Below are 55,758 nucleotides of genomic sequence, written 5' to 3'. Positions count from 1 at the left end.
AAGTTCATCCGTAATAACATCATTTGCCGTTATGGAGTCCCAAATGAGATTATTTCAGATAATGGTTCCCATTTCAAGAAAGAAGTGATTGACTTGTTGGAGAAATACAACGTGGCTTTCCATAAATCATCTACATATCAGCCGCAAACCAACGGAGCTGTTGAGGCCACCAACAAGAACATCAAGCATATTTTGCAGAAGATGGTTGAGACCTACAAGGACTGGCCAGACAAATTGCCATTTGCACTATGGGGGATAGGACTTCAATCCAAACATCTACTGGGGCAACTCCTTACTCGCTTGTTTATGGAATGGAAGTTGTTCTGCCAATCGAAATAAAAGTTCCATCGCTGTGGGTTATGGCTAAATGTCAGATAGCAGAGACAGACTGGCAGCCGAGTAGGTTTGAAGAACTGATGTTGTTTGATGTGAGAGGGCTGAAAGCACTATAAGGATCCCGATTTTGCCCCGACCTTCATTGTGTTCTAGACTTGGGTTCCATGATTGAATATTGTATCCATGTCTTGTTTTTCCCGTTTGACCTTTTGTATTTGAGTTTTAGAACTTGTTGAGCGAATTTGGAACAGGTTGGTTGTTAGTTGGGTTAGATTGTTATTGCCTAGATTTTGGCATCTTCGCTCGAGCGAGGCTTCTTGCGCTCGAGCAAGCTTTTTGTAATTTGCTTATTCGCTCGAGCAAGGTTTCTTGCGCTCGAGCGAGAACTAGGAGCTCTCAAGTTTCCTTCCAGACGCAGCTTTTCTGGGGCTCGAACGAGGGTGTGCGTTTGTGAAATATGTGAAGGTATGTATTCTACGCTTGAGCGAGGCTTCTTGCGCTCGAGCGAGCATGTGCATCTGTAAAACTCCTGAAGGTATGTATTCTACGCTCGAGCGAGGCTTCTTGTGCTCAAACGAGTTCACTTATTGTGTCTGGTCGCTCGAGTGACAACTCCTTCGCTCGAGCGAAGACCACATATATCAGTTCGCAGCAGAGGATTTTTGTATCTCTTTTCACTCAAAACCCTAATCTGGCAGCCTCTCTCTCTAAAACACACTCTCTTTCTCTCTACAAATACTCCAAGATCCAATCACCTTTACCCTACTTCCTTTGAGAAAAAGGTAGAGCAACTCGTGGGCTTCCATGTGATCCAAGAAAAGTTGAGTTTTGGGCACCTTCGAAGTTCCTCCTTTTCTCCTTTGGGCTTCTACACTTGAGGTAGGGTTATTCTACTCTTTAATATGGGTTTTAGCCTAGGTATTTGTCATTTTGTATAAATTGTGGGATTTGGGAGGATTTGGGTGAAACTAGGGTTTGGGTTTAAATTTTGAAAAAGGGATTCTCTATATTGGACTCTATATATGTATGTGAGGTCTTGAGTATGATGTTACTTGAGTATAAATGGTAAGATTAGGCCTTGGGGTTGATTTTTGAAAAAGGAGTAGATTTGCCCTAATATGAGTTAAATAAATTATTTATATAAATAATGAAATTGATACGAGAAATATGAAATTGGAAGGATGTATATGTCACGACCCAAACCCGCCCCTATGGGTTTAGCACCGTAACCGGCCAGTAATCCGAGATTACCGAAGGCCTGCTTAACAGTAATGCAGTAATACAGAGTACAGGGGCATGGCGGAAGCCAAAACAGTAAATAGACAATGTCCAATGAGCTGTGACAGTCTGTATGCAAAAAGATTTTTCATTCATATACACATTCATAATAGAACAGTCTATACATATATGTACAATCATTCAAGACAGGGACTTAATCCCTATCATCACAGTGCAGTACAAAAACATTCAGTCTATATAGGAGTTACGTAACAAATACAAAAGAGGGAAACTAAAACACCTCAAAAGCCTTGGCTTGACAGGCTCGGAACCTCGCAGTGAGGCACAATGGTTGGCTTTGACAAAAGGGAGTCTAACCCACGCTCCTACCTCCGGTCTAGTGCCTGTACACCTACATATATATATGAGCAGTGAGCTAAAGCCCAATGAATAATATGATGCGTAAAGAGGTTAAGAATGAATGTCCTTTCAGTATTGAAAACAGTCAATTAATTCAGTATATCAATCATTCAGTCATAACAGTCATATGTGGTACACCCAATAGCAGAACAGTACAGTAAACAGTAGGTCTTGAAAGACCGAACAGTCAATGATGGCCATCAGTAATGGTTCCAAACATGGGAACCGACAGAGATCTCTGTATCAGTAGCGGTAACAGTTCAGTAACAGTATATTGCTATGGATGCCACGAATACAGTTCACAAATAGGGCATCATTCATTCAGTAAATAGTAAACAGTTCAGAAAACAGTTCAGTTGATCATTCAAAAAATATTCATTTTCGAACATATCTTTACAACATTGTTACTCATAGAGTTCTGGGCTACAGATAAGCTAGAGCGCGTCCTCGGATGCCAACCCTACACAGTTTACAGGATGAACACACACTAAGTTCACATTCGGGAATCAAAGACTTAGTCCCTACTTAGACTCGGTGTGGTTCTACATCTATATCCTCATTAAGATGCCTTAAACTAGGCCTAAGAATGCCTAGGATGAAATGAGGATGCAAAGATGCACTTAGAAAACACTTTCAGAGTTTTCACAAAACAGGGGTCTCGCTCGAGCGTGGGATTACCCGCTTGAGCGGACATGCAAACAAAAGCCTCCGCTCGAGCGTACTGAAAAAGTACTGGATGTGTGAAAATCACGCTCGATTCTCGAGCATGTGAAACAAGTCCTCGCTCGAGCGTCCAATACCCCGCTTGAGCGGACTGTAAAACAGTGCAAAGTGCTGGAAGCACGATTTTCCCGTTCGAGCGCCAGTAATCCCGCTCGAGCGGAAGTCCAAATTCTGAAAATTCCAGATTCGAACTTCAAGCTCAAAACCAAGTTTTAATGTACTAAATTCGATCCTTTTGGGCTAATTTTCTAGAAAATACTTCAAAACTCATAATATAACATGTTTCAAAGATCAATTTGAGAAATCAAAGCCCAAAGGTAGTTCAATTAAATCCAATTACAAACCAAACTTTCAAGAACATGATAAACATGCACATGCATGAATTTGAACACTTCAAAGCTTCAAATGCTAGCTCAACTGAGCCAATTCTTTTCAAGACAAGATAAATTCATGGTCCTTAGCAAAAATATGAACATGCATGTGACAATTTTCCATGAAGACAGCTTTAAACTCATCAATATAGGCATGCATGCATGAAATGAGCTTCAATTCAACATATAGAATCAATTCTAGACTTTAACTCACTAAATTTCCATGATTCTTGAAGATACAACTTAAATACATCAAAGAGGGGTTGAATTCTCTACCTTAGGTCTCCAATTATAAGACTAAAAGCTCAAGTAGGCAACCTCTTCTATGATTCTTCAAATTCCAAGCTAAAACTCTCAAGAACAACTCAATTCTCTCACTCTCTCTCTCTTGGTCGGTTGAGGGCTCAAGAATGGCTGAACAAGTGTTTTGTTTGAATGTAATAAGGCTTCAAAATGTTTAGATAGTGGCCACCTTGAGTGGCAAAATTGTGAATAAGGCCAACTTTGTAATTTAACATTATTTATCCTAATTTAATCGTACCGAATCACATTTCAGATAAATATGCCATAAAATCCCATTAATTCTAACTATCACAAATCAACAATTAATTTCAGATTCGGCCGCCGATAAGGCCTTCAATTTGCAGTTTAAAGCATAAAACATGAACAGATAACTTGACAGTCGAACAGATAGATATGCATTTAAACTAGTACGTTCAATCAGTCAGTTCAGTATTTCAGTCAATTCAATTACTTATCATATTCAGGCCTCGTTTGGCAAGAGGCTATTTTAGCCAAAAAGCCAAAAAGTTACTAAAAAAGCCAAAAAGCCAACAACTCATACCAAAAAGTCAAATATTCCCTTTTCTCTCTACTTTTTGCACATCTTTTCGTAAAAAGCCAAAAAGTCATCCCAAACATACTAGTTTTTTTTACATCACATTTTAGCCAAATAGCCAAAAAGTTACTAAATTAGCTTGTTCCCAAACGAGGCCTACAGTTTAACAGTCATCAGTAGGGTTAACCAGTAATCAGTGGGGTTAATCAGTAATCAGTGGTGAGGGTTATTACAGTATAAATGAAATGTGTAGTTGGATTTGATAAATCACTCACCTATAGAAAATATTGTAAATTATCTGTTTGATAGATTGTATATCTGTTTTGGGCTATCAGTGGAGGATAGCTATGATTGTTGTAGAAACTGCATAAGGATTAGGCAAATTGAAACAAATCATACGGATTATGTCATTGAATATGACGGTTTGATTAAACTATTGAATATGTGATTTGGTTGGTCATTGTATATGATATCGCCTTTAAATACATTGTATATGTATCATTGTTTGGGAGGAGATAGGGGATGTACTCCATTGTTTGGGAGGAGATAGGAGATGGACTCCATTGAAAATTAAGTTAGCCAGAGTGTCCATGGTGAAAGTCCCCAAATCTTATATATATATATATATATATATGGGTGTCGGTTCCCTCGGATGTGATTCCGTAAAATGACAAGAAAATTGAAGTGTTTGAATAATGGTTGTTATTGAAGTGTTAATAAATGAGTTGTAATCTCGTGTTGAATTGTTTAGATAACAATGAACTATATCAAAGAATTGATTTGAATAAATGAATAGAAATGGACTGAGATGTCGCTATTGATCAGTCATTTAAAGGGTGTAAGTTGGTTTGCGAGTATTGAACATTTATCAGATGCTGATATCTTAGCTAAATCTCATATATTGTTTTAGTATATCTCTACTGGGTTTTAGCTCACTCTACTTGGGAAAATATTTTCAGGTACAGGTGACATGCTGCCTCTAAGGACATAGCTTGGGAGGTTTAGGAGCTGAAGGCTCTATTTTGTTATGATATGTTAAAATGTTTATTCAAGCCGAGGGCTTTACATGTATAGAGCTTAGAACTCTTCTTTTATTGTAACCAAGTGATAGCTTAGAAAGATGTAAGCCCGTAGGGCATTTATTTTGTTGTTGTTAATCTAATGTTACATGCTATAGATTCAGGATGGATATTTATGAATGTCTAATGCATGTAATACCCCCTTTGTAATATAAACTCTTATGTTTATAGATCTTATGAATGGATTATTTATATTGTATTTTGAGGGCGTTACAAGCACTGTACCATGTTCAGGGTTATCAACGCAAGATTGCCAGGGCTTTTACAAGAAGGTTAAGTCCTGGAATCTCAAAGAAGGGGATTTAGTACTGATAGACAACCGAGCCCCCATTCAAGATCCTAGGGGCAAGTTCAGACTCAATTTAACTGGTCCTTACATCATTAAAACTATCTGGTCGGGTGGAGCTGTTATTCTCATGGACCTGGATGGCCTAGAATTTTCCCAACCGATCAACATGGACAAGTTGAAGAAATATTACCCCTGAGAGGCTCGCTAGGTCGAAAACTCGGAAAGGCGACCTAGGCAAAAGTTAGAGCACAAAAATTGAAAATATAGAAAAACTGAGCTCGCAAGGTTGAAAATCCTAAAGGACAGCCTTGGCAAAAGTTAGAGCGCAAAAGGAGAGTGTTAATACTCAAGTGAACCCGAACCGAACTACGTAAGGCCTAATTCCCATCTTCGGGGTACGTAGGCAACTTCATCCTAAAGTTTGGCCGTAACCACCTCCAACTCAACTGTCCTGCCCGTGTGTTGATCAGGTTATCTTTATCTCTTCTTTATCTAAATGTTCGGTTCATTTGTGATCCTTTTTAAGAACTGGTTATAGTGTTGAACAGTATTATTGAGTCAAGAGGCAATTTGTGGTCTTCGGATCCGAGGTTGTACATCTCGAGGATAGATTTTGTGCATGTCAAGTTGTAATCCTTATCGAAAATGGTTTTGAAAATTTTTGATAAAAGTTGACTTTGCTCAAATTTTACCTTTTACAACTTAGACCATTTTTTGACCAAAAAGAAAATTTTCAATGCTCACAACTTTAATTTCATTGATTTCAATACAAAGTTCTCCAACTCTCAATATAAATCAAAGTTGCTTTTATTACATGCATAAAACTTGAAAAGTAATGATCATAGCAATAAACTAGGGGCATAGATGAGTCAGGTGTTCCTACGTCCCCCACTTGTGCTTGTGGAAGCCTCTGATGCCAAAGTGGGCCCAGATTATGCCTCATCTTCGAGCCAAGTCAGGCACTCGTTAGAAAGTGCACAGCTGAAACTAGGGGCAGGAGACAGAAGCTCTCTTGTCCTCCAAGCAGTGAGGTATGTAGCCAAATGTGAACCTCGAACGGGGAATGAAACCGGGTATTCTACCCCCTCCTTTGGACAAGTCTGATCATGTCCAAACTGACGCCTGAACCGAAACGGAAACTAAAATACACAGTGTGTCAGGCCAATCAACTCAAGGCCAGGTTGCCAAGTCATGCTATAGCTCATTTCGGTCAGATTAAGCCAGGGGCAACACCAAGCTATGTCAACAGCAGACCTGTTGCACACCCAATGACACCACCATCCTTCATTCGAAAAATCAACTAGCTATTAGTGGAAAAAGTATGCTCGGGCTGAGTATGCGGGACAAGAGTCCACCACTTTCAGCTTGTCCATAAGCCATATATGAGGAGGGATGAAAGAAAAGAATGATGAAAGTATAGAGAGGTGTACGTTAAGAGAAAAGTAAGAAAAGGGCTTTGAGAGAAAAACGGAGCATGAGTGCCGAGAAATGTGAGAAACGCATATTATAAAGGGTGGAAAACATTATCTGGAGAAGCAATGGACTCCCCGCAAATTTGGTTGTCTCCCGCCAATGAAAGGCATCTAAGCCCATCAAAGTCTCCGCCAATGCCCTCTTTCAAACCTTAGGTTACTTCGAATAATCGAATGTTAGACCCGTCGAAGCTAGGGAAAATGAGGAAATGTGCTAGCATGCACAAACAAAGGGCGTGTTGTTGAAAACCCCGCCAAAGAAGGTCGCCTCATTCATCGACTTTAGAAAATCGAGGAATCAAACTGGGAATGTCCAGCTCTCCATTGTGAACCAAGGAACCGACCTCATGTAGAGTTAGCCCGCACATCCGTCCCAAAGCTTGGATGTGACCAAAATGGGGCTGAGGTATGATTTCCTCGTCACGCCGGGATTCTATTAGCATTTGAAATTCTTCGATTGTCGGGCATAGCCCTTGTCCCCCGAAGCTAAAGACGTATGTAATTGGGTTTCAACATCTAGCCGCGGCACATAGGAATGAAAAAAAAAAAGCAGAGAACAACTCAGCAGGAATAGTGCATTTATGCCGAAACCCCAAAAATTCACCTTTTCCAAGCCATCCAAAGTTGCAATCCAATTCAAGAGTTTTTGGGCGAAAAATGGCTCCATTTGTGAAGAATTTACAACTGAAATGAAGAAACTACGAGGTCCAAGTTTTTGTATAAGATAAGGCAGTGAGTGGAAGCCAAGTGTCAACATTTCGGAGTACCTGCACATTGGTGGCCGGCAAGGCTCATTGATGGCCGGCAAGCCACCCCCCATGGCCGGCAGTATCCCACTCTAGCCTGCTGTCCTTGTTTGTGCTGGAAAGTGCTGAGAGCATGTGTTTAGTTTTATTCTTTGAGTGTTTTGAGTCTTATCGGGCTTTAGCGCGTTTGTTGAAGTCTACTTGTTTTGTTTTCCTTATTAAGTTGTACTTGTGTTGTTTTTATTGAGTTGTACTTGTGTTTTTTTTATTTATCAAGTTGTCGTTGTGTTGTTTATCGAGTTGTATTGTTATTATTTCAGTTGTTAGTCGATTCATACCCAATTAAGACTGTTATGGCCATACAAGCATTCAGTTTTTGGTATCAATTCAATCTCATTTTCATGCAAAATGGTGCTCATGATGCAAAATACAACACTTTTTCAAAAGAAACTGGTTTTCATTCCGATTATAGATGTTTTTACAAAAGGTGCGGTACAAGTTTTTAAAGAAAATAAAACTGGCTGAGGCTGTACAAAGTGTTAAAACTATAAACCAAAAGAAACTAAGCAAAACAATACAAGAAAATCAGCGCCAGTCATCTTAGGCTTGAGAGGCCCTCTTCGTCCTCTTCTTGGGCTGAGACTCAGAGTTGTCTCCGTCGGCACCGCTGTCTGACTCTCCCTCTAAACCAGAATCTAAACTAGAGCCCTCGGCACTCTCTGCCTCAGAACCTGACTCAGCATCGCCATCCCGGCCTCAGAGCTGGCGTCATCGTCCCCGCTCCCGGAACCTAAGCCGGCGTCATCATCTCCACTCTCAGATGAATCTGAATGCTGACTCGCTGCCTCCTCAGAGTCGCTCGTCTCGGTATCATCATCACTCAAAATGGGCTCTAAAAGGCTGCTCCCATCTCGGGTACCTCTAGCTCTGCCTCGGCCACGTGCTAGAACCCATCTCTCTCTTCTCCCAACTGCTGGAAGAGGTACAGTTGGTGCAAGTGCAGCAGCTACCACCAGTGCTTCTGGAATTGGTGGGATCTGAAAAGATAGTTGTCGTGTATTAGTTATAACATGTTTATCAGATGCAAGTATAGTATGTATAATAAGTATATGCAGAAGTCAGATACAGTTTGTGAATACAGTATGCAAGTGTAATATGTCAGATGTGGTCTATCAATGCAATGTATCAGTACAGTGTGGAATGTTGTTAGTGTGTCAGTGTGTCAGTGGACTCAGTGTGTCAGTGGAAAGTTGATGCCTAGAATGGAAAAACTGAAAAAACTTACCGAGATGCTGTAGAGGCTGAGCAGCGCCTCCCTCCTCTGTATCATCCTCATCATCGAGGCTATCAGCTCGAGGGCACCTCCTGTATACTCGATCGATGCCTGCAAATGTACTTGATTGATTAGTATCTGCAATAGATATATCTGAAATGAAATTTGGAATGCACGTGCTAAAGTGTGGTTCATACCGGAGTCAGGCCTCGGACCCCGACAAACTAATGACCAACTACTACAGGCTCAATCGGGACCTGGTAGGCCTCCCCTAAGTGTCGCCATCAAGTCAGTGTGGTAGGGAGCTCTAGCCAATCAGCCCTATGCCCCACTCGAAAAGCCCCTCTACCTTAGGCCCTGCTCGCTCGGGTCACTCTGCGCCTCGCTCTCGTGGTAAGAGCCCTCGCCTCCTCATCTCCACGAACACCCATCAGGGGTGGCATCAGGTGTGTCGAGATGAAATCCACGTAGTCACCCTCTGCTTGGAAGAAGTCGACCTCAAGGCCCACCATGAACTGGATTACCTCTTCAACGGATAGGCTCTCTATAGACCGCATGGACTCTGGTGGAGCCATTGGGACGACCGGGCCGGCCACATCCATAATCTGGCGCATGAAGCGCTCACCTAAGAACCAGGCCCGGTAAATAGGGCCCTCAAGTAGAATATGGTAGCAGGAGATAGCCCATGCGCCGAAAAACTGGCCCCGTACCCCCTGGCATCAAGGCCCATGGCTGCTACCTGATTTGCAAACAAAAGTTGTACAGGGTATTAGTTGTTGTTAGTTGCTAAGTGAGCATTTTCAAAGTAAAAATGAAATGACTGTGCTTTCGAAATACCTCGTGGGCTCCTACTATGTCGAAGTACCGGCGGAAGAAAGTGAAAAGCTCGCGAGTCCTACGGCGAAGCTAACCATCGTATATTCGCGTGTAGGGCACCATCAACGGAATCTCAACAACAGGCTCTGGGGCCAGAGTCGGAAAATAAGCATACACCCATAGCTGCAAGGAAAGTGTAGTATATGTGATCAACAATGAATTTGAACAGATATAAAAAGTGCAAAGCAAAAAGCATACAGCCTAAACATAGATAGAAAGTGCAAAGCAGAAAGTACAGGTGTTGAACAGATGTAAAGCAGAGACTATAAAGTAGAAAATACAAAGTGCAAAAAGGAAATTGAGATGTATACCTCCCAAGCTCGCCAGTAGCCTCCAACCAAGTCTCCCTGTAGACGGGAGGAACAGCTCATGTATCCATACAATGTGGTGAGGCCAGCTCCACCCCAGTCGTAGAAACGAACCCGAGGGAGGGTCACCAGGGCACTCAGCATATACAGGCCAACGGTATTCCACCTGTTTGAAAACAAGGTGGTACCGAAGAGAAACATCAGGAAGCCCCTAGTGTACTGCTCAGTCTCCTCTACTGTCTCGGGCTCAATCCCTCTGAAGCGCTCTACGAACCAGGTGTATCTCACCATCCCCACTCGGTATATAGGTGGGTATGCTCCTAGTAGCTCGAGCCAGGCTACTTCCCACTCCTCCATATTAGTGTCAATAGGGATCGGATCGCCCCCTGCGGTAGAGAAATGGAAGAAGTTAGTGGTATCCCACCACCTCTCCACCAACGCTTCTAGGAGGGGTGACTCCCAACGACCCAAGTCAACCCAGAACAAAAGAGGCCAAAGCTTGCCCCGTTGATGATGTCTCAAACTCCAGCTAGGAGCTCATCATACCAATTTCTGGCAGTCATAGCTCCATAGCCTCTAAAGGTGTGAGACTCACCCTGTGGCAAAAGAAGACAGTGCAAGAAATGTATCAGATAAAGACAGTGCAAGAAATGCATCAGAAGAAGACAATGTATGAAATGTATCAGATAAGGGTAATGCAATCAGATGAAAGAAACGCATCGGATGAAAACAGTGCATGGTCAGATAAAGGTAGTGTATGAGATGCAGTCAGGTGGATCCAAATATAAAGTAATGCAAGTAAATCGGGTACAGTTGGATAAAGCAGTGATGATAGCATGTCCGATACAAAGCTGTGCAGGAATTGCAAGTAACTAAAGGCAGAAATGCTTGAAAACAAGATGCATACCTCAACGGCAATGGCTAACAAGTGACACTTTGGCTCTCTCAACAAAAGGTCCTCCGGTGCATCCTGGGCGAACCCAGTGAAGCGTCTAATGCTTCCGGAAGTAGGCAGTATGTGTGTCTGTGGGTGATACCTCGCCACATCGAAAGGTCGTACCCTCGGTGGTAGCGACTCTGGCTCGGCCTCTAAGTCAGCCTAAAGATCGGTTACCGGCTTCTCTACCTCCGGCACGGGTGGAACTACTGGGGGAATCCCCGGAGGAGCCCCGTCATGAGGAACCTCGTCTGCCATCTAACAATAGGTGCGAGATGGGTGAAAAGTGAAGCAAAGTGAAGAAAAATGAAGAAAAAGGGTAAACATGGAAAAAGTCAAACCCTGGGAGAGAGAAAATGAAGGAGAAAGTCAAAGCCGGGAAAAGTGCGCAAAACTCGAGAGAAACTTGAGGGGAATGAACCTAGAATGGTGGAAATGAGGAAAGAAGCATCGAAATCAAATTTCAATTTGTTCAAAGTGAAGTAAACAAAGGGGATTTAGCCAATCAACTTCGCGTAAGGCGTTGGAAAACACGTAGAAAGGGAAAATCTAGAGAGAATGAAGGTTTAGAGAGAGAGGGAGATAATTTTTGAGCAAGAGGAAGTGAGGAAATAAAGTGTGGTGATCTATACTTATAGGCCCAAGTCGAAAACCCCATTTTGGCCTCAATCTGCCATCGATGGCCGGCAGTGTCTATTGTTGGCCGGCACCTGGCCGACGACATTTCCCTATGGCCGGCAGGTGGCCGGTAGCTTTCCTTAGGCTCTTGATGCTGTTTTGTGTCCTTGGTTTCCAAGAAGTGAAGGGATTGTTTATTGTTTGGTTCAGAATGTCTCTATGGAAGCTTAAAATTGTGTTTTCAGCGCGCGATCTTCATCACTTGTCAACATGAACGAAGCGTATCCTTTAAGTATATTGTAACTCTTCCGAGAGGTGATTTGGAAGTTAACTTCGAGTTTGTTTCATCAAATCATGCTTTGATATCTTGCATAGAACATGTGTTTCTTATTCGTTGTTGCATGGAACATGCACTTCACTTTGTGGCATAGAATATGCATTTCACATATATTGTTGTAAGATGTGCATCCCATGGGCATTGCATGCTCATCTTGCATTCGTTTTTTAATCATGCATAGAACGTGCATCCACTTTCACGCATGGAATATGCTCACGTTACCAATCATGCATAGAATATGCTTATGCTTTTATTTTTTGTTTCTTGCATAGAACATGCCATTAACATTGTATCTCGGTTGTTTGTCTCGCATAGAACATGCATTCATACTGTTTCACGTTTGTTAGGTCACTTTCCTTTATATGCACGATATTGTATGTACGATTCATTCAAGGAAGTTCCAAATTAATTCATTCGTACCTTTCGGATCGCATTCGTTTACCTCTTCCTTCTCTCGCGTGAGACGCATTACCTTCGATTAAAAACATTCGAGTGCATCCCAGTGTTCACACCAACCCTTCAGTTAAAAACATTCGGGTGTGTCCTGGTGTTCACACCAACATTTCGGTTAAAAACATTCGGGTGCGTCCCGGTGTTCACACCATCCCTTCGGTTAAAAACATTCGTGTGTGTCCCAATGTTCACACCATCCCTTCGGTTAAAAACATTCGTGTGCGTCCCGGTGTTCACACCATCCCTTCGGTTAAAAGCATTCGAGTGCGTCTTGATGTTCACACCAATCCTTCGGTTAAAAACATTCGGGTGCGTCCCGGTGTTCACACCAACCTTTCGATTAAAAACATTCAGGTTGTAATAACCCGACTCTTGTATATGTTCTCTGGTATCTTTTCAGTCCCTCATTTTGTGCATTTAAACGCTTACTGTGAAATTTGATGTGAAATTACATTTAATTAAGTGAATGTTATGAATATGGATCCCTATCTGTCCAATGTGAGAAGTATCTATTACAATTCTAATGTTAGAATCAGAAATTGAGAGCCTTAGAGGCTTGATAACTTGAAATTGATTTTACATTTGGGACCGACATGATTTTTAAGTCATAATATGATTTTCTGTAAAATTTCAATTTGGAACGATTAAACTGATTAAATTTCATCCTTATCCACATTTTAGATATATATATATATATATGCTCTTTACCTATTTGATATAGAGCTATTATTCAAAACATCTCCTGAGGGTGAGAACAAAAGAAGAAGAGGGTTTGAGAGGAAGGAGAGAAGTTCATCAGGAACAAGGTTGGGAAATTTTGAGAGGGTTATGGAGATTTGACTTCAAGGTATGTTGCTCCATTTTAAATGACTTCTCTTCTTGACTTGAGTAAGAATTTCTCTATACTATGGAAGTTGGGGTTTACATATGGGTCAATCATGTGTTAAGTGATTAATTGGGTTATTGTTTCTTGTGTTGGATTGATTTAGAGTTGTATGGACCTATCTTGTGAAAATTTACATCCTATGTCTACAATTTCCATGCTTGAACTCAATTATAAGAACCATGTATGAATGAATGTATAGATGTGTGAGGAAATGAGAACTATTATGGAATTGAATTATGTTTATGAGTTTCAAGGAAGTAAAGATCTTTCAAATTGATCTTATATGGGTTTGTGAGACCTATTTACATGTAATTGAGCCATATTCTTATGATAAATTTACTTGTTTTTGAGCTTTACTATATGTTCACCAAGACGAGGGTTGCTTGAATTTGAGACTGCACAAACAGGTAGAATCGCCGCACATGCGGGGCTCACAACCGCATGTGCGGGGCTCACAGTTGCACGTGCGGAAAACAGGGGAAAATTGGGCGGAAGACAATGAAAAAAAGGCACGTGCGGGACCTTTCTGCCGCACGTGCGGGAGCCACTGCCGCACGTGCGAGAGCCACTGCCGCACGTGCGGGGCTCACAGCCGCACGTGCGGCCTATGCTGAGAAATTTTTCCTGCTCCGTTTTACGTGCTCGTCCTTCGGATATTTTTGAAATCTGCATTTGACACCTTTTTGATATCTGTAAATTCATTCGACACAAGTAAGTCAGGAAATGATTTAACAAAGAAAAACGAGCTAATTTACGAGTTATGTATGTGTGCAGGACACACTCCGGGAGGGACTAACGCTCCGCCACCATACTGTGAGTAGTAGTACAGTAGACATATATTTTACTTACCGTTAATAATTAATGTTATTAACGTTCTGTGCTTCGTAAGTAATTACGTTAACATTTATATAAAATTGTCGAGAACGACATATACTATGGATGTTGCACTCTGACTAAATTAATGAATACGATGAAACGGTGACGTGAATGATTAAACAAATGTGTATACCTCTGTATGATTCTGATTAATAGTTAATATTAACATTCTACTCTCCGTAAGTAAATTATGTCGTTCTTAATGAATAAAAGGGAACTTATGTTCATTCTTCAATAACGGTTTTAGTGTAAATATGAGAGCATACCATTTTGCTACTAATGGGCCTGAGGCCGTTCAGTTATAAGTCATCGGGTTTGGATATCTCCGAAGAATCAGAATAATTGGAAAAGCTATGTGTATTCGTATGAATCTAAAATAATTCTGTTGTGTTACATATGGACCCGAGGTCGTTTAAAACCTACGATATGAATGCAAAGGTTTAACATTATTATGTGCTCCCTGTAATAGTTACTATTCTTATTCTGTTATACACAAGACAACTGTGTTAATCCGTAACTAAACCATGAGAATCTTATGTGCACTATGGTACAATGGTATTCTTAGGAAACTGAGATTATTCTGTTTCTGTTTATCCGTTCCGGTTATGCTATGTTATGACATGATATGGATTATTCGGTCTTTAAGACCTAATGATTTCTGGTATGGAACAAAGTGATATACGGAACTAAGTGCTGCAATGCGAGTCACCTCTAGAATCCATGCGAGACACCTCTTGAGTCCATACATACATGAACTGGGCTTAAAGCCAATCTGGGCCTATGGCCATTTTGTATGATCTATGAGGCCTAGGGTCGTTCTGTGAAATCTATGAGGCCTAGGGCCATTCTGTGAAATCTGTGAGGCCTATGGCCGTTCTGTGATATCTGGGCCTATGGCCAATCTGTAAGCTCTGTTAGGCATATGGTCATTCGGTATAATCTGTTATGGTATGAAACAAAGTGCTGTACGGGACTAAGTGCTACAGTATGAGTCACCTCTAGAGTCCGTGCGAGACACCTCTTGAGTTCATACATACAAGACTGGGCTTAATGCCACTCTGTTTAAGGGCTTAATGCCACTCTCAATGCCACTTTGTTTAAGGGCTTAAAGCCATTCTGTTTGAAGACTAGGCCCAAGGCCGTTCTGGAAATAATTACAAAATAAGATTAACTACATGTATTTTGCATTATATACGCATTGATATGCATTGTAATTCAAGTTGATCATTGAATTATTAAAGTACTATTATTCATTGAGATTGTCTCACTCTGTATTTTGTCTAATTCTGTAGGTAGCAAATATGGAGGTCAGCCTTAACCCTCGATGCCCATCTCTCTCTTGTCAACCTCTGTGTGTCCAGGCATTTGGATGAAGCTTGCCCATTTTTGTGGAGTTTTGCTAAGTTTTTGGCTTGTACGCTAACTTCTTATAACATGTTTCCAATGTTTTTGTTATACGCCCAAGCAAGGGGCAGTGTTTGTATATGTGTATGTAAATATTCACCATCTGATGCACTGTTTGTGATCCTGGCATGCTAGTGGTCACTCAATGGATGCAGTTTCTTTTTATTTCATGTTATTTTATAATATATAATGCTTCTGTTCAAGCCCCATATGTTATGTACAACAGGTTAAGTGTCCACTTATGAATAGGTCATGCCCAAACTTTTAGGGGCGGGTTAGGGGCGTGACACGGGTGCATCCCGGTGTTCACACCATCATTTTTCTCCTTCTGCGTGCAACGCATTAGAATCTCGGTTGAGACCTCGGGTGTCCCCGACGGTTACGTCGCCCTTCGCCTTTCTTGTGTGACGCGTAGTTAGGCTTGCATAATTTTTTTACATCCTTTCTACATGAAATGTGGTTTAGCTCATGTTCTTCATGCTTGGCGTGTTCATTTACCTACTTCTTTTCATGATTGGAATCATTGTACCTTGTTTTAGTTATGTGGCATTTTCTTTGCATAGCATGTGCATTTAAATGTTTCATTGTACAGCCTCATTGCATGATCATAAGTTATGTTCTTGCATCGTGCATATCAGTTGCATTTTGACCTAGAACTATGCTAGTTTGATTCCTTGCAAACGGGTACATAGGTAGCCTGCGGGAATGACCATTTGTTTTCTGTCTTGATTGTTTGTCCAAGTCTTGCGGCCTTGTCAAAATGGGTCGTCTCTAGGCTTTGACATTCACTCGCGTCATTTCATGACTCCGAGTTCGTTCAAAGAGGGGCAACTGTAGACACCCCATTTTTTACGACCCTTCAAGACTTGGATGTTTTTGCAGGTACATCCGATGATGAATCTGGTTGCTCGCCGAGCGATCAAAGTCCTTAACGAAACGCCACAAGTTTGAGCCTTCCAAACCCTGTATCCTTTTTGTCTCCTTTTTGGACCATGTTGTGGTCTCTTCCCCTTGCAGTCTTTGGTGGCCTGTTGGCCATTGATGTGCCTTGCCAGTCATGACTGATGGCCGGCCAGCCACCAGTATTTTCTGTAGATATTTTGTGCCAGCTATAAGCACAAATGCACCCATCTTCACACACGTGGAGGGTAGGATCTCCTTGTATAGAATTCATGTTTTCTATATATAGGGAGGCCCTCTCTCATGTTTTAAGGTTGGAAGATTTAAGACTCAAATTTTTTTCTCTCTCTCTTGTATTTCTTTACACCTTTGCCTACTTACACTACACTTTTGCATATCAACCCTTAACCAAAAGTGATTATCTTTGAGCTGAGGTTGTTTGAGGCCCTCTTGGAGCTCTACAAGTTGTTTTTGGCTTGAATTGTTGCTTGGAATCACTCTTCTCTTCAAAAGATATAATACTAGTCTTTTGAGTTTGCTTTGCTTATTTGTTTTTCCCTTTTTTTCCTACAGTTTTGGGCTGGTTTTGAGCTATAAAAAACTTTGTTTTCATGGGCTGAAATTAGTGTTTTGGGCCATTAAAGGTTAGGGGGTGGTACATCCCTCTTTATTCCTTGTTGTTAAGGCCTTTGCACTTTCCCATTTTAAAACCACCTTTTTTTTGGGCCTTTAACCACTGAATTTCAGAGGTTTTTTAGTGGCAAAAAACTTATTTTGAAGTCTAAAATTGGAGAGGTTAGCCTCCCCTCCTTGTGTCTTGTTTACATGCCTAGTTAGCCCCATGTATTAGCTTAATGTTTTAGCTTTTTGTGGCTCAAGTCCAGCAGGTTTTGAACTCTATTTTGACATGTTTTAGCTCTGTTTTTGGCTGGTTAAGTCCTTTGAGTCTTGTATTGCATAGTTGTAGTGTAAGTCCATTCACTAGATTGTTGTTTGAAGGCTTTAACCACCATTGGTTTAAGTTAATAGCATGTTTCAGTGCTTTTTCTCACCTAATTCCAGCACTTATAATCTCTGCAGTCTCCCTCATTTCTTCACTTTTTTTTATCTGCTTTGAGGGTTGTTTCAACCTTAGGGTTGTTTAAGCTTGAGATTGAGGCTCATGCTTAATGGTTTAATCCTCTTTTGAGGGTTCATTACCAACGGCATGAAGCTTCTCTCATGCCTTAAACTATCCCCTTGGTTGACACTTCTTTCATCTTAGAGGACACTCACCAATGGACAAATTGATTAAAGAATGATTTGGTAACTAAAATGTGTAAACAAAATTGGCAAGTAAAAGAGACAAGATAAGCATTTCTTTTTGTTGCATTGCATGTGTTCAAATTGGACGTTAGTTTGAACACAAGGGAAATGGGACATTTCATACTCAAAAGTGATGAAATGTGTCACTTTCCTAGGTCTCCATTGCCCTTGATCATGCATGATAGGGTGATGGTTCTTGAGTGTTTTGTTTTGCATTTGTTAAGCTTGCACCCCTTGAATCACAAGCCATCATGCAATGAAACTGCTTTGATTAGTGGTTTATGGTTTAAGGTCACTATGCCTTGGATTTGTCCATAAAAAGGAGAGGTGAATTGTGCAGACAATCCTTGAAAAAAAACTCTTTTTTTGCTCTGTTTGTGCTCTACTGCAGCATGGTGATCTAGTGCATCAGTGCCTGGCAGGTCACCATCCATGGCCGGCAGTGAACTATTTATGGCCGGCAAGCCACCCTTTTGGCAAACAGAGGGCCGGCAGCATCCATCCATGGCCGACAAGCCACTGATGTAAACTTCAGTTGGTTTTAGTAAGATGGAGCAGAAAGGCTCTGGAAATGATTAACCCTACAAACAAAGGCTTTCGAGAGCAAATGGAGGTCTTTTCGGGCCAAAACCGAGCATATGCATCTTCCACTTCCCGGGGCGGAGCAGTGGCAACGTAGTTTAATGTCTTAATTGCTTAGTTTGTGTGAATTTGTGTTGTAAATTAATTAATTAGTTTACTAGTTGGTTAAAGTGTTGTAATAATTAATAATTAGCTTAGCTTAGTTGCTAGTTAGTTAATTCTTATTCATTCAGACCCTCATTCGCGAGGGCATAATGTTGTAATAAGTGTGCGTGCATGTGTGTATGTCTTCCAACCCCAAATCTTTCTCCCTTTTATTTACCCACTTTTGATGGTTAGATTAGGGACATGTTTTAATTAGCATATCGCATGCTTGCATCCATTCATCTTGTCTTGCATGCACCGAGGCTCGGGGCATCATTCAAACTGCATTGTCATTTCAAAACTTCTTTGAATACATGTTTAACCGCATGTTGTTCAAATCGATCCATATGCCATATTAGTAGCCGAGCCTATTAATTGCTTATTGCATGTGTTGTATTAGGCATCTTGTATAGTTAGGAATCATGCATAATTTGTAACTTTGTCTTCTTAGCTCAGAGTATTAGGTGAGTTTTTACGCTTTAGCATACTTGCATAAGTGTGAATGTTGCCATGATTAGCATGCTTGCCATGAGGCTATGTGCTTAAATGCTAAACTGCTTGAATGCCTGTAGATGAAGGCTTGTTGTTTGAATTGGAATGATTCAACGAATGTGCGTTTTAAGCCCACTTTGTTGAGTGGCAAATCATGTTTTAAGCCCACTATGTTTGGTGGCAAATCCGCAATCTTTAAGCCCACTTGAGGTGGCAAATTCAAACCATTTTCACAAACAAACATGAGTTGAATTGTTCCAACTTGAACAGACTAGTCTATACTTGATTGTGAGCATCACGTAGTAAAACTAACTTAATAACTGGAACAAAACACATAATGTTTATAAAAAAAATCATATCATGATTAGTAGAGGCCGATCTTTAATCGCGCAAGCGGGGGTGCTCAATTCATGACCTTCCCATCTCGTACCTAAGTTCCAGAGGCGAAACAACTTTGGTGATGATGGACACGTGGCCTTTAGCAGGAGTCATGGGTTTCCGAAATTTTTCTAAAATAAAATATTTAGGTGGCAACTCTGTATCTAGCAAAGCAGTCTAATTTTGGCTTTTTTTGATTTAAAATCAATTTTCCAAAAGGTTTGCCGGATTGGACTCTTTGGTGTTTATCAATTTCACATTGCACTTATGAGATTAGATTCAGAACCACGGGAGTCCGAACTGTAGGCCTTTCTTTTCAAACCTACCGAAAGGGGGCGCGAGAAAGGCGAGCTACAGTGTGTTCTGAACATTTCCGAACTAAAGAAAAGAATTCTAGATGAAGCTCACAAGTCGGTGTTTGCTATGCATCCAGGCAACAACAAAATGTATCGGGATCTAAAGCAAAGCTATTGGTGGCCCAAAATGAAGAAGGAAATTGCATATTATGTGTCCAAGTGCCCTCAATGTCAACAAGTTAAAACTGAACATCAGAAACCAGGTGGTCTACTTCAACCTCTTCCTATTCCAGAATGGAAATGGAAGCATGTGACCATGGATTTCGTTGTTGGTCTACCTCGAACTCCTAGAGGTATGGATTCCATTGAGGTTGTGGTTGATAGATTGAAGAAATCTGCACATTTCTACCCGTGAAGACCACTTTTGATGCTTATAGATTGGCCACTAGATATGTTGATGAGATTGTTCGTTTACATGGGGTTCCGATATCTATTGTCTCAGATAGAGATCCGAAATTTGTATCTACACTATGGAAAAGTTTGCAAAGAGCTATGGGAACAAAACTGAGATTTAGTACCGCGTTTCGTCCACAAATAGATGGTCAATCAGAACGGACCATACAAACTTTAGAAGACATGCTCATAATGTGTACCTTGGATTTTCAGGGGAGTTGGGAAGATTATTTGCCACTAGCAAAATTTGCATACAACAACGGCTTCCACTCCAACATTGGTATGGCATCATACAAAGCCTTGTATGGCAAGAAGTGTAGATCACCAATTTATTGGACAAAAGTCAGAGATAGGGCTTTACTTGAGCCCGAAATTGTGCAAGACACTTCCCAGAAGATTAAAATCATCCAACAAAGGCTCAAGACAACACAGAGACGACAGAAGAATTATGCGGATGTTCGAAGAAGACCTCTTGAGTATGAGGTTGGCGACCATGTATTTGTTCATGTGATTCCGATGAAAGGCCAACTGAGATTTGGTAAGAAGAGTAAATTGTCACCCCGTTACATTGGACCATTTCAAATTCTGGAAAGACTTGGTCCAACTGCTTACAAAGTTGCCTTGCCACCGGGATTCGAGAAAATGTAGAATGTGTTTCCTATATCAATGTTAAGAGGTTATCTTCGAGATCCGTTTCATGTGATTAATTACCACCAGAGCCACATGATCTTCACGTTACTCATGTTTGTCATATATGGCTGAAATGGCATGACAACATGGTATACCAGTTAGGTCCCACTTTCTGCATGAACAGGTTGAATCACCCAAATCAACTACAAGTTGTTGCCCATTGAAGCAATTGATTTGGTACCTCAGACCTCCTGCCCACATAGCAATACAATTGCTTGCATCTTCTTTCCTTTTCTCCAATGCTTGTATTATATTAGGACAAATAGGTCCTGGGTAAGCCGTCATTACTTCCTTTCTCACCTACATCCTCTTCATCAAGATACACCTAATGTCCTCTAACAAAAGGATTGTGGTTTTTCCTCTAGCTTCTAGAATCAAGCTATTAAAGCTCTCACACATGTTTTTGTCTAACATATCAGACTTAATTGTAGGTGTGAAATGAGATCTAGACCAGGTGCTTTGGGGTTTTTCAACTAACCAATTGAATGCATCTTCATCAGCTTCCTTCAACTCTTCCATATGAGCTTGAAATGCTTGTACATAAGAAGCCTTTGCAGCTTTGTACACAATGTCCTTCAGGTGTACCCCCTTGAAGCTATCTCTAAAATTGGTGTAAAGATGTCTAATGCAGAACCTATGCTCTGCCATGGGTGTAACCTCTATAAGTGCTGGACACAATCCCTACATTTGTAGGGGAAAAAAAAGTTACACACATTAAATGAACTAAACAGTAAAAATAAATGCATGAAACTTCCAATAAGCATTTACCTTTTGCTTGTCTGATATGAAGGTCACTCCTTGCTTGTTGAACCACCCAAGAGTGTCACACAATATTTCAAAAAACCATTTCCATGAACTCTTTGTTTCTCCTTTAACAACTACAAATGCCAATGGATAGCTATTGTTATTCTCATCCAAACCAACAGCTTGCAACAGTTGTCCCTTGTATGGCCCTTTCAAATGGCAGGCATCAACCCCAATGAATGGCCTACATCCTGCAAGAAAACCTTGCTTGCAACCTCCAAAGCATACAAAAATCCTTTGAAACCTAGGCTTGGCTTCATCTATTTCATGTTCTTCATTTTCTGCATCTTCATCATCTTCCTTGACTATGATAGTTGTCCATGGATTAGTTCTTTTTATCTCTTCAAAGTAATCCCATAACTTGGCATATTGTTCGATGAGGCTTCCCTCTATCAATTCTTGTGCTTTTCTCTTTGTCCTATATACTTGGCTCCTGGATATCCCAACCTTGTGCTCCTTTTGCACAGCTTGCTTGAATGACTGCACTGGAATAGATGGATTGGACTTCAATGTCTCCAAGTACTTCTTAGGCAGCCATGTAGAATTCACTTGTCTGTTATAAAAAAATTCTGCCACAATTGTGAGTGGGGACATATGTCTTTATCTGGAATGATGGTTGTCCTTGCAACTTGGATGCATAAAGCATCCACTCACATGGTGGCTTACAAGTGGCCCTAACCCTCATGCTATTATTTTTGACTAACTTAATAGCCTTCCCAGTCTTAATACCATGCTCCTTAATAGCAGCTTTCAATATTTTGGCAGTGCCAAAAACCATGCCAACCTTGAACTTTGGGTCTGCCATATCTGTGTTTGGATTAAACTCTGGGTATCTAACCTTGTTGCTTCTAGCCTCTTCATCAAAAGATTCATTAATGCTCTTGAGGTCATCAAATGTAGCATCAGGCTCTAGGCAGTCAATATGAGGTACCTCAACTCTTTCATCATTATGCTTCTGCCTCCCTAACCCACCCCATTCAACATTCCTATCAACATTAGCATCAAATAGTATGTCATCCTCATTGAAATCATGGTCACTATCCTCGGCAATGGTGCCGAAATTTGATGGGTCGTTACACACACCAAAAATAAACACTAAACTATACCAAATCCTTTTAGAATAATGGCAAGTCCAAGTATCGATCCACAGGGACAATTGTGAAATTAGACTAATTTAATCACTAAATTCCTAAATTAATTTTGATTGAAAAGATTAAGAGATTTTATGACTAAAAAGGAATTAAATAAATTAAGAAATTAAATTGACAGTTAAAATTAGGGTTTGAGATATCAATTTTTTGGAAAAAAATTCTAGGGCAAATAATTCACCACTAACCATATAAACGAGATTAAACATCGGCTATCAATTGCAATCCGGTTTGAAATACCCAATATTTCACAACTACAAGTTTGAAATATTGATCAAGAGGGTTGTTGCATTCAACGTACAGACACGAGTCATTCTGAGTAGCACGAGGTGTTTGCTCTAAACTACGATAGCAACACAACCCGTCTCTCGTAACATGACTTGTCTCGTACTTTGAACACAAACACAAAGAAAACTAATGTATGGAAAGTATTAAACAATCACAGAGAGTAAAATACTTGAAGAGATGAAAAGAATAATTATTATAAACTTCTGAAACATCCATACATTGATTCAAGCCGAATCACAATCAAAGCATATGAAAAATCCTATTAAATGGCTAGGGTTTCATCAAAACCCTAGAAAAGATGAGCTTAGCCCCTCATAGAGGAGTGTGAAGAGGTAGAAAAGATGGAAGACCCCATGGAAGTTGGATTGAAAGCTTGAGAATCCTTCTTTTCTTTCAAACCCTAGCCTCTCTGTTCTTGGAATCAATTTCAGAACCCTAATCCAGTCTCTTTCTTGCCTATTTATACTTCTATTGTCTTTCAAACAAGTTTAAAACATCGGGCCCGTTTTTTGAGAAAAATCAACGCACTTGTGAAAAAAGTCAACACACATGCGAGAAGCTGTTTTCTCTCAAAATTCTATATTTTTGCCCATTTTTGCTCCGACTATGTACAACCTGATTGACATTAAACATACATAAAATATATAGTTTGATAAGCAAGTAAAGTTAAGAGATCCTAATTAACGGCCTCAATGTTGTACAATTCGGCCTTAATCAGTCGACATGCATGAATATATAAACATATATTCACCTCGTCACTTTTAAACAAAGCAAAGCAAAAGTAGATTCTTTGACCCACCCAATGCTTCAACTTGCAGACAGCTAAAATAAAGCAAAATACAAAACCAAAAAAAAAGGTAAATAGTACTTTTTTGCTTACCATAATCTGGTATTTCATCACCAATCCTTACAATCTCCATATTTGTCTTTTCACCTCGCCAATTGTTTTCTTCTCTATCCACACCAATTTCAGTAGATTTACAATCAAACAATTTTTTCGTAACTTAATACCCTAGAAACGATTCGATTGTGTAGAGACAGAGAGAATGGACTTACTAATTTTGAGAAGATGCAAGTATAGGGACGATGGAAGTAACTAGGGTTTGAGGTGAAAAGACGAGTATGTCCCTCAGTAATTGCTAGAGGGAGCATGTGAGAGGCAGGTGCTGGCTTTCCGTCCAAAATTTCAAACGGGCGTCAATTATTGGACGAAATTGACATACTTCGTTAAATTGGGGGGTTAAATCGCGCAGTTGGAAATGTCAGGGACCAAAATGACACACGGGGTAAAGTATAGGGACTATTTCTGTAATTTGCCCTTTTTATAAATAATCTACGAATAATGCTTCGTAGCTCGAAAAAATTGGCCTGAAATGGCTCGAATACCCATAACCACATCGTTTTGGGTATTCCTTTTTTTTTTCTTCTTCTTTTCTTTTCTTTCCCTTTCCTCTCTGAAATGAAACAGACAGAAGAAAGAGAGAAAAGGCAAGAAAGAGAGAGAATGAGAAAATATGGAGAGAATGAAGAAGAGAAGAATGAGAAGGAGAAAAAAAGATGGAGAGAATGATGAAGAGAAAAACGAGAATAAGAAGGAGAAAAAAAAAGATGTAGATGAAGAGGAAAAAGAAAAGAAAAAAAAGAAGAAGAATACACACAGATCTGTGTGTGTATGCATACAGAGGAGATAGTGATGGCGGCAAGTGGCTCTCTCTCTCTCTCTCTCACTCATATATATATAGAGATATGTATGTGTATAGATCTGTGTATACACACAGATCTGGTGTTGATGATGATGAGGTGGCTCTCTGTCTCTCATATATATATATAGATACGTGTGTGTATAGATCTGTGTGTACACACAAATCTGGTGTTGATGATGATATGTTGTTGTTTGTTGTTTGTAGTTCAGATTCTACAATCTTTTTTTTTTTCTTTTTTTCTTTTTTTGTGATTGTTGGTTGTTGTTGATGATGATGTGTTGTTGTTGTTGTTGATGTTGATGCTCTATTTCTCTCGGTTCCCCAGCTCTCTCTTCTCTCTTTCTTCTTCATTTTCATCTTCTTCATCTTTGCCTCTATTTCAGAGAGAAAAGAGAAAGAAAAAAAATCCAAAACGACATCATTTTGGAATTCGAGCCAATCGGGCCAGCTCCCTCTCGAGCTACCTAGCAGCGCTGATAATCTACATACATAAATCTAAAAATATAACATCATATTATCAAAATGTGACGGACCCAAATTAAAAAGGTGTAGCCCACTTTAAAAATTGGAGAGAAAATGACGGGGGAGAAGTATTGTCCATATATTTTATGGAGAGATTCATGTGAAGAGTGAAATATTTGTCACATCGGCACATTTTGTTAATTAAAGATTTGAATTATGAATTAGTTTGGAAAGTAATTTTTTTGATTTTTTAATTGAAATATGAATTGAAAAAATTAAATATTTACACAAAAAATAAAATTAACATTTTTTGTATGAGTTTTTTTGACTTATTTATTATAGGGAGATTTATTAGAAAATCATTTTTCAAGTGTTTGTATTTCAATTAATCCATAAGACATTCTTGTATTCTAATAAGTCCTATTATTTGAACATTTGATCTACCAAATCCTAATTCTCATATTTAAAATATTTTATGAACATTTTTACCCTTACAAATATTTTTTAAACGGTTAGTAATTTAGTGATGTGAACATTCATATTTTATAATGTGAATATTCACATTGATGTGTGAATGTTTACATATTGACATGTTAACATTCACATTAACGGTATGAACATTCACATCACGGAACACTAACACTATAAATATGAATGTTATTAGAGGTATTTTGATAACTATATCACTCATAAGACTTAATGGAATATAAGAAAATAATGTTAACTAAATGAAATATAAATAGATGAAAAAATATTTATGAAAAAGTGTCCCTTTATTATATTAACCTCTTGCAATCTTAAATTTTAAGATACTAGGAACACAGAAGACCCAACCAAGAATGAATGTAAGGGGTGGTTTGGCATAACCCATTTTAGCCCATCTTTTTATCTTTTTATCTTTTTTTGGATCACATCAATCAATATCTCCTCTCTACTTTTCTACACATCTTTTTATAAAAAGTCAAAAAATATACTTGTTTAGAACATCCCAAACCACCTTTAAATGTCTTACAAAACATAGATCTTACGGATGAGCTATCTCGTGTGAATATTGAACAAAATATTGGCAAAATCGCTAAAATTACCTAAACTAAATCAAACTAAACCGTGCATTTTTCAAGCTCAGGTAGGACAAGGCACGTTAGTGGTCTAGGGCTGACGGAGTCGTACGAGTGACGATTTGACAAGCCAACTCACCTCTCAAACCGACCTAGCCGAACCCGCCACCTGTATTTAATAAAACATAGACTCACACACTCAATCAAGAAAATTATTCAATACCGTTAAAGCACCATATACTCATACTCAAAATCAACCATCAATTAATTAATCTCATATTATTTCTCATTTTTAACCTAAATCGTGAGTAATTATATCCTTCACCAATCAAAACCTACCGAGCATCACGTGTCATATTGAGGAGTACTGACAAATCAACCCACAATCAATTCCGAACTAAACTGAGTCGCATATCAGATTCCTAGGGAAGAGTTATCTCGCCTCACTGCCTCGCGCTTCTCCGCCTCCCTTGCCGATTGCCGTAGATCTCCGCCGTTCACCACCGCTTGTCGCCGCCAATTGCCGTCGCCTGGTACTCTCTCTCTCTCTCTCCCAAATCAGGGTTTAGGGTTTGTAGGGTTCCGAAGAATCCAAGTCGCACTGAGTGTAAATCGCTGAATTCGTGTTTAATCACTTCACAGAGAAACAAAGATGGGAAAAGCAAAGAAAGCCCCCAAATTCGCGGTCATGAAGAAGCTTGTAACCGCGAAAGCTATTAAACAGTGAGTGAACTCAATCTCTCTATTGTATGTCCTTTTCTGTGTATATAGATATATATTTCTTCTGTGGTGGTCTTCGTGATAAACAGGTATGGTTCGATCACGTCAAATTGGGATTGTCCTTGTGTGCAATGACGATAATTAGAGACTAATATGGAAATTATAAGCTTTTTGATTGATAATTGGTGTTTGTCATTGTTTTTGACTGAGATTATTGTTTCTTCGCCTCTAATTTCAACTCGAGGTTGTCTGTTTTTTTGCTAATATGTTTCCGCTGTTTCTATTGTTTTTGTTTTGTCCAAATTTTGTGTTCTATTTGGTGTTGGTTAATGCAAATATGCCCTTTTTAGTCACATATTGGAAATGACTTACCTAAATAAGATGGGGTTAATTTCACTTTTATGTAGTCCAGTTCGAGACCATTGTACAAATCAGTAATGGTTAAATCCTAATTTGATGATCAAAAAGATAATTTTATAATTTAAACAACTTAAATCATATAAACATCCATTAAATTGGTTGTGGGGTGTAGTTGAAATAATAAGAAAAATGAGTGTTTCGTTATATGATTTAAATTGCTCAAATTCTGAAATAACATTTTCCCATTAAATTAGGTTTCAATGGTTATTGATTTGAATAATCATCTCTAATTGGACCATATGAACAGAAATTAGAAACTTGAGGGACTAAATAAATGAAATTGATAGTTTAGGGAAGTAAAAAAATGAGAATAGTCTAGGGGATAAAATTGGGGTAGTGAATGTTGGAGATAGAACTGTTTTATCAAATTGGTCAAGTAGGCTTTTATTGAACAGTAGTTTGTTGATTTGACTGTACATATTCTGTACTGTATTGATAATCCCACTGTCGGCTCAGATCCAATGTTTTATTGTTTTTTTGCTGGCATTTCTATTTCAAATCTCTTTATATGTATATATACATCAACATCTTTGATATTCGATTTGAGAGATAATAGGTTTAGGGGTGGTTTGGGATGATCTAAATAAGTGTACTTTTTGACTTTTTGTGAAATATGAGTTGGGTTTGAAGTGATGTGGTAGAGAGGTAATGTGACTTAAATAAGATGATGTGACTTAAATAGGATAGTGATTTTTTGGCTTTTTGGCTTTTTTAGAGGGGCAAAACACCAATAAATCCCAAATTTTAATATGTTAAACCATTTGGTCCTGCCTTTTATTTTGTAGACTAATAAGTCCTATTTGAATGTTAAAAGCTCATTATGGGTTTTTTTAGATTTCCCTCCTTTCTGAACATTAGCAACATTAACTACACTAACAACATTATCAAACATCAACTACATCATCAAACATCAACTACATCATCAAATATCATCAATATCACCAACATTGATCAAACATCAACTACATCATCAAACATCAACTACATTATCAAACATCATCAACATCACCAACATCATAAAACATCATCAACATCATCAAACATCAACTACATCATAAAACATCATCAAATATGAACTACATCATCAAACATCATCAACAACACCAACATCATAAAACATCATCAACATTATCAAACATCAACTAAAATATCACCAACATCACCAACATTGTGAACATCATCAAACATCAACTACATCTTCAACCTCATCAAACATCATCAATATCACCAACATCATAAAACATCATCAACATCATCAAACATCAACTGCATCATCATACATCATCAATATCACCAACATTGTAAATATCATCAAACATCAACTACATCTTCAACCTCATCAAACATCATCATACACCAATATGGGATACAATATATTGATGTTTATACAATATAACAAATAAAGATACCATACCAAATATAAAATATAACAAACAAAGATACCATACCAAATATAAAAAGGACTAAATGATTTACAAAAAAACACTCAGGACTAGATAGAGCAACATTGCCCAATATGGGATTTATGAGTAATTTTTCCTTTTTAGAGTACCCCAAACAAGGCCTTAGATTTTCAATTAAATGTGTTGTTATGGAAGAATTAGACATCATTGCTTGCTTATGATTTATAGTTGTTCAAATATTGAAGGACAGAGTAGTAATTGTGACTAAATTTTAATTGTACATTTCTTCTATTTATATATATGTACATATTTGTATTTCTGTGTTTCATACTATTAACAATCTTTATGTATTTAGCCACAAAGAAGAGGTTTTGAACCCTAACAAAAAGGATTTGCGCAAGGAAAAGCTTCCTAGAAATGTGTAAGCTCCCTTCTATATGACTAGTGTTTATGTGTACGTCTTCATGTATGTAGATATGTTGATGTACATAATTCAAATATTTGTTTTGTTTATGTGGTGCAGGCCGTATGTTTCATCTGCTCTTTTCTTTAAGTATAACACTGCACTGGGGCCGCCTTATCGGGTTTTGGTTGATACCAACTTCATCAATTTCTCCATCCAGAATAAGGTGAGTGTTCTTTCAAAACTTTTGTTGTTTTTCGTGCATTCACTCTAATGACACCGTGCATTTGATATTCATGTGTGGTGCAGTGTTTGGTTGCTGATAAAGTTATGGGAAACCAATGAATTTAAGGTTTTTTTTTGAGCTGGGGAGAATAAGTTAATGTTTGATATTGTCATTTTGATTGCAATTTAATACAATGACAAATTGCTGTCACTTGAAGAAGCAAATTAATTCTAATTCAATGGCATCCTTTTTGTCCACGGCTACTTTTCTTGTTGAAAAAATGTAATGAGACGATATTTCTTTGTGACTGACTTGAGAAAACAAAGTAAAGGATTTGGCTTGAAAATGGTTAAGTTGAGAACTTTCATTTCACGCTCAAATTTTCCTCTTTTTTCTCTTTCTTACCTCAATTATTGCTAGGCTTGGATGATGATTTTGTTTTTATTGGATATTTTAACTATCTATCTAGCATATGGCTTTAGAAACTGTACTCAGCTTAGCATGATTCATGTATTTGGCTTAGTAGAGTTTGGGTCTCTGTTTATTGAAGCAGAACACAACCAGTAACATCATTTCAAGTTTCTCTTTCAATTATTTCCCCCAGTTCTCTTAGCTAACCAATGGAGTTTATATAATTCGTGTTAATCTAAAAGAACATTAGTTGTCATCTTATAAATGTGTTATTAATATTGAGTTCTTCTTTTGTTATTAAAAAAAAACAAACAGTAATCTTCCCAGTGGTGGTATTGATGTTTGTTTAAGTTCTGTTTATGTTAATTAACTGGTCTATTTCTTGAGTTTTTAACTTGTTGACACTGGCATTACTGTGCTATGAATGCTACAACTAATTCATTTTCGTATATATTCTGGTGTAGTTGGATTTGGAGAAAGGAATGATGGACTGCTTATATGCAAAATGTAAGTTTTGTATTACAAGTCTTTGCCTTAAATATATTAATCACTGCCTTTTTACTGCATGTTGTCCTTTTTTCCTGTGCTGTTGTTAGAGTTTCTTGAGAAATGTGTATTAAATGTAAAATTTAGACTTTAAACATCAACATAATGTTGAATCTTGATTTCATTATCATCAGTGGGTAACTTCACAATTTCTAATTGCACATCCTTGGTCAGTAGTTTGCCATTCTAGTCTGGCCCACAGTAATCCCTTTGGGTTGTGTGGCAGTAGGATTACTGCCATAGAGTTCATTTCATCGTTGTCTAGCATTTAGGTTCATTTCATAGTTGTCTAGCATTTAGGTCAAATTTCTATCGGCACTTGTAATAATTATACTGGTATCTGTTGTTTCTTGTTGTTCAATCATGCAAAACTTATACTTTTGTTAAATTCTATTGGCACTTGGGTTTTGAAGGTACTCCTTGTATCACCGATTGTGTGATGGCAGAGCTTGAGAAGTTAGGTCAGAAGTACCGTGTTGCGTTGAGGTATGCTCCCATGATTCTTTCTTGGGAATTCCAATTCTAAACTACTTTTACTAAGATCTAGTTGGGAATTTTGTTTTTGCCATTATTGTTCTTCAGTTATGTTAGAAGGAAAACCATATAATTCCTGTGTTTCTGAATAACAAGACTGCAATTTTATCTTTATGAAAAGATGCATTCACTATGCAAGAAGTGAGTAGAAGATATGATATTCTGCACAGAAAGTGCGTTGAAACTTTGAACCAAATGCAAGAGGAGGACTCAAACTTAATGCAATACAAGTATTTTTATTTTCATCAACCATCCAAAAATATATAAGTATAATTTAACATTCATTTACGAGTATTTATGCCTTGGGAATGTTGTTATCATTTCAACTTTCCAGTGGCTTATTGTTTGTGTTTTATTTTTTTTTTACCATCTTCTGTTATTATGATTTTAATGACAATTCTCTTGATAATAAGAGTATTTGGGATTCTTAGCGCTTTGGTCTTTTGGGTTACCATGCCCTACTTTTAAATATTCTCTTTACTTTTTTTTTTTTTTCCCTTTCTCTCAAACAGGATTGCAAAAGATCCTAGGTTTGAAAGGCTCCCCTGTACTCATAAAGGAACCTATGCTGATGACTGTATCGTTGATAGAGTTACCCAGGTACGATTTGAAACCATCTATCTACTGTTCTATGTGTCCGTTCATTTTGTTCCATGTTTTCCTTTGCCCCTAGACCTCATAATATTTGAGATTAAGGCCTATTTTGGCAAGTAGCTAAAATAGCCTAAAAGCCACTACAAAAAAGTCAATGGTTGCGTTTGGTAAAGTTTTCTAAATATGATTTGATAATAGAGTTGTATTTTGAGTTCATGAGTTTTGGAATTATGATTTTAGTGTGGAAAATTTGTTTGGTGAATGAGTTTTGAAAAGAATTTTGAATTGAGTTGGGAATTTTTGATGTAACATATGACATTTGATACAAAAACTTACAACTCATAACCAAACACACAACTCAAAATTCTATTAAAGCTCATAAAAAAAATTTAAAAATTCGGAAAATATTTTTTATTGAATATATAAAAATTAACATGTGTCAATTGCCCCCCCCCCCAAAAAAAAAAAAAAAAACAAAACAAAACAAAAAAAATTACACTGTTCCGGTCAACTGGCCAGACGATTGGTTAACCCAAATTTTCCCGCTTTCGACTGCGTTTTCAAAAGTGAGCGTGGAATTAATTTTGGAAAATCGTAGGTTGCGTTTGGTAAAGTTTTCTAAATATGATTTGAAAATAGAGTTTTATTTTAAGTTTGTGAGTTTTGAAATTATGATTTAAGTGTAGAAAAATTGTTTGGTTATGAGTTTTAAAAATAGTTTTGAATTGAGTGTTGAATTGAGTTTTGAATGTTTGATGTGACATGTAAAATAAGAAAATTTGTTTGGTTATGAGTTCTGTAAAGAGTTTTCAAAACTTAATTCAAATTGTTATAACTCATAACCAAACACACTATTCAAAACTCTATTAAAAATTCTAATCAACATTTATAACCAAACTCTTTTTAAAATTCAATTAAAAAAACTAATTATTAACAAAAAATAACATTAATCAATTTTTTTAATTGAAAATACTACAAATGAAATAAATTTTTTTTCAAAATAAATATTCAATTACTGATTTATTGTATGTTTGATTCGAATTATTTTTTTTGAATATTTTTGATTTAAAATATAAAAATATATATTATTTTTTTAAAAAAAAAATCAAAAACAAATTCCCATTTTTTTCCCCAAATAATAAGTGCCATTTGCAAAAAAAAAAAAAAAAAAAAAAAAAAAACACCATTGTTCCGGTCAACCAGCCGGTTGACCGGGCGGAAAACCCAAAGAGTAAATTCCAAATTCAAACTCCCAATCTGCCTACCTACAGTTGAGATTGAATAATAGAACCAACAATAGGGCTACCCATTGGGTAGCACAAGCCTGTGTCCATAATGACCTTCATGTAAGTTGGGTTTCAAACCCTCCAATGACTCTCTGAAATTGTTGGGATTGATGCTCTTCTCCTGTGAGGGATTCTGTGTAACTCTTTTTGTTCAAAAAAAAAAAAAAAAAACTCCCAATCTGCCTTGTTTCAGAGCTGCATTTGATAAAAAAAAACCCAGTTACGAGACACCATCATATTTGATTCCACACTATGGGTTGGTTGGAAAGAGGGAGAGAGAAAGGGGAGAGAGTGAAAATACCCAGAATTTGTCATCTCACATGCACATAAAAACAGAGTGACAGAGAGATCTGCCAAACACACATTTCAGCAGGTTTTCAAATGGGCGCTGGAATTAACTTTTGAAAATTCAAATCAAACATGACATTGGAATGTAGGGATGGAATTATAGTTTGAAAGTATAACCAAACAGAGCCGTAAACAAACATCATGTTCAAATCAAGCTCTGGAACTAACGTTCTAGAGCTCCACCAAACAGAGCCAATTCTTCTCCCTAATTTTCTGCAATTTCTTTTTTGGTAAAAAGACAAAAAACTAACTAAAATAACTCATTCCCAAAACTACCCTAAGTTTTAGTATATTTGTTTGCCACTTCGCAAATATTCAACAGTTTCAGATATATGCTAGAAGTTACTTTTGGTTTCAGTGTACCAAGTGTGGAGTAATATATGATAGGTAATATAGGGATATTATTCTTTCTGTATAACCATTGGTTTTTTTTTAATTGACTTGCAACAATTTGAATGGATACTGTTTGCTTGGGGCTGCCTTTGGCATCCATCTTTCTTGTGTGTAATAAGATTATGTAAATGTGACTTCGTTTTCATCTATAAAATCAAAATCTGGAAGAACATTATCCTTAAATATCTAATATAAAATACTAGGGAAATTAACTCAATTATAAAATGTTAGGATCTGATAGAATTCAATTTACAACCATTTGCTATTATTACGGAAGACCTAAAGCAACTCCAACACACTACCTTGGTTTTGTCTAATGTGCAGTAAACTAATGCTTGGAAAGTCAAAATTCTACAAATAGTTTTCTACTTTTCTTATTCACCTTTGGGTATTAACTATTAAGCCCTCATGACCCTTTTTGACTTTTTTCATATCCCAGGAAAATGGTTTACAGGGAATATTTTTTCTGAAATTTAGTCTCAAACGGGGGGTACTTGGATGTGAACTTCACATTGTGCCTGCCAGTTTTTTCAACAAAGATCTTGTTACACCATATTATTATGACAAATATCAAACTCAAGTCAATGTAATGAAATTGCGGTTTTGAAACCATATAAAGAACTAACAGATAACTGTAAACATGTAGGACAAAATTGGCCATAAACATTGCAAAGCCTCTCTGTTCTCTGCCGTTCGGTTTCTGGTTTTTATTCTGTTGTGTCTGTTTTGACCTCTATCTCTGTACAAGGGCTTCTTGTCCTCTTTCCTCTTCTTGCTTTTGTTTAATAAAATTCTTTGTGGATGTTTAAAAAAATTCAAAAAGTGGCTCCACCTGTTGAAACATACCCTGTTTATGCTTATTGTTGAAAGGTTTTCATGCATTTTGTTCAATTATGAAGCTTTCCTTAAAGATCAACTTTCTAATGGCACCTTTTATGGATCTGTGTCTTGCATGTTATAAGCATTGTAAACGATGCCACAGTTCATTTTTTTTTTAGGTTGTTATGTTCAACACTGCCATGTTTCCATTTTTTGTTGCATAATGATTGTATAGGCTTAAGGTGGGGTTTCTTGAATTAATGGATGATTTCCCCGTTCCATTTGACGTGTTTTTTTTCATTTTGAAGTTTTATATGCTTTAATGAAAGTAACCTATCAAAAAAAAAATAGTTCTAATGAAAGTGAAAATGGATTTGTCAGGGTTGTCATTTTTATTCATCACTTGTTAAATGATTGATCAAGTCTTTTTGTACAGTTTGTGGCTTTTACACTAAGTGTTTTCATAATTATCCAAATTGATCCGTTGCATCCCTCATTCTTTTTGCTGACCAATTTACATGAAATATTTTTTTGGCACAGCATAAATGCTACATTGTTGCTACATGTGATCGAGATCTGAAACGAAGGATCCGCAAGGTACAATAAATTGATGATGGCTTCCTATTTGGTTATTTTACAGTGTCTTTGGATTGTGATACATTTATATGATGGTTGATGAACAGGTCCCTGGTGTGCCGATCATGTACATTACAAAGCACAAGTATTCAATTGAGCGGTTGCCTGAGGCTACAATGGGCGGAGGTATACTAGATTGACTGAAGCCTCCTCTACAATGATATTTCTTGAGTTTTTCTTTTACATATTTTATTCCGACACTTATATGTTTTGTTGCAGCTCCGAGAGTCTGATGTCATGAGGTGCATCTTTCAGCGATCAATGCGCATAGTTTCTATTTATCTAATGGTACAGTGCTGTGGTATGTCATATGAAGATCCTTGATTGGTGGTTCTAGGAACTTACCTTGGGGGATATGGTTCTGGCTTCTCTACAGTGCATTGGGAATTTTTTTTTTCGAAAGTCATTTTTTATATTTATATTTGTAGTAGTAGTAGTAGTAGTAGTACTTTCTTCTTTCCTTGATGATGTTAATTTATATCCATGGATTATAGCTGATAATTCTTCTTCTGTTTTTTTTTCCTTTCTTTTCCATTTGTGCTTTTGCTATTTTTTTCTCTGAGCTTTCACCTTTTCTGGCTAATTTTCTAGGCCCTGTTTGGGGCTTTGGGGCTATTGAACTTATTTGAAGGTGCAAAATTAGTGTTGAAAAAAGGACATGTATGAAATTGCCATTTTTTGTTTGAGGGCAAGTTTCAAAAAGGAAGCAGCTTGCCTCCAATCTGAAATCGGTTCGGCCTGTGAGGATTCATCACGGGTCTCGTTTTAATAATTCGAACTGTTCAATGTGTAGAACTCGCCGAATACTATATGTCTGTTAAAAATCACGTTGATCGGATATCGATAGTTATCTCATCGGATCAGTTTTTTGTCAATCGTTAATTTGTTCATTGTTATTTTTTTTTTATACAAAACTGATTTGATCATATAGCTATTGATATCTGATCAAGAGATTTTTATAGACATATAGCACTCGATGATTTTTACACATTGAACGGTTCAGATTATCAAAACGGAATTCGTGGTAGGTTCTCACGAGTCGAACAGCACTGTCCAGTTCAATCTCGGACTAGAGGCAAGTTGTTCCCTTCAAAAAATGTTACCAGCTTTCCATTCTTTCTTATATTTGACAAAGCAAAAGGAGCGGAAATATTTATTTTATCGGTCCCTCTATCCATAATATATAAATTGTATTTAGATTTTGAATTTTTTGATTTGTATAGTGAGAATAAAATAATAATGGAAAACATAAATGAAATAAAGCTTTAAAATTTTTTAATCCTTTTCTCTTTGTTGGGCAAATTGAGGATTGAAAGACTTGTCTATGAATCTTTTGGCGATAATGTTAAAAACACATTTTTTTAATAAGAGAGTCGTACAAAATAAGATGATAATTATGAGTCAAGTGAGGGATTTTTATTTTTATTTTCAATAAATAGATAAATGGGCTAATATCATTTTGTATACATTGTTCATGGCTTAGACATTATGATTGTTAAATTTAATTAGGATCGGTGAGATTTGAAATAAAAATAAAAATGGTGAGATTTGAAATAAAAATAAAAATTGTAAATTTCAATAAGATCATAAAATTTACATAATATACTTCAAAATTAAATATACATTTGCAGAAACCCTAGATTTTTTTGGGATGAATTCAAACTCTAAAGCCCTACAAACTTCTTTTTTTTTTTTTTTTGTGATGAAGACAAACAATAAAACCTTACAAATTGGTCGATTCTTACAAGGTTTTCAAATCCGAGCCGAACCGGGAATCGGGCCTCCCTCTGGTTCGAAAAACCCTCAAGACCCAGTGTAGACCAAAAACCGGCCTTATTAGTGAAAACCAGAATAACAAGTGGTTCAACCGGGAAAATTGGTGAACCAGTGCCGGTTCTGTGGATCAATTCAGTTTTTTTTTTTTTTTCTCTTTCTTTCTTATATATTTATATATATATTATCAAATTTTTGACTAAAAACTCTTACTTCAAGAGTCTCCTCTCATGAGGAGAAGTCTCATTGAAAGTTTGAAGAAATTATGAAAGTCTATTCCTATTTATAGGAAAAAAAATTGTTCAAAGAGAACCTAAAAATTCAATGTGGGATTCAATCAAATTATTTGAATCATATTTGATTGGAGGGAGAGTTGAAATTTTCATTTCCCTGCAAAATTAAATCTAGCATTCAATCAATTTGTTTGGAGGGAATGTTAAATTTTTATAATTTCTTTAAAAACTAGTGACTTTTTTTTGTCAATTATGATTTTATTAAATATTATTAGTAAATATTATGCAACACTTTTTTTTTATTATTTCAGTAATTATATATATTTTTATTTATTTATAATTTATAATTATATTTTTAATTATATAATATTAATTATGACGTCACGGTTCGACCACTTCGACCCGACGGTTGAACCAGTGACCCGATCTTTTTTCCGATTCACTCACCATTCCGATTTTCAAAACATTAGATTCTTACACGAAAAGAATGAGAATATATGTAGTACTCTTGTTGTATGAATCTTCTTCCTCCATTAAACATAAGCAATGAGACACAAAATAGAGAACAACAAATAAACAAAACTCATAAATAACATGCACGCGATAACACAAAATTTACATGGCTCATCTTAAATTAGGGTTACGTGCAGTTGCGATTGTACTATGATCACATGAAACAGACCATCCAACATTCTCACTCCAATATTCAGTATCTTGAGCTTCACAACCCGAACTGTGCACGTGAACGCATGCACTCTCCGCTACACGCTTCTTCATCACCACTGCTATGACTTTTCTTCCCTATCAAGCTCTTGACCAAAACATGAACAGAGCCGATGCATTTGTCCTTGCGAAAGCATCAAACACAGTAGATCTCAAACACCATAGTAGAGCACGGATTGATCAGCTCCGAATCGACAATGAACATGAACCAACCCTAGTTGTGAGCTTTTGATTAGGGTTGATCGACACAACCACGTAAGTATGTTGAATGTTCTCCTTCTTCTTGGAGAGTAGTGAATTGCATAGAAGCGGTAGTTGTTGGGCTGAGATGAGATTGAGTTCAACAGTGGTGGTTTCCATGATCAGATATTTTTTTGAAAAGCAAAGGAAATTGAAAGTGAAGAGTAGAGAAAGTGAGAAGAGTTTGATGAATGAACAAGAGATTGAGAAATCAGTAGAGATAGGTTTACAAGTTTTCTTAGTAACATCCAAATATTTATACATATATATAAAGCAACAAATATATTACACGGTTACGTAAATGAGTATGCTGCCTGTAGAGTTCTAATTTACTTGGATAAAAACACCACTCGTTTACGTACCTTTTTTTTTAAAAAAAAAATAAAAAAAATTAAATTTCGAGTTAAGTAGGTTACTTGTGGTACATTTTTGACGTGCAAGAGGATATTGGTTCATTGGATGTAGAGGATACAAATTCAATTATGTTAACAATAATAACAAACATACCCATAAGCATTTTAATTAGACCCCCCAAAAAAGGTAATTAAATTGGTAGTCCTTGTATTTTGCTCTTTGTGTAATTTTGGTCCCTATGATTTAAATTTGCTTAATTTTGATATTTAATTTTAAATTTTATATCAATTTGGTTGGTCCAATTGATAATGTCGATGAATGTTTTTGAAAGAAAATGATTACTGAATTAATTGAAGTTAACTTACTGAACAGAATAAGTATATAAGTTTGCCTATAAAAACATAACATATGCCACTTACGTACATATTTTTCATTAGAAAACACTAATGATTGTAATCAATGGGACAAAATTAAGATAAAACCATAAATTGATGATCAAAATCAAGCTGATTAAAATTATAAAGATTGAAATTGAGACAAAATCATTAATTTATGACCAAAATCAAGTCAAAATTATAGAAGGATCAAAATGACATTAAAAAAAATATGAAGACTACTTATGTAATTTGCTCTCAAAAAATTATTGGTAATAATAACAAATTATAAATGAGATGACAGAGATATTTATTGCGTCTCATTATTGTAGTTTAAGATTTCTCATTAGTTAATAAATACTTGCTCTTTTTTTTCATACGTAACATTGCTAAATTAGTATACGAAAAATGTTTGAGAGCTATAATTTTTTGTGGCTCAAATGGTTTGAAATTATCAAAACGACGTCGTTTTGTCATTTTGATAATTTCGAGTCATTCGAGCCACAAAAATTGTGACCCTCAAACATTGGTGATTAGTATACTCCCACACATCCAATGAACCAAATATGCTGCCACGTCAAGAATTGTATCACAAGAAACCTTAATTAGTTAGCTTTGAAAAACAAAAATCACATACAAAAACAAGTGGTTCATTTCCATGTAAATTGGGACTCCATATGCCACCATTGTTGAACTCAATCTCATCTCAGCCCAACAACTACAACTTCCATAGCAGTGGCGAAGAAGAAGCGAGCAACGGAGAGTGTGTGGCGTTTTACGTGCACAGTTCGAGCGGTGAACCTCAGGGGATACTCAACATCAGTTGGATGGTTTGTTTCATGAGAGCTTTCTCAGTTCGAGTATGGCGGTTGACTACATAAAACTGATGATGGGTGACGAAGAAGATAGTGAAACTGTGCACTGCTATCTAAGCATCTCGTCTGTAGCTGTTTTGAATGATAGTGAAACGTTAGAAACTTGTAGTCAAGTTTATATATACTCCCTCCCTCCTGTTTTATTAGTCCATTTTTTTTGTCTTACAATATATGTCCACTTCCAAGTCAGAACTTTAAATTTTAAATTTTTTTAAAATTATCCCTCATATTATTTTCCTAATTATAAATAAATTTAAAAATATAAATAGAAGGATATTTTTGAAATTAGTTATTTAAAATTCAAATTGAAGTGTAATAATTATTTGTCGTCTTAAAAAGTCGAAATTTTCCAAAAGAGACTATCACAATGGGCCAGATGGAGTATATAACACTAGTATACATTATAAGCATTGACTTGCATCATTATATCAGAAAGGCTGCAACTGTTACATACAAAGCCTCACATACAAATTACATACACATACCTATGCATCATCCTCTCTGACAAAAACTTTAAAATTAAAAAAATTAAAAAAAAAATGAAGAGTAAATTTCTAAAAAAGAATTGAATTTTATCAAATTAGCCCACATCCCTCAATAACCAACACAATGCTACCTCAAAACCCTGGCTTCAACAACCACAGTTGTGTTTGAACCTTCCACATCCTCTGGCAAAGGCTTCACATACCTTCCGATTGTTTTCTGGTGATGCCGGCTCTTGATTCTCGAAATCTTATCCTTACTTTGTTTCTTCCTCTTCTCTTTCTCTCGGTTTCTTTGACTTCTCTCCTTTGCAAACATGCCTTGCCAAAAGACCTCACCAGTTGATGGCCACAACCACCGTCTCTTAGTGTGATCAGAATCCAACTCCTCAGCTAAGTCCTCGTCCATGGCCTTGAGGGTCGTGTATGAGAACCATCTGACCCACATTTGACCTCTCCGGTTCTTGAAAATGTGTTGTTCTTGCATTAGACCGGTCTCTGGATTCACATGCACCATCCTCCGAGCGCTGTGGTATGCCCATACATTTACAAGCAGCTCAAGTACCCGAGAGTAGCAATGCTTGTCCTACCAGATAATATATATACCATTATTGCATTTGCTATAAAAGAAATCTAATTGCAAAACTAACTCAACCATAACAATCAAAATTAGGGAACTCTAAAGGGAAAAATGAGGAAAAAGAAATAAATAAAAAAATAGATAATGGGAAAAAAGAAAATTCAAGAGTGAGTTCCTCCATAGTATAATATCCATCCGTATATGAATGGAGTATTTGAAAATCAAATGAAAATAAAATAAGTTCACTTTGATTTAGGAACAGTGTTAGCAGAAAATGCTAATGTCCTAGTGTTCTACGTTTTGGTTTGCACGTTCCAAAACAGAAAATTTAGCGATCCCAAAAAATTCCAATATATTTCCTTAAGATTTCCTTAGAAGGAAAATCAAATACAACGAACTAAAACATAAGGAAAGTGAAGTTCTAGCAAAACAAAACACACCCATTTGGGGAAGGAGTGGTTTGGAAGCCTTGTCAGTGGTAGCGTGGAGGGAAAAAATGAATCATAATACTCATACAAATGTGATTTTACATGATTAATTTGAAAAAAATAAATAAATAAACTGCATTTTATTTTATGTCTAATTTTTAAAACAAAATTTCTCTAGGAATTTCTTAAATTTTAACAGTATACTCTAGAGAACTCAACCCTTATCATACCACATTTTAAAGCAAGTGGCCTACAACATTTCTGTTCCCGATCTACTTACTAGAACGAGCTACATACTCGAACAATCCACGTTCCAGGTAACATAGTTTCAAAAGCATAGGAAATGATGCATTCAAAATGATTCTGTTATGGAATCAAAACTCAATTTGAACAAAACAATTCCACGAGTTATTTTTAGAACAAGGACTATCTTCATCAGAACCCTCAGTTGAAACATTACAATATTCATCTGCTTTTTGTTTTGAACTGGAATCAATTTAATTCTCAAGAGAAACCAAAAATTAACAGTAAGATCGGAACTATCTTGCAAGAACACAAAAGAAGTTGTTGAAGCAGAAGCAAGTCACCTTGGATAAACTCAGATAACAATAGCCACTTTGATGGTGCTCATCATAGAATTCTGCATCCAACGCATCTACAAACATTCTGCAAATGAGGTCCACATTCATGCCAACAATTTCACCAGTTAATGAACTCCTAGACATTTTTGTGATATAAAATCATAACAAGCAATCATATGGAGATAACCGATGATGAAGGTCAGACTGGTATTGTTTTCAATTTTTATGTTTTTGGAAACAAAACAATGAAAAGCTAAGAAACACCAATTGTTTTCACATAGTTTTCATTTTAATGCAAAAATAACTTTAAAGTATTTCCTAAGAGTGGAACTTTTTAGAAAAAAAAAATTGAAAAACACTTTACCAAACAAATTTTCCATGTCAGTTTTCGTTTTTCTGTTTTAGAAAAATTAACATGGTTTTCAAAAATGATACAAAAGAGCTCAGAATTTCTCAAACCTGGAAAACATTACAAACTCCAAGAAGGACTTGGTTGGTAAAACCCAGCTGTGCATAACAGACCATGTGTCCCCATCCATAGGCATCGGAGGAAGAGACATCAAATCATGCTTAATGCCATACATCTTCTTTAGAGCCTCGGAAAAGGCAAACCTAGTTGCACACCCAATTTAAACTCAAAACCGTGAGACAAATACTAAATTTTGCAGAAATGTAATTAAACAAAATTGAGTGATAGATACGACCACTCTTACTTGCAATTTCCAGCATTTATAGCATCACAGAATGTCCAAAAATCCTGTTGCAATGGGTTTCTTGGATCCGTGTCCATACGAATCCAAAAGTAGAGCGCATCACCGTGCCTTCGTGCTTGGATAGCATCCAATAATGCAGTTTCAGCAGTCTTAGACAAAGATTCCTGATTAAGACCAACATTATATGTGAAGCAATACTGTGTTTAAGGCTCAGATAAAAATAGCCACTCCATATATTTTCTGATTTAACCTTAGTTTCTGCATGTAACAGATTCCGGAAACACTATAACATCTCATAAAGGTTACTGAAGAGGAAGTTTCACCTCATTTTTGGCTCTCAACACGAACACAAATCAACCATCGTGCAACAGTATTGTAGCAAATTCTCTCAATAATATTCAACATAATTTGTCACAGCTGAAAACATCATAATTGTCAGTTCTTCTTGAATTAACTGCATGAGCTGATTGCCTTTTTTTTACCATTTTTTTTTTCTTTTAATCAAACTTTGTTCCAAGATGGCTTGTGGATTTCAATTCATATTTTATAGAAAATTTATGAATGTTCTAAAAAGTTTTAATGTCAGTTGCAATTCATCCATGTTACTGGACCTAATGATCCCTCTCTACAGTTTCATCCACCAGTCATAGGGCATGCTAGTCAATTTCCAACAGAATGTTCAAAACAACTATATCCAACTTACAAGATGGGAAAAAATTACAAGAACAAGGTAACACGAGACAAGAAATAAACCTTCAGAGAGACAGTACCAAGAGTGATCATATACCTTCCTTGCCGTTGCTCTCCACAACTGGAACCCTATCCAAGCATTTTTATGGATGCGGTCAACACGGTTAGCTATTGCAAAAAAGGCTCCATATTCACCAAGTGCATGTCGGTAGTAAGGATTGCTAAGAAGTGGAAGACGAGAAGGTGCATCAATATCATCTGTCCTGGGCCTTCGACCTTTGGTGGACTATAAGTTAAAAATTTATCAGCAAAATTATAAAAAAAAAAAAAAAATAGGATGACACAATGATTTTTGTGACTTACCAGCCCAAGTCCGCGATAGAGTGAAGTATTGTGCAAAAAAGGCCAAGTTCCTTCCCCCAAGTAAGGTTCATAAATGCATAATGGTTGACCTGTCCTTTCAAGCTCTCTATCATCCCTTTCATGCAGATCGTTCTTAGACCGATCAACCCTTTTGGCATTTCGATATACGTCCTCCCACGTTCCCCGAGATTGATCAGTTCTGTCCTTCAACTGCATCAAATTAAGAAAGGACAAAATTTTCCAAAAGAAAAAACATATTAAAGGAAATCATCAGAAATTTTTCAACCCAATTTCAAAGAACATAACAGCCTTCTGAATCGCTTACCTCTTCTTCTTCTCTTCTCTTCCTTCTATTAACCATATTAATGTTTTTTTGTTCCTCCCAGATACTATATACAAATGTTTCATTTGTAGAAGTCACAGCAGCACCAGAACTCTCTGTTTGAGTACCATTCCACTGCTTTTCAATCTTCTCTAGAAATTTGTGGGTTCTCAAAGTTCTATTTGGATGTGTTGAATCTGATATTGACTCAAATAGTTTCCATTGCCATTCCTCTTTCAAATTGCTAGGGATTTCTGTAACTGCCTTGGAAGGTGCAACTTCCGATGGGAGCTTGAGAACATTTTCTATTAGAGAAGCATACCCTTCAACAGTATCTGAAACCATAAGGTTTTTTGCAGTGCGTTTTCCAATTGATGAAATATTGTGAGATAGAGGTGACAGCTTCCCATTTGAGACTATTTCCAATAGTGTCTCTGTTAGAACCCTCATGTTTTCCTTCGAAAATAGATAACCATTCACCCTGTCATCAACCTAATTGTTATTGCCAATGCAGTCAGTAACTTACACGGAAAACATAAATATATGTATTTTTTTCTGGAAAGTAACAAAATATACTACAAACGAACAAGTTGAAATGAGGTACTGCAAAATAAATTATAAACCTAAAAAGTAAAAAATCTTCATGATCATCAATGGCGTATCCATATGATAGTTCATCCAGACAGGTGCTGAATTTTAGAAAGTTAATGACTAATATATTAATCAATTCCAACAAATGAGAACCCTTGGGCGAAACATATAAAAGTAACCTGACAGGACTTGGGTAAAATATCTAAATACAACCTGATGGGACACTCTTGGCTATATGATTTCAAAGGTTGAATCAAAGTAGCATTACTTAATTTGCAGTCTTAATTCTAACATAAACATATCCAGCACCAAGAATTAGCAAACAAAAAATTTGTGATGCGAAATTTCACACTACGAACTTCTATTAACTCTTAACAAAAATCTATATTGACTGATTGACATATATATATATATATATATATAAAGAGAAAGCAGTGCATACATATTTCCTGATAATGGAGAGATCCGGGGCTATGATTGGCTTCCCAAAGCACATAGCTTTTATCAAAATGTTTGGAAAAGATTGCTCTTCGAGGAAGGATCCATATATCACAAGATCAGCCATGTTTAGAACACTGTCTGCATCTTCATCAACAGCAATATGCCTCACACTGTTCCTTGGGTATCTTAGATTAAGAGCAATGGCCTACAGGAAAAAGGTAAATATTAAAAAAGTGAACCAAGAAGAAGGTAGAACAATCAAGTCCAAAAAGGATTTGAACCAAAGACACACAAGGATATTAGACAAAGCTTTACCTCCACAGCCACACTATAATTGCCAGTTGAATCCCCACTTAAAATAATTATTTTAAGATGAGAACTCGAATTGTTATCAGATGGGAAGTCTGCATAAAGTGGTAATAAAGCCTTCAAAACAAAGGCATGCTCTAGCCACAAGCCTCTGTACAAAAATTGACTTCCCACAATCACGATAACAAAGTCATCATGCCCATAATCCATCTTGACATGTAGATCATCTTTGGATGAAACAAGAAAGTTGTCTGCTTCCCATGCTTCAGCTGGAGAACCCGGAATAACAAAGTAGTTTCCGGAATCCCATGCAGAGTAAAACATCTGACAAAAGCATAGATGGAGAGTCAATAAACGGACTTTAAAACCAACTTATGCATCTATAAAGCATGACTACTAAGTGAACTAGTAGTATTATGAACATGATTAGGAGCTGAAACAAGCTCATGCTATATATAACTAGTATATTTCCTTGATTAAAAAACAGACATGATCATACAGTTATCAACAATTTTCATATGACTCTTTATTTTTTTGTGAATTGTTTGCCATAATATTCATTGGAACAGTATTCAATTTAAAAAACAATGTCAATTCTTAAGGAATTTTAAATGCACTCGATTTTTTTTCTAGTTGCTATTTAAGGTTTGGCAATTGCTTTTTTACTTACTTTTGCTTTTTTAGAATCTAAAAAAACCGACGTCTTTGGTAATTGCTAAAAAGGTGTTTTTTAGCCGAAAACAAAGAGGCTTTTGCTTTTTGGCTTATTTAGCCGAAGCCAAATGGGGTATGCATTAGTAGTCATGTTTCCATTGCCTTTCTATGGACACCATCTCTTGACAAAACACGAACAAAATGAACAAGGGACTAGTTTAATGAGTATTACCGGTAGGGCATGGTTTGGGAAGACCACAACAGTAGCACGGTTGATGAATCTTTTCCAATCATTTACAAGCTCAAACTGGCCACTTGACATGTATTGTCTCAAACGATTAGCGAGTGTTCTTTCATGGATGGTCCATATAAGAGGTACTGACTTGAAAGGTTCCTGCAGAAGACTGTGACAAGTAAAATCATTCATTTTAATCTAAAAAAGATACTGCCAAACCACTATCAGGTTGCACATTGAAAAAACTTATTCAAAGAAGGCAGTGAAAATTTCAACCAATAAATTACATGACCATCAAGTTCAGGGATGTTTAGTTTAGAAGATCTGTCTGTGATTTAATCTGTAGTGAATAAAAATATAGGCAGAGGGAAGAAAAATTTGAGTGAAAGATACACATTAGGAAGTTTGTATGGTCATAAAATAACATGATAGAACTTACTAGGAAAAGACTTCCCTGGCTTCAATTGAGTTCACAATTATGCCATCATAGCTGCAAAAGTATGCACCATAATGAGAACGAAGATAATTGATTGATTCTAAAAAGCTAAATCATTCTTATTTATTTTAAATGTTATAGGACTGCTATGAGACCCACTCTGATGTATGGTACTGAATTTTGGCTTAAGAAAGAGAGAAAAAAATGTTCAAAAACTTAGTGTAACTGAAATGAGAATGTTGAGAGAGTGTTAGAAAAGAAGAAGAAAATCATATATGATCCATTGGGAAGAAGTTATCAGTGACACCAACCAAGTAAAGATAAGATGAGGCAAATTCAAATAAGATGTTATACTCATGTGATTTATCAAAAAAAAAAAAAGATGTTATACTCATGTGCACCCATAGGCTTAGGAGAACTTGGGTTGAGATGATCAAAAAAATAATTATCTTAAACTTAACTGAGAATATGACTGCAAATAGAATCAACTGGAAGAAATAGATCCATATAATCAACCCAAGTAATTGGGACAAAGGCTTGTTGAGTAGATTATATATGAGAAAATAAGCATGATAGGCATACTTTAGCCAATCTACGAGGACATCCTTCTTGTCACTGATTTTGATGATAGTGACTGGAACTCCTATATTTTTCCAAACAGCAAGCACGGGACCATCTTCAAGCGAGTAAACCTGCAATTAAATTACAACACATGATGCTAAGACTTATGAAATATTAGAATCAAGGCAAGTACTCCAAATTAAAAAAATTTCACTAAATATTAAGGGAAAAAATCAGTACATTTTTTCTTTTCTTTTTTTTTTTTTTTGTATTTAATGAATTTTTTTAGATTTCTTCACAAATATTTACTTTTTAAGTGCGTCTAGATTTAGGCATCTAAAAATTTTTGAATAAAATATGAAAAAAAAAATCACTAAAGACCAGAAAAACACGAAAAACAAAAAATCTCAAAAAATGTGTTCTAAACTAAACCAAACAAAGTGAATAGTACAAGGGTGTAAATGCAAAGATTTGAGAGAGAGGAGGGGGGGGGGGGGGGGGGGATGGGGCAGGGCAAGAGAAGACATGAAATTTCCATAACAGATGGAGAGGAAAAGCATGATGCATTTCTACCATATAATATACATAGAGAATACATGAGAATCAAACTAAGGCATATGGTATTTGAATTTAAATGGGCAAGTTATGAGAGGTCATTATTGGCAGTTACATAGGGACCTACATTGGTTTGAACTTGACAATGAGGTGCCTTAAAATGTTTTGGATATCCTTATAAGGTGGTTTCCATGAGCAATTCGCATATCTAATGTGGGTATTAGTCTATCAAAGCATGGACAGTCATCGACAGTTGTTACCTTAAAAGAAGACAAAAAATGAGAAAAATTCACTAATGGCTTTTGTCTTCCATGGTGTAAATTTTTTTTATTCTTTTCACTGTCTTCTATTGAAATGAAGGTACAATAATTGGACTAGACAAAAGGAAGATAGAGAACTCAGTCACTCCTCAGCCACTCCCAGAACTGCATTGCATAGCACAGTTACAAATATGAGTTTATTATTCCAAGAAATATTCAGTGCTCTCTACCTTCCTCTAATTGCACTAATTTGAAGTTTTCCCCTAACAAGGAACAACAGAAAAGGCCCTGTTTGGCAACCCTTTTGTTTTTTGCTTTTCTTCACAAAATATTTGAAAATTGGAAATAAAAATATATTTGGTAACTGTTTCCGTTTCCAAAAAAAAAGGTAAAAGTTTTCAAATTTTGAGGATTAAAATAAAAAATAAAAAGAATGTTACCACTTGTTCTCAAAACAAGTTTTCATTCCCTCCCCCATCCCTCTAGTCCACCACATCAGGCAACCCCCTTCGACAACTTACCAAACATGTTTTTGCATTTCTGTTTATATATATTTTGAAAACATATGTGAGTACCAAATATGTTATCTGCTTCTTGATTTTTGATTTTATGATTTTTTGCAAAAAAATAAAAATAAAAATAAGAAAAATTAAGCAATATGTTTTACAGGAAACTGGCAAAGTTACCAAACACTAAACATATGTTCGCAATGAAAACCCCTAATCAACAAGTTAGTTTGCATGTTCATATTGAAAACTCATTCCCTCTGGAAACATACATGGTATGAATTATGACATTTGAGCTGACAAGCTACATTAGTCTCCATTTCAATAATCTGCTAGTTGTAGGTCAAGTCTCACATAAAAGCCATGCTCAATAAGGTAGATAAATTTCCAGAAGACAGCAAAATATTACACCAATGAAACAAAAAAATGGCACAAGTTGGTTCGACTTAAATCAATCCAAATTGCCACCTAAAAACCGAAAATTTAAAAACAAAAATGGGATTCAGTGATCAAAAAATTACCTCAATTTCATACCCAATTTCCCTCAAAGCAATAGCAACAGTAACCGTTAGTATCTGTTGTGGATCAAATAACAGATCTGCAAAAACCTACAAGTAGGAATCAAAACAATGTAAATTATAAACCCCAACATAAACACTGCCCCAATAAGCTACTCACCAAGAACAACCTAATTCCAAATCAAACACATCACATTATCACATTCAAACTAACCAAATCAACACATCACTATCAAACCAAATCAACACATCACTATCAAACCAATTCCAATCAGAACTGAAAACAACACGAACATAAAAAATTGACATGAAATATCACTACTACTCAGTACTCACCAAAGCAAGCTGGGGTTTTCTATACCCAAAGCTCAATCCTCTCCTTGAAACAGAAGACATATTGACCTCTTTAGACTCTTTTTGAAATTTAGCCAAAAGCTTTGATGGCTCAAACTTAATATCTTCCCCAAAATCTAACCCACCAATCTCTTTCCACAACATCAAATCTCCAGACACTACCTCTGAATTCTCCGATTTTTCCATCACTGAACCAGGCAAGAACATCTGGAAAAGAACCACAAAGAAGAAGAAGACACCCACAGTGCAAATCCATTGTAGATAATCAATCTTCTTGAACAATACAAATCTTGCAAGTCTCGATCTGGGTCTTTGACCAAATGGGTTTCTCTCATTCCTGCTCGTTGAACGAGGTAGATTTTGATCTCTCTTGAATGAAAGTCCACTTTCAAGAGAACCCATTTTAGAGACCCATCAAAATATACACACTCGTACAAGACACAATATAGAAATACAGGAATGGAAATTGAGAATGAGAGCGGAGAGATAGTGTGAACAATTGGTTTTTCCGTATTTAGTAATCAAGACAGTGTTTAAAGAGACGCTTTTTCGTTTGGTGCCATTAAAGAATTCAAGAAGATGCCTGTGATAGTGTGAATAAAAAGAGACAGCTATATAGAGAGAGAAAGCAGAGAGAGAGAGAGAACAAAGGAGATGAGGTGACTATTTAGAAAGATAGATTCATGTGTGTTTTTGCATAAAATTGAGAGAATATTATGAGAAAGTTTAGAGAGAACAAAAAAAAGTGAGATTTTGAGAAGTTGATAAGCTAATGTGTGTATATCCCCCTGCTTTGTAGAAGGGTTTTTGTCTGTGAAGGAAGGTTGTTGACCTTTGCTGTTTTGGTAATCATTGATATTGACTGAAATGCCCTTAGAAGTTTGATTAGAATAGTTTGTAGGGGTAAATGAACTTAATTATTCGAATTTGACTATAGCTTGTTAAAATTAAGATTGACCTATTCTATAAATAAGTTAAATTTGTTAAGATAATTTTTTTTTTTTTTTCATGAAATTCTATGAAAAGAGAAATTTTGGATGAGAGAAGTTTCTAAAAAAAATTTGATGAGAGGGTTAGAATAGTATTGGCCAACAAGGTAATTATAGATTAAAGAAAAAAAATAAAATCATCAAAAATTTTGAATTACAAGTTTTTAAAATATCTTTCCTAATATTTCTCCATTTCTTAAATCTCATTTCATGACAAAGTAATTATACATTAAAAAAATATTATATATTAAAAAAAACACACACACACACAAACAAATTATATATTTTAAAACAAAACGTTATAGATTAAAAAGAACTTAAAACCACAATTACTAATTTTTTTAATTTTAAAAAATTCTCATAAAAAATAATTATATATTCAAAAAAAATGTTATAGAATAAAATGAACGTAAAACCACAATTACTAATTTTTGTAGTTTTAAAAATATTTTAAAATAGTACTATTAGCTAACAAAGTAACTATATATTTAAAAAAGAAAAGAAAAGAAAAAAAAAAGCATAACAACCTAAAATTGCTAATTTTTGTAATTTTTAAAATATTTAAAAATAATACTATTGGCTAACAAAGTAACTATAGATTTTATTTTTATTTTTTTAAATTTGAATTACACGTTTTTAAAATCTCTTTCCTAATATTTATCTATTTCCTAAATATAATCTATGTATCTATACTATATATTATATTAAAGTGACTTTTCATCTTAGAGGCTCTAAGTGTTTCAAAACCTTAATTTAATTTTTTTTAATTTTTAATTTTTTATAAAAAAAATTAAAACACTTATTAATTATTCTAAGAACATAAATATTAACCTTCAAAATTATTTAATGCAAATATAAATTGTTGATCTTGTAGCAGTTCAATGAAAATAGCATAGATATTAATTTCGCGCAATGCAAATTCGTGTCGGTCAATACCCAAAAAAAAAAAAGACAAAAAAAAAGAAAAAAACACTCAATTCTCAATCCTCCTCTTCCTCTCAAAATGAGTCTTTATTTTAAGAAAATATAAATCTCATACAATCTTCTCTCTTAAAATAAATTTAATAAAAAGGAAACTCTCTTATCTCTTATAAAATGTATATTATTAATATCTTTTACAACTGATTTGATCTATATAAACCTAAAATTAAGCCAACACATAAAATAAAATTTAAACCTTATATCTAGATTCTCTCTCTATTCTATAATTAAACACAATTGGACTTTTCTCATGTGTGCCTTGCATATGGTATGCAAGGCACTTACACCCTTCCATTTTGCATTTACACATTTATATGTATTGGGTTATATCAAAATATTTGGAAACTTACACATTGGTGACCTGCTAAGCAGGTCACTTTCCAGGTAAATTAATAAAATAATATATTATATGACTAAAGGTGTAAATGGTCACAAGAAAAGTATAAGTTTTCAAGAAAGGCGTAAGGAATTTCAGAAAAGGCGTAACTGATTACTGAAAAGTATAAAGAAAGTACAAATCATTTACACCTTTTATGAACACTTACTCCTTTTGTGTAAGAATTTTTGGCATAAGATTTATACTCTTTGCTTCGAACATACACCTTTTGTGGAAGCCCAAGTTAAAGCTTTTCGGAAGTCACTTATACCTTTTGTGAAAAAATAAATTCATCAAATTTACACCTTTTGCTTCAGCTTATACCTTTTCGTGGAACTGCTTATCTTTTTTTTGAAAAGTTACTCCTTTTGTGAAATAATTTTTCTCATAAGATTTATACTTTCTTTTTCTTCAAACTTACTCCTGTTGTGAAAGAGTATATAACCACAAAAGTATAAGTGTTATGCCAAAAATTCTTACACAAAAGGAGTAACTTTTCAAAATATATATAAGCACTTCCACGAAAAGGTATAAGGTTAAGAAAAATGTGTAAATTTGATGAATTTTTTTTTCCACAAAAGGTATAAGTGACATCCGAAATAGGTTTAAATTGGCCTTTCACAAAAGGTGTAAGTTCGAAGAAAAAGTATAAATCTCATGCCAACAATTCTTACACAAAAGCAGTAACTTTTCAAAAATGGTGTAAATATTTTCACGAAAAGTATGACGGAGTAACATTTCAAAGCGTTGATAACCAGAAAAGGAGTAACATGGGGTTCATTTCAAAATGTTCGTAAACACATAAGGAGTAACATATGTTCATCTGAAAGTAGTAAACACAGAAGGAGTAACATTTCGAAGTGTTCATAAACCCAATTGAGACAACCACTGAACAAATCAAAGGGTCGTGACCCCCGCTGACCACCCAAGCGTCGGTGGGCTCCGGTGCTCACAGCCTTCTGAGATCGGCACCTCCACCGCAAATCAAAGGTTTTTTGAAAGATTGGCTATCGATCTTGGTCTCTCTGTGTCGATGTCGGTCTCTCTCTGTCGATCCCTGTTTATCTCGGTCTGTCTCCAGCGATCTTGGTATGTCGGTGTCCATGTGGGTCTCTTCTCTGTCGATCTCTGTCGATTTCGGTCCCTCTGTCGATCAGTGTCCATCTAGGTCTCTATGTCTGTGGATCTCAGTCTATCTCTCTCTCTCTCTATCTCTCTGTCCGTTGCTCTATACTAAAAACGGTATCTATATCTGTCGATAACAGTCTGTCGATCAGTTATACCTTTTGTGGAAAAATAAATTCATCCAATTTACACCTTTTCCCTAAGCTTATACCTTTTTGTGGAAGTGCTTATATTTTTTTGAAAAGTTACTCCTTTTGTGTAAGAATTTTGGCATAAGATTATACCTTTTCTTCGAACTTACACCGTTTGTGGAAGGATAACTTAAAGCTTTTTCGCAAGTCAGTTATACCTTTTGTGAAAAGATAAATTCATTAACTTACACCTTTTGCTTAAGCTTATACCTTTTCGTGGAAGTGCTTATATTTTTTTTGAAAAGTTACTCTTTTTGTGTAAGAATTTTTGGCATAAGATTTATACCTTTTCTTCGAACTTACACCGTTTGTGGAAGGCCAACTTAAACCTTTTTCGGAAGTCACTTATACCTTTTGTGAAAAGATAAATTCATCAAATTTACACCTTATGCTTAAGCTTATACCTTTCGTGGAAGTGCTTATATTGTTTTCGAAAAGTTACTCCTTTTGTGTAAGAATTTTTGGCATAAGATTTATACCTTTTCTCCGAACTTACACCTTTTATGGATGCCCAACTTAAAGCTTTTTCGCAAGTCAGTTATACCTTTTGTGAAAAAATAAATTCATCAAATTTACACCTTTTGCTTCGGCTTATACCTTTTCGTGAAACTGCTTATATTTTTCTTGAAAGTTACTCCTTTTGTGAAATAATTTTTCTCATAAGATTTATACTTTTTCTTCAAACTTACACCTTCTGTGAAAGAGTATATAAGCACAAAAGTATAAATGTTATGCCAAAAATTCTTACACAAAAGGAGTAACTTTTAAAAAATGGTGTAAGTATTTTCAGTAAAAAGTGTAAGCTTAATCAAAAGGTGCAAAATTAATGATTTTTTTTTCCCCAAAAGGTATAAGTGACTTCCGAAATAGGTTTAAGTTGGGCTTTCACAAAAGGTGTCAGTTCGAAGAAAAAGTCCAAAGTATAAATCTTATGCCAACAATTCTTACACAAAAGGAGTAACTTTTCCAAAATGTTGTAAATATTTTAATGAAGGAGTAACATTTGAAAGCGTTGATAACCAGAAAAGGAGTAAGAAAGGGTTCATTTGAAAATGCTCGTAAACACAGGAGTAACATATGTTCATCTCAAAATAGTAAACACAAAAGGAGTAACATTTCGAAGTGTTCATAAACCAATTGAGACAACCACTGAACAAATCAAAGGGTTCGTGACCCCCGCTGACCACCCAAGCGTGGTGGGCTCCGGTGCTCACAGCCTTCTGAGATCGGCAACTCCACTTGCACCGACGCCGCAAGTCAAAGAATTTTTGAAAGATTGGCTATCGATCTTGGACTCTCTGTGTCGATGTCGGTCTGTCTCTGTCGATCCCTGTTTATCTCGGTCTGTCTCCAGCGATCTTGGTCTGTCGGTGTCCATGTGGGTCTCTTCTCTGTCGATCTCTGTCGATCTCGGTCCCTCTGTCGATCAGTGGCCATCTAGGTCTCTATGTCTGTCGATCTCAGTCTATCTCTCTCTTTCTCTCTCTCTCTCTCTCTCTGTCCGTTGCTCTATATTAAAAACGGTTCTCTTTTACATTGACATACTTGGTTGGATTTGGGGTCGGAGTCGCTATTCCAAGCCCTCACAGACTCGTCTTCTCTGAAACGGAGTTCTACTGGGACAAAGGCCAAGCCCTCCGAAACGCCCTTGTCTCTCACATTGCCATTATCCGAACAAGAAAAATACAGTGTGATTGGATTTTAGGAACTTACAAAAAAAAAACGGAACTTGGACGTTTTGCGAAGTTACTTACATCTCTTTGTGGCATAGATCCATATGTTTTCTCCGAACTTACACCTTTTCTGAAAGTCCAACTTAAAGCTTTTTTGGAAGTCAGTTATACCATTTGTGAAAAAATAAATTCATCAAATTTACACCTTTTGCTTAAGCTTATACCTTTTCGTGAAAGAGCTTATATTTTTTTGGAAAAGTTACTCCTTTTGTGTAAGATTTTTTGGCATAAGATTTATACCTTTTCTTCGAACTTACACCGTTTGTGGAAGGCCAACTTAAACCCTTTTCGGAAGTCACTTATACCTTTTGTGAAAAGATAAATTCATCAAATTTACACCTTTTGCTTAAGCTTACACCTTTCGTGGAAGTGGTTATATATTTTTCGAAAAGTTACTCCTTTTGTGTAAGAATTTTTGGCATAAGATTTATACCTTTTCTTCGAACTTACACCTTTTGTGGAAGCCCAACTTAAAGGTTTTTCGGAATTCAGTTATACCCTTTGTGGAAAAATAAATTCATCAAATTTACACCTTTTGCCTAAGCATATACCTTTTCGTGGAAGTGCTTATATTTTTTTTGAAAAGTTACTCCTTTTGTGTAAGAATTTTTGGCATAAGATTTATACATTTTCTTCGAACTTACACCGTTTGTGGAAGGCCAACTTAAACCTTTTTCGGAAGTCAATTATACATTTTCTGAAAAGATAAATTCATCAAATTTACACCTTTTGCTTAAGCTTATACCTTTTCGTGGAAGTGCTTATATTTTTTTTGAAAAGTTACTCCTTTTGTGTAACAATTTTTGGCATAACTTTTATACATTTTCTTCGAACTTACACCGTTTGTGGAAGGCCAACTTAAAGCTTTGTCAGAAGTCACTTATACCTTTTGTGAAAAGATAAATTCATCAAATTTACACATTTTGACCCTCTCGTGGAAGTGCTTATATTTTTTTTGAAAAGTTACTCCTTTTGTGAAATAATTTTTGTCATAAGATTTAAACTTTTTCTTCAAACTTACACCTCTTGTGAAAGAGTATATAACCACAAAAGTATAAACTTGATGGCACAAATTCTTACACAAAAGGAGTAACTTTTAAAAAAAAATATAAGCACTACCACGAAAAGGAATAAGGTTAAGAAAAAGGTGTAAATTTGATGATTTCTTTTTTCCACAAAAGGTATAAGTGACTTCCGAAATAGGTTTAAGTTGGCCTTTCACAAAAGGTGTAAGTTCGAAGAAAAAGTATAAATCTCATGCCAACAATTCTTACACAAAAGCAGTAACTTTTCAAAAATGGTGTAAACAT

The 55,758-nt window shown here is 36.2% G+C and overlaps 3 protein-coding genes across 3 annotated transcripts; 1 reads left to right on the top strand and 2 right to left on the bottom strand.

Moving 5' to 3' along the window:
* Window positions 1–21,000: 21,000 nt before the first annotated feature.
* LOC145791691 (uncharacterized) lies at window positions 21,001–23,860 on the bottom strand. Its single transcript, XM_082872108.1, has 4 exons — window positions 23,821–23,860; window positions 22,209–22,467; window positions 21,469–22,057; window positions 21,001–21,381 (listed from the first exon to the last, which is right to left on the bottom strand). The coding sequence occupies exons 1-4, from the start codon at window positions 23,858–23,860 to the stop codon at window positions 21,001–21,003; spliced, it is 1,269 nt and encodes a 422-aa protein (XP_082728234.1).
* A 2,584-nt stretch (window positions 23,861–26,444) lies between these two features.
* On the top strand, window positions 26,445–35,424 carry LOC114281061 (PIN domain-like family protein). Its single transcript, XM_028223511.2, has 10 exons — window positions 26,445–26,696; window positions 26,806–26,886; window positions 29,062–29,127; window positions 29,230–29,335; window positions 30,211–30,253; window positions 30,706–30,778; window positions 31,339–31,426; window positions 34,807–34,863; window positions 34,950–35,028; window positions 35,122–35,424. Exons 2-10 carry the CDS (start codon window positions 26,816–26,818, stop codon window positions 35,133–35,135), a joined length of 597 nt encoding a protein of 198 aa, XP_028079312.1. The 5' UTR covers window positions 26,445–26,696; window positions 26,806–26,815; the 3' UTR covers window positions 35,136–35,424.
* A 4,447-nt stretch (window positions 35,425–39,871) lies between these two features.
* On the bottom strand, window positions 39,872–49,852 carry LOC114281060 (uncharacterized). Its single transcript, XM_028223509.2, has 14 exons — window positions 49,036–49,852; window positions 48,703–48,789; window positions 46,882–46,991; window positions 46,303–46,353; window positions 45,861–46,032; window positions 44,981–45,298; window positions 44,667–44,870; window positions 43,637–44,125; window positions 43,312–43,521; window positions 43,046–43,234; window positions 42,259–42,422; window positions 42,005–42,157; window positions 41,552–41,630; window positions 39,872–40,542 (listed from the first exon to the last, which is right to left on the bottom strand). Exons 1-14 carry the CDS (start codon window positions 49,453–49,455, stop codon window positions 40,087–40,089), a joined length of 3,102 nt encoding a protein of 1,033 aa, XP_028079310.2. The 5' UTR covers window positions 49,456–49,852; the 3' UTR covers window positions 39,872–40,086.
* Window positions 49,853–55,758: the final 5,906 nt, after the last annotated feature.

Source organism: Camellia sinensis, chromosome 5 (genome assembly GCF_055761805.1).
Source record: "Camellia sinensis isolate YWXY chromosome 5, ASM5576180v1, whole genome shotgun sequence".
NCBI classification, from domain to species: domain Eukaryota; kingdom Viridiplantae; phylum Streptophyta; class Magnoliopsida; order Ericales; family Theaceae; genus Camellia; species Camellia sinensis.
The sequence above is the reverse complement of the archived record's forward strand: the minus strand, read 5'-3'. Positions and strand labels throughout refer to the sequence as shown.

Bases quoted from the DNA above. Each gene is read 5' to 3' on its own strand.
- LOC145791691 (XM_082872108.1), bottom strand. From the start codon at position 23,860: ATGGAGATTGTAAGGATTGGTGATGAAATACCAGATTATG. The intron at 22,468-23,820 runs GTAAGCAAAAAA...GGGGTGGGTTAG, and splicing joins TGATGAAATACCAGATTATG to GGAGGCAGAAGCATAATGAT. The intron at 21,382-21,468 runs GTAAATGCTTAT...CTACAAATGTAG, and splicing joins TCATATCAGACAAGCAAAAG to GGATTGTGTCCAGCACTTAT.
- LOC114281061 (XM_028223511.2), top strand. From the start codon at position 26,816: ATGGGAAAAGCAAAGAAAGCCCCCAAATTCGCGGTCATGAAGAAGCTT. The intron at 29,128-29,229 runs GTAAGCTCCCTT...TATGTGGTGCAG, and splicing joins GAAAAGCTTCCTAGAAATGT to GCCGTATGTTTCATCTGCTC. The intron at 34,864-34,949 runs GTACAATAAATT...GTTGATGAACAG, and splicing joins TGAAACGAAGGATCCGCAAG to GTCCCTGGTGTGCCGATCAT.
- LOC114281060 (XM_028223509.2), bottom strand. From the start codon at position 49,455: ATGGGTTCTCTTGAAAGTGGACTTTCATTCAAGAGAGATCAAAATCTA. The intron at 42,423-43,045 runs GTATATGATCAC...GGTCTTAATCAG, and splicing joins GGAGAGCAACGGCAAGGAAG to GAATCTTTGTCTAAGACTGC. The intron at 42,158-42,258 runs GTAAGAGTGGTC...GTGTGCAACTAG, and splicing joins ATAAATGCTGGAAATTGCAA to GTTTGCCTTTTCCGAGGCTC.